The following is a 72089-nucleotide window of genomic DNA, read 5'->3' on the forward strand; positions in this document are numbered from 1 at the left end:
TTTCTTTTTGTTTAAATTATTTTATTATTATCATATTATTATAAGTGAATAATAGAAAAAACCTCATCCACACATCCACCAGTTAAAAACCACGAAAAAAAAATGAAAACGTTAAAAAGAACGGAAGGAGGTATACAAATATATTGTCTATAAACGGTAAGTGTATGATTGTAACGATTAATATTAACAAGGTAATGACTATTTGTCCAGGTATCCGGGCGTGGCAGTAGGCGGGCTCGAGAGCACAAATACAACGGTATATATAAATGGTATTTATTAGAAAAAACTTATACGTTATATGTCCGACTCTTTGAACGGTAAGCTGAAATGATTTGTTATATGATAAAGATAACAAATTAATCAATATAAGAAATGTTTATTTGAATAGATACTTACATCTTTTTTTATTTTAAAACGTCGATTTTATTATTAACTCTGTTGTAATTTTATATGCAATTTTAAAATATCTTGACTCAATTTTATAACTATAAGTTATATGTGACATTTAAAAAAATATACACATTGTACAACTTACATTTATTTCATTTTAGTTTACGTATGCGACAGTTTATTTTTTATAAAAAACGTTAAGAGAGACGCTCGAATTAACTACATATGTGGCTTATTTGCTTACAAATCTCCAGGTTGATTTCAGCCACGGCGGTTCTTAAAGGAGACTTGCGCAGAATATATTACAGTACACAAGTGTGTGCGCAAAAACGAGTACCTCCGTCGTTTCCTCACTCTCGTAACCCTTAAATACAATCAGAAAGAGCTTAGGCAGTATTATCAGCTTTGGGTAAGGATAATACTGCCTAAGGGGTTCAGACTCCGAGCCGCTACTGAAACTTACAGAAACTCTTTGTTGGCCTTTTGCTTGAACCCAGGACCTTGGGATATGTGGCCTTATATCCGTTTATAATTCAACGAGACAGTCCTTAAGATCTATAGATACAATAACTCATGAACCCTATAGTGTACATAATTCCTAATTCAGTGATTGCATATTTCTATCTACTTTTCTTTAACTCGCCTAACTACTGAAAGATTAAAACAGCCTTATCCAAAAATTTAAATAACGTGTATTTATTTTATCCGTTTATATCATACCTATCTTTTTTCCGTGTTTTCAAAATAGGTTCTTTCCAGGTGCAACCTACGCATTTATACTTGGAACACTAAATCAGGGTGCGGCCAGGTGCGACAACCTGTTGATTCTAATACTTCTGATAAAATATATTTTCCATATCAAGTGTCTCGTGTAAACAGTTTAATATTGATTTTTTTTATAGATTAAAACACGTTATTGTTGTGTAAATATAACGCTTGCGAGTTCAGTACACCCTAAACTACAAATATTTGATTGCTACGTCGTTTAATCGCCGTGGAGTTGGAGATATATTCGGTAATGCATAAATATGCCTAGCTTTGGTCATACTATGCGAGGATGTGAATAAAAATATATAAAATATAATAATTGCCAGGCTATATAAACATTACTGTGAGAGGCATTTTGTAAGAATAAATTCGAAACTCGTCAGCGCAGAAACTGATCGCGAAATGTCAGAAAGTGATATAAAGTAAAAGTAACAGCCGTCACTGCTGGACTAAGGCTTGCTCTTGAGAAGGCTTGTAGCTTGTTCCCACCACGCTGCTCTGATGCGGGTTAGTGGATTCAAATGTGACAGAAGTCCTTCAACATTAAGCGAAATAAATTATAAGCACAAATTAAGCGCATGAAAATTTAGTACTGGGTTTGATTGATTACGATTCTGATAAGGGTACTATCAGAAACAGATATTTGATATAATATTTCAGGCACACACACATCAAAATATCGTATCGCCGTATGTCGGTTTTCATTATAACACGAGTGAGATACGAGGTGAGTTCTTACAGCACTGCTCTTATTAAAATAGAATAAACTATTTAACAGACAATTGCCAAATTTTCTTTTTACATACTAACAATATTATATCAGGTTAATTACTGAGATATTACAATTTCACAAGATTGCGTTTCTCTCATGTTTTATATACTATTTGTTTCAATATATAGCTGGTACGCGGATTGAAACATGAGCCACCTGATGGTAAGAGGTCACCCATTGATATTCAATGCACCACCAACAATGGGAACCAAGTTTTTATGACCCTTGTGCCTGTTACACTGGTTCACTCACCCTTAAAGCTAGAACACACCATATAAAGTATTGCCGCTTGGCGATAGAATATGTGATGAGTAGGTACCTACTCAAATAAGCTTCCACAAAGCCCTATTACCAGTTAAAATCAAGTGAATTCTAATTCGCGTCCGTTCTATTTCCTTTAGTACAACTATTATGTTTTATTAATAAAATCAAAATTCAACTTTGATTTTTCTCACGGTTTTATAAATACATTCTTTATCGTTTTTTGGCCGTGTTATTTATTCAATATTACACGTTTTATATATTTCCCCAAATATGAATATTTATAAATACATTATTGATTTTGCAACATCCAGAGTGATAATTAAAATTTTTATTTAAATATTATTTTCATTCGGAATAATGTTTTAATATCTATAGCAAATAAAAAAAACCACGAAGCAATATTTTAATTTTATTTTAAATTTAAAAGTATAGTAACTATTTATCTTGTACTTATCGAACCGGCTGTGTCGAGAAATTTTTAGCAATATTCAGAAGGACGTCTTAAAAAAAAAACAATATATGACGCCTGCTGAGAATTACATTATAAATGTATTTTTTAACACGTGAGGTAAAATAGAAACATTTATTGGTTAATAATGAATATTCAAAGGTTAATAGCGATTATAAAAATATTTATAATGGCTATTAATTCATAAAATCTAAAATTACGTGCTTATTCTAAAAACTTAGTAATTATGTTTATAGTATCTTTATCCAATATCCCGTAGTTGACAAAAGCTTTAAAATTTAACTTACGAATACAGTTCTTACAATAATAACTTCCCACCATTTGTAATACTTTCCCATTTACTGTGAAACAATTTATAAAAAACCACATTGATCCAATTAAAAAAAAAATCGTTATAAAAAAAACTCTGAGGCGATTGGGTACCCAAGAGTCTGTTATTAGTTTGACGATTAAAACGAGAAAATGTCACCAGTATTAAGGGGACTTTACCTCCATATAATGGAGTTCCATTATCCTCCATAATTCATTAATATTGTAATATGACAAATAATAATTGTATCTTATTAGATATTATTTATTTTATTATTAGATTAAATATTAGACATATTATTAAAAATATTTTCAAAATTTTGGACTGAATTTGCCATTCAGTTTAAATATATAACGGCAATTATAGATTACATATGTAATAGTTATCAAAGTGTATGCATTGTGTATGCGCTTCTCTGGAATGTATGTCTGGGTTGAGAGCCACTGTTATTTGACCTTTCCCTTTTCTTTATAAATACAAGCGGAGTATTTCCTACCCACATTTAATGTGGAACTATCATATGTTTTTTATTTGCTTACTTTTAAAGACAATATTACTAAATGTATTAGTAATAAGAAATAATGATTGATTAATAAACTCATTCATTTACATTACCATAATCATCAACCCTTCGTCGTCCACTGTTAATATAAAACGTTGCAAATAATGTAATATTTTCATTGGCTGCTAATAATAATAAACAAAAGAATCTACGAGTATACTTATGTTGAGCATTTGTATCAACGTACCTAATTTAAATTTTTATCTAACCACAAAGAATGCGTGGGTTGCGATATGCTTCCTAGATACACACGCTGAAATTGCTCACATTAAAAACCACAATATCTAGTAGGAATTGGCACTATTATAAAACATAATAATAGTTATATACATGATGTAAATGCGACCCCGGTGGGTCCGAAATACTTGCGTCACCGAGTCAACAAAGCCTCTGTCCACGCGCTAATATATTCAACGCAGCGATTGATGAAGTATAAAATTTCTTAGTACCGTCTCACTCACAATGGAATTATGATAATTTATCGGTTGGCTTGTGCCGGCCGAGTGTGTGGGAACGCGCGCGGCACGGGCTTTCCCACGACATCGCGGCGCGAGGAAGAATGCCCGCTTCTGTATAGAATTATCTGCTACTTACGCCCTTCTGCTTTGGATCGATAATGAAGGTGTGATACTAAAACGTCGGAAGCGACGAGGGGCCGCAGTGAGCGGTACTTTTCGCCTGTCGAAAAGGCTCCTTAGTAACTTAAGACGTTTCGATGTCTAGCTGTTCAAGACAGAATTGGAGTAAGTAGCGTCACGGCAGTTTCGACCGCACAATGGGTCGGTGTCGAGTCGACTAGCGGTGCTGGGAACAAACTCACACCTTTACACCGATAAAGCGAATGTTATTGTTTTTGTGACTAATTAAGATGAGTTGTTCTTATAAGTACAAAGCAGTAGATAAATTATTAGTGACACTGATAGATTCATGATATTGCGAAATTGTTATACGAATCTAGAACACGCGGGAAATATATATTTCCGTGTTGATTTTTATGAAAAGTACACTTTTTGCAACTAAGTTGATTCATTTTCTTTTTCAAAATTATCAAGATTATACTTTCTTTTACTAATCAAGCTCGTTTGAAGTTGTTATCATTTTATCACATCGATGAATTACTTTAAGCTTTCAATAATAATAATCAGTATATCAAAGTAGATCATGGTATAACTTTCATACTGTCACAAACTCATACAAAGCCATCAAACGTTTTCTAAGCTGATAATTTTATGTACCTAACCAGTAAAAAGTTTGTATAGCAATTTCTATCCGTCTTGTCTGTCTGTATGACCGACGATAACACGCCGCGTGTCGCGGGACCTGTGAGCGTGCTGCAGGGCTGCTACACAGAATTTTAATTATACAATACAAATTTTAATACATACAAAAAAAGGAAAGGAGTCAGATATTATATGAACATGCAATAATTTTTCTAACACACAAAACCATATAAAAATTAATTAATTTAGATACATATTTCATAATAAAAATCATAAGAATAGTACGTCTACTAACACTGTAATTATTATTTGTTAAAAATGAAATAAATTGTTATTGACAGTGATTTAATATATAGCCACGAGTCGTTAGGGGATTTACGCGTATGACGTCATTGATGTCATTACGTCATTGACTCGCGTCAAGGGGAGCGTCTTACTGAGCCTGCAGCTTTTAAGGAGGGTGCGCGTGGGAACGTGCTGGCCAGGTGCCATCAGCTGACTCCCCTGAAGAAACTCTTCGAGCAGCTGTTCTTTAATGGTAGAAAATATTTGAGAATATTTTTAGATACAATTATTATTACAACTTTTTTAGTTTTTTAATGAAGTAGAAATGTTGTTTAGAAAATATCATTAAAATTAGAAAATAATAAAAATTTATAATCATGTAAAGCAAATTATAAATATACACGCTATTATACGAATAATAAACGAACAAACGTCGAAGTGATAGCAGAAATGCTAGTGTAAAGGATTTCATTAAAATTTGTTTGTATACAAAATTAGTAATGTAACAGTATTTTTTATACATCTCTTTACTTTTTTCATATTTTTTTTTATTTGAATCAAAAAGTACTAAAAAGTCGGTTAGAAATTAGGATAGTCTCCTTAACCGCTTATTAAAATGTTTTACAAATATTAAGATAGATTGATCTTCTATCAATATTAATAGCTAACAGGTACATATTATAGTAATATTTAAAAATACAGTTATGCATATATAAAATCTTTATATTTCTAGCTCATATATAAAATAAAATATATTTTTTTCATACTATGAATATAATTCAAATAATATATTGCGTGCCACCCCTATTTTTATCACGGGCGCTTTGCCACAATCGGTGTAGGGCGCATAAAAGCAGAGCGGTGAGCAGCGCGCGCGCCATTCGCTCACAACCCGCCGCGAGAGCAACAATAATGATCCTTCCCACACGCACTATGTCCCCGCCGCATGGGGCTTTCCATCCGCCGTCGCACGCGCATCCTGACGAGGAGCCCGTTTCCCGTACTTACCAATACAGAAAAGTTATGAAACCAATGCTTGAAAGAAAGCGACGCGCTCGTATCAATCGTTGTCTTGACGAACTCAAAGATCTCATGGTGACCGCGCTCCAAGCTGAAGGAGAAAACGTCTCGAAGTTGGAGAAAGCTGACATATTGGAACTCACAGTACGCCATCTCCACAGCCTGAAACGAAGAGGACAGTTAGTGCTTAAACCAGAAATGTCATACGCTGAACGTTTTCGTGCGGGATTCGCTCAATGTGCTACGGAAGTGTCACAGTTTATCACCAACGCTACTGTTGCAGCTAATGCGATGCATCGACAAGGCCCAGTTGATCCTCAAGCTGGAGCGAGGTTGCTTCAGCATTTGAGCAATTGTATAAGAAGATTAGAAGCTCCTCCAGTTGTGCAACCTCAGCCGCTTGCGCCTGGTGCTGTGGCAAGACCTACTCCAGTGCAAGCGATAGCACCAGCACCGGCTGCAGCACAAGTCCTTCAAAGGACGTCAATAGGAGAACGAGGAGTTAAAAGACAGGCTGAGGAACCGATTGACGTGGAAACGATTGGAACGAAGAGAGCATATGCACCGCCCTCACCGCCACACAGCCCCGCCTCCGAATCAGACTCCGCCCAGTCGATGTGGCGGCCGTGGTGACCCACCGCCACCTCGTGATCTCCTCCACGTCCAGGACTGTGACACCAGTGTGATAGTTACGAATGTTTTGTTGTTTGATACCGTTAACGTTCCTAGAACCGATGTGTTAGAAAATTATGCATGAACTCGCTTTGCTTGTTGGAGTTTTGTTTTTAATTTAATAAAATAAGGTTTTGTTTTTACGAGTTAACTGTTATTTTTATATTCCTAACTTCAACATCTTCCGCGTCGGTTATGCATTTACTTGTTAAAATGATAAGAAGTACCATAGTTTAGCGTAGTACCTAAGTTAATACTGTGATACATATTTGTAGACTCTACTCGAACAGGAGTTTGTTAGGTCTATGTAAAGACATATGCTTTAGAATATACATCGCTATAATAGTGAATGAAAAGAGAATAATAAAGAGGTTGTATATTATAATATATTTGTTTTAGTTAAAACCCGTTATAGTTTCCAAGTTGACGGTGAACGGTCACTTAATCCCTTTTATCTCATTAGTATACATAATATTGGATTTAGTATTAAAACAAGAATCTATAATTCGAATTAAATTAAATCCGACTTCAATGTGAATTATAATATTACGATGTCGAACAAAACTGGATGATGGTGGAATGAGTGAATGTTCGGATAAAAAATAAACACAATTCAAACCGTTCACCTTTGTGAAATTTTTTTTTTATTCTACATTTATAGCTTTATGTAAAACGTATTGTGATCATCGAAATGATTCATCGTAGTATAATTATAGGAAGGTGGAACAAGTTGGTACAATGAACAATAAAAGTGTAATCATGAAATATTCAAGAGTCACTCGGGTAAATGTCAGTTCTCACGCTGTCGTACTATCGCGAACATCAGCCGTTACGAACGGTTCTTCGAGACCGACATTATTTTATTTTCGACAAAATTGATGATTGCAAAACTAATCTCAATATATTTTTTATTTATTTTTACTATTTTATTATACAAAAACTGTGGAACTTGATATTTAGTTAATTAAAATTGTAAAATAATCACGCATTAACAATTATAATAAAAATTAAATAATTAGCTAATATACAACAATACTGGTGTTAAAAAATATGCAATAATGAAAACAATTTCTTCGACTTACAAACAACACATTACATAATAAGAATATTAGAAAATATTAACAGCAAGCAGCAAAACAACAAAATATATTAAATTGCCATATTAACGCAAATTCCGATTACCATTGTATTGCTTAAGCAATTTATGGAAATGAAAAGTATATAGCATTTTGTGTATTAAATACAGTTAATTACGACAATCGAATATTTGTGAACGCTAAAATTAGCTTTACAATTTTACTTAATATCTTAGAATATTATTTTAGTTTTCAAATTGAAATTAAAATGTATATAACAATATGTTAAGCAAAATAAATTTCATTTGTTTGTAATACAATAATTACTAGTATCATAATAGGTGACAGCTTTGCTCATTCTATACTTTTTAATATTAAAACCTTAATAATAATAATAATCATTTATTCTCAGATAACAAAGGTCCATATAATTGAGATTCAAAAATAAAATAAAATTTTTTACTAATTTCTTACTTTATTATCGTTAGACAGGTCTCTTACTTGTTCGACAGATCTTTTAATAGAACGACAGTTAAATGTGCTTAATGTGATATTTGTTCTGGTCGTACTACCCATATTATTTATTATTTAAAGAATTCAGTGTGTGTCGTTCTCTAAAGCGTCGGTATACTAATACTGCGGGCCAAAAATTGGTTCTAAAAATGTACTCATCCTTCTTGCGTGTATCTTGACCTTAAACGAATTAAAAGCAGAGTCCTTGTGCTGTCTTGTAACGTCTTCCACGTTCAACACTAAGGCACTCCTGTCCCATATCGTGAATATGTTCCTTAATATCGGACTCTGTTACAGTTTTTAAGGCGCGAGAGATATAAATCGAACATTCCGCGACTTGTATCTTGCATTGAGCGGAATACGTCCCTTTCATATTCGAAATTTTATTTTAACGTTTTCTATTCTTCACAATTTGAAACTCATCATCTGTGGGTACTTTAACTTTGAACGTTGCTGGTAAATCGCGCGCAACCGAATGATTAGCAGCCCCAGAAATCCCATCCGTAATTACATTTTTCATACGGGCGCATTTCGCTTGACGCGAGCGATCGTCACTATACACAATATCACGATATGTGGGTATACGGGAATTAGGTGCAGCTTCTTCGTGTACGCACTCAGGTTGTGGTGCAGACATAGGCGGTAGCGGAGGTTTTATAGACTGTACATTTTTTACCATTTCTGGATTAGTTACTGTCTGAGGTATACTGTTACCTCGATCTTTACGCGATTTAAATGTATTCCTAAAATCTGCCAGCTCAAGGTTGAATTTCATTTTAAGTTCCGATAACTCTGTTCTCATTATAGCCATATCTTTAAGTAACCGAGTTACGTCCACATTATCGAAGGAAACTGGTGGCAAGCGATTTAAATCCTTTGCCACAAAAGTCGGTTGAACATCCGGGTCGACTTCCTTTAATAATTTTATGACGTGCTTAATGTTCTTTATTTTCTTATCTTCACTCTTTCTCTGTACATTTCTTACGCCACGATCGCATCATCTATTGTATAATATTTCTTTTCCGTTTTCGATTTCAGCATCTGTGATATTTGTGACACAAACTTGCACAATGCTTAATTCATCCAAGATATCAATTTTATTTTGAACAAAAGTCAAAAACTCGTTTATTATAACTTGACCCGCCATAGTCAATAACTTAGATCACACGTTATATTTCGCTCATTGTTATACTTCAATCGGAATATTCTTTTGTTTATTTATACAAAAGAAATTATGCACTTTGTAGCTTGCAACAATACGTCCGATCGGTTCGGCGTTTTCTCAAATAATGTTTTTTTAATTAAAATATTAGAAGAAATGTCCTGAAAGTTGTCCTTGCTCTAGGACAATGTATCAACGCAAAAAAAGCTGACTGGTATCTACACGCCTTAAGAGTGCTGGTTTACTATTTTTAATACAGATTTATTACAAAAAAAAAACCCAAAAAGAAACAATAACACAGTACTAAGTACAGTCATGTTGTTTGTCATACCTAACCCCCCCCCCCTCCCTACTATACAAGCGGGCAAAGCAGCGGGCGAAAGCTAGTTGTTCCGTTCGTCTGTAAATAAGGCACAGAAGGGACACCGTCACCGTCAAGTTTGTTCAGTGCAAACAATGTACATTCTACGGGATATCTACCGTGGGATACGGTGAGGCATCTTAATGTTAATAAAATATATTTATAAGGCTTATTACACAATACAAGAATATATAGATGATAAAAAGCCTGGAGTTCGTATTAGTTAATATGACTTAAATATCAGATCCCAAAATAGGACCTCTTCCAGTTGACATTAGTCTATATGTCTGCGATATTAACAAATACAATGTCTATTAATATTATACATATAAAATATTTAAATTATAAGGAAGCAGTTGTAGTCTAAAATAAAATTAATAATAATTCAGTTATTTGCAGTCGACTAAGTATGTATTTTATTTAATCACAATGAGCCAATTTTAGTTTAGGAACACATAAAATGATTACTTTTTAATTTAATAGTCGTTGATAATAAATAAGGAACAACTGTATGAAAACGTGACTATTTTCATCTTACTTCGACATATGTATATATTCGCAATCCTTTTCATAACCTTGAATTCGAATGTAATAAAAATGTAGAAATAACAGGAAAATATAACTAACTGCGTCTTAGCTCCTCGAATTAACAGACAAGCCTTGCGTTTCATACATAATTAAAAGGCATTTTATGTGAAGTCATTATAGTACGAGATCTTTGATTGGTGTTTTTATTTTTTTTAAACAAACTACTTTCTTGCAATTAATATAATTTCGAAATTCAAAAGTTTAAGTGAATAAGAGCTCCGATCGATACTCGAAATCGACGAAGTAACGTAATATTTCTCACTGATATTTTATACTTTTTGTTTTTGTTGAAAAAAAATTAATAGATTTAAAATAATATTATAATTTTATTTAAATTTAAGCAGCATGAAAATAAATGAAATGATGACCTCCTGACCGTCTTCGGCCACCGCGGCCATTCTAAGCTGAGATTAGCCAATCACGCACGAAATTAATTGCACAAGTACACTCCTATCTCACTCTCATTATCAGATGGGACCGCAACGCGACACGATTGGTAAGAGTTCAGGCTCAGGATCAATCGGCTTTACATAGTTTCTGATGCAATGTAAATACTAATACTTAATTTCTAAACTACCAGCATGCAACTGAGAAAGCTTAGACAGGATACCCCATTAAATTTTATTTTCCTTACCCGACATTTGTACTAAGAATTTATAGCAAAGGTATTCGTAAATGTGCCACAAAAAAAAATTACAATCTCAGTTTAACCCGATGCGATGCGATGGGATGGATTTTTCTAATTTTATTGTATTAAAAATACAATAAAATTAGAAAAATCCATTCCATCGCTATTAAAATTAAAAACATACTGAAAATTATAGCAAAAAAAAGTTACTAATCAAAACGATTTTCTGTTCAATTATGTACTGATGTTTCAGTTGTAAAAGGACATATAAACTTTCACATATATTATGAAATTATGTTGTTTGCTTGTGTAATAAAATCCGCTTACATGTTATAAAGATTAAACTCTACGACTTAAAACTTACACGCTTATAAAATTTTAACAATACATTGTATTTAGCCAACGGTATCATCAATACAGCAATTTCCTGTTATTGATGTAACAACCATGTTTGCTCTCCGTGTTAATGGTAGCAATAAAAAAAGTAAGAAAAGTTAAATACTTAAAGAAAGGTTAATCGCCTCCGATTTGTTGTTTTGGTGTTTCTTTATAACCAATGGCACGCTAGACGGTCTCGTCACGATTATTAGTATTTAATTGTTGCAATTTTGATTGCCTAGCTTTCATACTAACTAGGGACGTCCAACAGATATATCGATACATGATTTAATTTGAGATATTAAAATCTGAAGTTGAGCATTTTTATAAGACCTTGTAATGGACGTTTAATTTATACAATTGATGTTAACAAACATTACAGGTAAATTATTAAACTGATAATATAATTGGCTGAATGTAACGATTGCAGCAGTCCTATGCGCACGCGCACTCAAAAATTAGCCCGATCCATTCTAATTGGGTCTCGTTGCGTGCGCGGCCGTGGGAAGCGCCTGCGCCGGTGAAAACGCCACGGAGTCCGGATCGCAATTCGAATTTAGTTATAGCCGTGAGATATTTGATTTAAGTGTAACAAAACAGAATATGAGATCACGATTGTATTTAATTGATTGTGATGTGTAAGAGCTTTTAAATGTTTCTTTTATATTAAATTTCTCTATATACATATATGTACGTAAAAGTAACCTCAGTTGTTCAATTATCTAGCTTTAAGATATTGGTTTCACTCGAGCAGAAAAATACCTACAAATGTGTGTATATGTTTTTTTTTTAATTTTTGAATAATATAATAAGGTACATATATAAATGCTTAATTCATCTATACTTATTAGTATAACTTATAAACCGGGTACGTGCAGGGCTGACATAGGTATATATTGTTATTGCACCCACTTTCATCAAATATTTGTTGTTAATATCAACATGAAGGATAAATGCGAAATATAATAAAAAACAATAACAAATGTATTTACTGTTATCTATTCAATAATAATGGCTCCTCAATTAGTTCTTAACAGCTATTTTCAGTGGAATCTATATTCTAAAATGGCGGTAAGCTTATCTTTAATAAATTTACGATTCAAAATTTTTTGTATTATAGTCTAATTATTTGAAAGATATTTAAATTTTGTCCAATAACATACATATACTACGTTATTAACTATGCTTGCAATTTATTTACAGATTGCTTATATTAGAAGCCTTTAATTCACTGTTATGAAATGAATATATCTTTTACATAATATACTATTACAAACCATATATCAATTATATGATCACCGCAGTTTATAAGATTTTTCTTTAAAATCAATCAATTCGATAAATATATATTATTGTTTTCCGTCATTAATAGGAAAGCTTTAATTAAATATAAATACAATGTAACAAATCACCTTCAAATATACAATGGATACGCGGAAGCTAAAGAAATTCAATGTCAGTTTACGTCAGCTACGGAAAAATCACAAATTGAAATAATTAGTTATTAATAGTTAATAATAAAGAACATTAATATATATATATAAAAAGAATTATTAATGTTCTTTATATATATTTATTTATCCTATTTATATATTCTATTTATATTTATATTATATATTATATATATTTATCCTATGGAAGCTTCGCCTTAATATATGTTAAATTTTAAAATATTAAATTTACAATTCGTAGATGTCATACGGCTGAGCAAAGAGGTGAGAACGTCTCCTTTTACGGGTATGACTTAGAGGTATTTCCAAGCTGCTCCGCTGCTTCACTGTGGATTATTAAAATATATATGTAGCACTATTTCATCCCACATGTTGTTGGATTCCTCAATATGTTTATCTATGAGCAAGTTAATTTATACGCACAAAGTAATCACATGTAGGTAACTAGCAGTGGCGCACTTCTTAAAATCCACTTATTCTATATAACAACAACATACTATAAACACAAAGGATATAAACTTTAATTGAAACAGTTATTCACTTTATGTTATATATAAACGATTTCTGTAAAAACGTAATCTATATTTATATCACAAATGTCGTAATTTTGTGATTATGTATCACAAAATTACGATAGTTTCAACAGTGGAATCAGAATTTCCCCAGATACTCCTGAAAGGCAGGCCACATAGGCTTACTCATTGAGTCCTTCACCACGGCCATGCAAGCACTTCAAATAATACCTACCGATAATTCCCAGGGTGCGTAACCAGTAGATGACTGACCTGCAACCCATAAGCTAACCACTAGACCAAGTCTCATGTTACAAAGAACATAAATTAAAGTGCTTGTATGACACAATGAATGTTTTGAGTAAAACGGCTGATATTAAAGCAAAATTAAGTAATGACAATTTTTGTCTAACCAGAATTGGAAATGGAAAATGGAAAACCAGAAATGGAAATTGATATTAAAGATAAAATTAATAAAGTAAATTAAAATAAGAAGCACGGTACAAATACTTTTATACCTTACTAGTAATATAAACCATTTGCATTCTTCGGTTTCAGAGCTCGCGTAAGTTATATTATTGTATAATCTTTCACAATAGTTGGATTAAGCTTACATTATTATTTTATTACATTTTAGTATAAAAACTTTGTGTAAATTGATATGCTCATCAGATCGTTAAACGTTTTATATCAAGCAATTTATTTCATAGAATTTATAAAAGATTATGTCATTACTTGTGTATTCATTTTAAAGTTTTTTGTATAATGGTTTTATTCAGTGTCCATTGTAAGTCATTTTTTGCGTGTAAATAATAAATTACTTAAAACAAACCGACAATCGCGTCGAAACGTAACGACCAAAAAAGTAAAAGCCTTACTCTTCTGATGATTCGAATCGGCTACCAATTTTACGTAACCCTCTCCGATCCAACACTTTATTATACGTAACAATACTTTCTGCGCTATTGTTATTATCTTACCGCGGAAGTGTGGCGCGATCATTAAATTGTATTAGTTAAATAAAAATAAATAGTGCAACTAATTCCTCATAAATTATTTGCGATAATATATTAATTATATGTACATAAAATGAAACATTAGTTCGTTTCATGCTAACTTTATGATTGAATTCTTATATTATATAGAAATAAATATTTGTTCTGAATTCTCGCACATATGTATTTTATTTGTTTGCTTGTGTTAGATATACAGTAAAAGGTAATGTGACGGTACTTATACATCGTTAAATATAAATTATTTTTAAAAAGCTTTTGTGAATACAAAAATTGACCATCAAATAACGAAATGTTTATGTACAGATATCATAATTTGGAACCCCAAATCAAACAACCCATAATTAACTTAATTAATTAAACAAATTGAACTTTTATTTCATTTTAACGTAACAACTTTTATGATGTACCGCTGTCGAACGAAAATTTTGATCCAGAATTAATTCCACCGTGACGTTCCTGAAACTTCAGTGGAACTTGTCAAAATCGAACCTACGATCTTTAATGACCCATGGATTTTCTACTGGATAATCTTAGCTTATTAAAATATGCGACAGGTATTGATGTTTTTTGTTCAACACTTAAATTCCAATTAAAAACAATTTGAAATCGATTTTTTAAATTTATTTTTTGAAGTTTGAGGGACTAATGGGTCACCTAATGGTAAGTACCTTTACTTAAACGCTGTCGGCGTAAGAAGTATTAGCCTCTCCGTAAGCCGTCATTGCGCTGCTAACTACGAGATATAATATTATGTTAAGCCCTGCGTGCCTGTCATTATACTGGCTCTTATACTTAATACATACGGCTTAAACCGAAATACAGACATACAAAGTGTTACTATTTGGGGGTAAAATAATTGATAAGTGCGTGCTCTGTCCACTTAGCCATCTCAACTCTCTTGTACTTCTTACACATATATCTATATATGCGTTCCTAAATGATTCATCAGATTATGATTAAACTTTATAAAAATTTAATTTTATGCGCACGCCTTCGAAAGTTAAAAAAAATGTTTGTCCTTCAATAAGTTTTATGTATTTCTACCCGTATGAAACCCTGATGGGTAGCTTAATTTTTTTTATAAATTGAAACTATTTCCTTTTCTTCTCTCAATCAATTACATTTTCAAATCAATATTATTTAATTGCTTGCAATATTTTGTTAGTTTAATTTTGATTTAAATTAGTGTCATAAAGATTATAATCAAAAAATGAATGAGAGGCTTTCAGTACAGTTAGTAAATAACACTATTCGAAAAACAAAATCTGAACACAACGGTCACTTGACTGAGTTAATTGAGTTCGCGAGAACATTATTAAAAATGGACTATCGGTATAATATCAACAAATAGTGGTTCAAAAATAAATAGAAAGAAGGTAGTTAAATTAATAGAAACGAATAAATTAATTAAAATGAAAAAAATATTAATAACGATTTCGGAAAAGGCTAATATTTACATACTTTCTTGCCTTACTTACTTGGAATTATAGGCAAATATCGCCTCTACTATAAAAAATAAACAAAAAATTTAAATCTTAAAGAGCACGAAGGGCAAGAAAAATATTAAATTTAGCTAAATTAAATGGTTTACAACGAAAACCACAACTCAGCACTCTACGAACTAGCTAGGAATTGAGATCAGGATCTATGTTTAAGCTTATCGCCAGTTTTAGAATGCAAACAAATAATTGTAAAAATGTTCTTATAATGTAAATGATTTAAAAAAATATATATATCGAAGCTATCTGACGAATCGCCCAGTGAGTTTTTTTGCTTTGAAGACGTGAATTCATAACAGCGAGGTCACTTAATAAACTTCCGTAGGAAATGAGATCTTTCAAAATTTTTTTTACCTACTTTATATAGAGTTCGACAGTCACGTTTTTAAATTTTTTATTTAACTTTTTTTAACAAGTGAGATGTATATTTCTTTATTACTTTAATGTATAACATGAAGATTGAAATATGTCGATCTGTAAGTGCTTTTCGACGCAACAAAATGATACATTTGTGTTAATTGATCTGAACAGTTAGACGTTATAATAAAAGGTTTCATTACTTCTTAACATTAAATTAAATTAAACATTAATTGATGTGTGTATCGAAAACAATGACTAGAAAGATAACCTAATTAATTTGTTTTTATTGCTTACATGGAACATATAGGCTACCTCGCTGATTTATTTATTTTATAAGTTAATCTAAGATTAGAATAATATCTCCATTAACATTGAATAGTTAATCTAATAATTAAATTAAATATTAAAAAAAACGAATAACGAATCAAAAGTTTAATAACGAATAGTTTACTGCGTTGAAAATATAAATATCTTCCAATGAATGCCAATATAGTTTTAAGATAAACAGTTGAACAAAATTTTGCAACACGGTCGCAGATAGGTTGCGTCAAGTCGCGCGTCACAGCGTCGTGATCGAGGCGCGCGCCGCCGTCGTCGTCACGCGCCCGTGGTCGCTGCACGAGCAACTTGGGCTGGACTCTACCCTCACCTCGCTAACAAGACTACATTACATATACAATATATTCATTTGAAAATTACACAAAATCTGCCTGTATAAAAATAGTCACAGATAATTAAATAATTTTTAATTGTATAAAATCATGATTTTTCTATAAGTATATAAACAGTATGTATATTATCTTTGCAATTAAAAAAATATCTCAAACTAAATAGTAGAATTTACCTACTATACCTATTACCTAATTGCGCAATTTAGTTTTTTTTTTAATAAAGTTCAGGTCCGTTTCCTGCTATTACATGAAAAATGAGGTGCATTTTTCCTGTAATTGCATTGGCCATGATCTTTGTAATAAATATTTTATTATTAACAGAAATTGCTTACACACATATACAACAAATGAAAAAAATATAAAACCTTTTCTAAGCGAGGAGTACATCCCTGTGCTTCGCTCGCCACAGGCGATAGTTTTCCCACGGTCGCGGACGGCCAAGTATAGCCCTGCCATTTGCATGTCCGCCCCCCACTGCCTACCGTATTACACAACCAACTTGAGACGCACTGAATCTCTTAACCATTACGAACGTTTCGTATAATATCACACTTGGTTGGGTTATTACCACCAATTCATTAGGTACTTTAGATCGGACAGAACAGCTACTTAAGAGACGGTTAGCTATCCCAATTATTTGCATCTGTTATTGGTCGTGAATGTGCTAAATTCAATAAAATTACATAAAAAAAAAAACTAATTTAATTTACATAATTTATAACGAAAATATCTATCGTATTATTATTTATTATTAAATAATATTCATTTCATAAAACAATAATAATTATATCCCAGCTATTGAATTCTGCTTTTGCTTGCTTTGCTTGCTATGCTTTTTAAAATATATTTTGAAGCACTTTAAAATTAAAACTTTTTAATACAACCAGGCGACGACTGTTATTCAATTTATTAATTGCAAAGAAGAACTATAGGGAAAATCGGAGTCCAATCTTTATGTATTATTCTAGCAAAATTGCAAACATGACTAAACAAATGTCGAGAGGTCACTCATAGTATATAACGTGATAAGTAAAGCGTAACACCGCTAGGAAAAGCTATTTTCTCAGTTTAAGAAAAAAAATTGGAGTCAACCGCACCACTCGCTGGTTGGTAGAATAGTTGGTAGAAGTGCAGGTTTAATCAGAAATTTTCATTTGCCAAGGTCTGTATCAATATTAAACTTATTTTTAAATATGAAAACTCAGCGTTATTACATCAGATGTGAACACGTGATCTTCTTTTAACATCAACGTGTTCTATCCATTGGATTCATCATCCATCCGTCTGGTTCCATCTGGAACTGCTCTTGGGACAAAATAATTGGTCTCAAGAATCGAATGATTCAGTCATTCATCAGACGCATAATAATACGTCTATAGAAAAGGCTTTTAGTTTTATTCAATACCTATAATCAGATATAATTACTTCAGAAATCCATCTAAGTTTCACACGTGTTTATGATCGGATTAAGATTTCCAACAGTGAAAGATTTTTAAAAATGATAAAAAGTTAATTGAGCGAACTTCATATATATTTACAATGTTTATTAACACAAAATATTAACATGTCAGCTATCAATATAGACAATTTTTTTTAAATATTCTGCCAATGTCACGTATCAAATAGATGACACATATGATATGAGATTATTCGGTTTCAAGACTATTTTTAACAATAACGAATTATATTCTGGTTAATATTGCATATCATTAATAAAATTGTATATGTTTTTATAAAACACAAAAATATTTTGCATATTTAAAACTTCTTAAGTTGTTGTATTGGAATTAACTTTCGAATCAAAGGAAGTTTCTAGAACGAATCTAAATGCGTACATAGTATTACATCGAGATTTCGTATAATAAAATAACTCATGTTGTAATCATTGACAATTTATTTTAGTAATCAGCACGGTATACAACTACTCCATTAAATCTTAATACTCGAGAGTGCTTCTTACAACTACAATAAGGGTATTTTTAGGAAATGGATTAGAAATCTCTTGACGGTTTACTGATTTCTTTATAACATCTGTATATATAAATAGGGTCCTGAGTTCAATTCCCAGGTCGGGCCAATAAAAAGTTATTGGGTTTTTCTGTCAGAAAATTCTCAGTAGCAGCCCGGAGTCTGGAAGTTGGAAGTGTGTACACTCCCGTGCCTCGGAAAGCACGTAAAGCCGTTGGTCCTGCGCCTGAACTCTTTCCGGTCGTGTCGGATTGCCGTCCCATCGGATTATGAGAGTTAGGAAATAGAGAGCGCACCTGTGTTTGCGCACACACTTGTGCACTATAATATCTCCTGCGTAGTTGGAAAATCTCTTTTTCTCTGAGATTGGTCGCCGTGACCGAAATCGGTCTGGAGGACATTATTATTATTATATATAATTATATGAAAATATACATGAAAACATAAGCGTAATTTTACATTGAGATATGACATACATATTTTTAACATGTTATTCGTGTCGTGACCACGATAGACGAGATCAGACGTATTATAACCGGACTAACTTGGAATAAAATTAAAAACACATGTTTTGCTTAAATTAATAACTAGGATTATAATTATAATTTATACTGATTATATTACCTACACCTCTTGTAGTTTGTGATAAATTAAAAACACAACGTGATGTTATTCTAGTAGAACAGAAAAGATCACAGCATCACGATTTCTGCGGCCATTGTAAATAAAAAGGATTGAAGCTATCACTGTTTAAGATACAGCAGTTATTTGCGATTTTATTGAGAAAACCGATCATCTCCCGTTCCCACGGCCAAGTTTCCGGCCGGAGCGAATTTTGACAGATAACTACAGACTAACTAACGTTGTACGGATAACATAAACATTTTGATAAATCATATTTTTTTATAATCGGAAGTGACGTTGAATTTTTTTATCTGAACTAAATGCGATTTATTGTCTGTAGAATGGCAGTATTATATAATATTTCTAAATTAGTTTCCAATATTTAATTTGGTAGAACAGATTACGTAACTTATAAATATTTTAGAATCAGTTAAAACAATTTTAAATGGTGTTCTTCTACACACTTGATTATTATATTAAGATATAATTAAATTGTCTTTTTGCTATCGCTATCATCAGAGAATGACCATCAATTAAGTGCACGGGCGCCGCGCCACAAACTAGTTCTGTAAACTATCATCGATACACTTTTTATCATCGACAATCGATACATTCGTTTTTTAAACGTTATGATAAACACTGCCGTGTTTTGTCTCACTGTCTAGCCATTTACCGTGAGAGCCAACACTATTATCATTTTAAGGCGCATGCTTTTCATTTCCTTAAACAAGATTATCACTTATAAATACCTAATTATGTCATCAATTGGATTTGATAATAATTAAGAATTTAATTTTCAACATATAATCAAGATCGCAACGGATTCAATTTGATTGATTTATGAAGTCTTGACCTTTGGGAGGCTTTTATTGACCATAAAACTTAAGGTTATGTGTAGATAAATATGTTTATAACGCGTCTATTTAACTAAATTTGTAACGTTATCTTTACTTTATATATGTATATAAAAGTTAATATTAGGAACTGAATAAAATTATATATCAGGAAAATCCACCTATCACATATTCTACCGCCAAATGGTAAAACTTAGTATTGTTGTGTTCCGGTTTGAAGGGAGAACGAGCCAGTGTAACTAAGGGCTACAACAATAATACGATACATAACATGGTATTTCCCAAGGTTAGAGGACAGTTAGGGATGTAAGTACCACCTTTGGCGATGAAAAGACTTTATTATATATATCTTACAGAGTCAATATTTATGGGCAGCGGTGAACACTTACCAGATGGCCCGTTTATCAATTTGCCCTTCTACATATTGAAATAAAAGGGCAGGTTTCATAGTACAATATTGAGATATTGAGTATTTCAGCCAAGAAATTCTCGATCGGAGTCTGGTGCTTAAAAGTTCACAGTGATTCGCGTCTCGGAGAATTCCTCCAGGTCGTTTTGATGTCGTCCCACAAGTATAAAATACAGTTTTCGAAAAGATAAGTCGTGGTACATTCAATGTTACTGTACTTAATTTTTTATACTTTATTTAATACTACAATTAATTATATTAGACACAGGAGAAAAATTACGATTTATTTAACTATTATTTTATAACATTCTCGTTTCGAAACTGTAGTGTTTGTATCTATGCAATAGATACAATACATTGTCTCATGTACACGAGTGGAGAGGGTAGTTGTCAATCAAGCAGCCTGGTGTTAGACACCGTGCGGGTTGGACGTGCGCCTGCGCTATTGCTGCGTGTAGTACTGAGCCAGTGATAGTGATCATTACAAGTGGCGAAGAGAGTAAAGGTCAGTAAATAAAAAACGTTATTTATTTTAAAGGAAAGGAAGATGATAATACGGAGTGATTAATTGTTCATGAAATCTAACAAGTCATATTACAATCTATTTACGGCATGAATTCTATTTTAATATAGTAAAAGTAATCTGTAAGATCGTTAAGGAATATGTTTATACAAATAATTCTAATGAGTCAAGATTTCAATTCGCTAAACGGTGAAAATCGTATGGAAAAAGGAAAAAACGTTAACCTACCATTCCTTATGTTTTAATAATATTTAAAATAATAGAAAAGGTGTTACTGTCGGTTGTATTATCGGTATTATTTCACATAGTATCTAATTAAGAAAACAACAAGTAACTTGTTAAATGTACCGTCGTGTTTATTCAATAAAATCTTAACAAAATAATTAGATAATTATACTTCTTACAATAATTTATTCTTGTAACCTCATTAACATTTGTTCATAAGTAGGTAATCCAAATAAAATATTAAATATCTGTTTCAACATTTATTGGTGATTTGATTTTTTTGATAACGGTGTATTTTCTACAAGTTTTATGTATTTAATCAACCACAATATACTCACATAGAGGTTACAAGCTTAAATTCAATACATTTGATAATTATTAACTAACTATGTTTTATTGAAAGGAACATACTTAGCGTGGCAAAGTGAATAAAATAAGGAATTATTAGGTATAGTATTTATTGTGGTCCAAGTTTAGATTTTCATTCAATTGAAATAAACTTTAAATTTAGATTTCCATTAAATTGGAAACAAGAAGTTCATTAAATTGAATTTAGAAAATTTTCAAATCAATTCTAGATTTTCATTCTATTGAAAATAAACTTTAAATTTAGAATTCCATTATATTGGAAACAAGAAATTTATTAAATTGAATTTAGAACGTATTGGACATCTTTAAAATAAGAGTATTGTAAATAAGAGGTCGCCCGATACAATTAATCATGGCAAATCAGTTACCGTCACCGTGGGTGATAGTGCTTCAGTTGGTCTGAGATGGGAAAAATGGAAACGATCCTTCCAAATTTACCTTGAAGCCGCCGATATCACGATTTCAGCTAAAAAGAGAGCTACATTGCTAGTTCTAGGTGGGAGTGCTTTGCAGGAAATATTCTACAATTTGCCTGGAGCAAACGTGGAACCTGAGGAGAATGTTAATATTTTCAGAATAGCTCTTAGTAAACTAGATGACTATTTCCTCCTTAAACAAAATAAGACTTTTGAACGGCACGGAAATGAGTTTAGTGAAGAGGAAAAGACGCCAAAGGGTACCAGATGTAGAAATATATCGCATATCTCCCAAGGTCTTCCTTGCCCAGCCAAAGACAAGAAATGGAACGGATGTGGTAAATTAGGCTATTATCAAAGATGCGGCAAAACTAAATCATTTCGACAAAAGCGTAAACTCGCACAATATCAAGAAAGAGAAAAAGACTGTAACAAGCGACAACGAATTGAAACAACAGTAAATTACCTGGAAAATGAAGAAGTACAATATAAATTTTAATGATGACATATTAATTTGGGGGAGCAACGAAAGAGAATATGACTTGCGACTTTCCAGAGTGATGGAGTAGTTGAAGCAAAACAATGTTTCGTTGAATCAAGAAAAATGTATTTACAAAGTACAGACAATACATTTCTTAGGGCATGAACTTAAACCGGAAGGAGTAAAACCGCTGCCAAAATATATAAAAAGTATAACTGAATTTAGATTGCCAAAAACAATAGAAGAATTGGAAAGTTTAACTATATATATATATAGTTAACTAGACCTAAAAAACTTTGATTCCGAATTTGGTCACGACAACAGAACCACTAAAACAAATATTAAGACAGAAACTTGGAAAAAAGGCGAACATAGAAAAATACTGGAAGGATGATCACAATGAAGCATAGAAACATTGGGATATTACGATATCAAAGACAAGACGCAAGTAATAGCGGACGCACACCATGTAGGACTAGGAGCAGTCTTAGTGCAGATAGACAGTAAAGGACCAAGAATGATTGCATACGAAAATAGGACACTCAGTCAATGTGAGCGAAAATATAGCCAAACAGAAAAAGAGGTTCTTGCGCTGATATGGGCGATTGAGCATTTTAATACGTTTCTGTTTGGTAAAGAATTGGATTTAATAACAGATCACAAGCTATTGGAATTTCTGTTCAGTCCGAAATCAAAACCATGCGCCCATGTTGAAAGTTGGGTTTTGCGACTCCAGGCTTATCGTTACAACGTAAAATATAAACCGGGTAAGACCAATATTGCAGACCCATTATCACGGCTGTGTAAATACTCAGATCGGCCAATCCCTTCATTAGAAGAGAATTATGTCCACCAAATAGTCGAACTCGCCAGACCCTGTGTGACTTCAAATGCAAGAAATAATAAAAGAATCAGCAGGCGATCAGGAAATCAACAATGTTAAGAATGGAATGGACCAGTGGGATGAGTCTGTGAAATCATATAAAATATTTTCGGACGAATTGTGTTTTTACGAGAATATCCTTTTGAGAGGAAACAGGATAGTTATTCCTCAGAACCTTAGGAAACAGGATTTACTAGCAGCTCATGAGGGACACCCGGAAATTGTTGCCATGAAGAGTCGCCTTCGTTCTAAGGTTTGGTGGCCTAGAATGGATAAAGACGTCAAATTGATGGTAAAAAGCTGCAAAGGATACACCTTAGTGAGCTTACCAAACCCTTCAGCACCAATGAAACGTCGAGAACTTCCATCTGAACCAAGGATTGATATTGCTATGGATCTATTAGGTCCCTTACCGAATAATGATTATATCCTAGTAGTCATTGACTATTACAGTCGCTATAAAGAAATCAAGATTACCAGAACCGTAATGAGCTCGCAAATAATAAAGATTTTAACAGAACTTTTTAGTCGACTGGGCTACCCGCTATCAATTACTGCTAATAACGGGAGGCAATTCGTTAGTGAGGAATTCAAAATTTTTTGTCGTAATTGTAACATTAACCTTTTTAATACGGTGCCATATTGACCGCAAATGAATGAAGAAGTGGAGCGTCAAAACTCTAACTACGAGGTTCTTGTGAAAAACGAGATATATTTATTTATTTATTTACTTTGAACAAATTATACATATCTTAAACAATATATACGATAGTAACTACAATAGTATATTACTGTGTCGTAGCTACTAACGCCCTCCAATTCGACAACACATTTATTTATTATTATTTATAATAAATAAATGTAATATATATGAGAGATACACTACATGAATATTTAATGATGTACAACTCCACTCCTCATTCAGTCACAGGAAAGACGCCCTCAGAAATTTTCTTCAAAAGGTTGAACAGGGACAAAATCCCTATGTTGAAAAATATAAATGAGTCAGATGACATGAAAGTTAGAGACCGAGATAAGTTGCATGAGGAAAAAGGGAAAGAGTATGGAGATCGTAAAAGAAGGGCGGAAAACCTAGAACTGACAGAAGGAGAGAAGGTGTACGTAAAAGAAATGGAAAAGGCTAATAACCTCTCAACTACCTATAACCCTACGCCACATGTAGTGGAAAAATCAGTAGGAGGGGATATTACAATAAGGAATGAAGAAACTAAACAAAGATTACGAAGGATCGTAATTCACTTGAAGCGTGTGAAGGGACAGTGGGAATCGATAGAAGAAGAGCCCGATAAAAACGAGGATCACATAATGGAAGAAAATAATACGTAAATTAATATTTGATAACTATTCAAGTATATTTGTATAAGTAAAAAAATAAAAAAATGTTTGTATAACTAAAACAGTATGAGTAAAAAAAAATAAAAGTAGTTCAGTGTGATTATTTAACAACATTGATTACGTTTACAATAACTGCAATTTGTTAAAAGGGAAGGGATGTAGTGTTTGTATCTATGCAATAGATACAATACATTGTCTCATGTACACGAGTGGAGAGGGTAGTTGTCAATCAAGCAGCCTGGTGTTAGACACCGTGCGGATTGGACGTGCGCCTGCGCTATTGCTGCGTGTAGTACTGAGCCAGTGATAGTGATCATTACAGAAACCATGACTTAAATATATACCTCTTATCAGGATTTATATTTATTTAGTCATATTAATTAATTATTATTAATTTTAATCAGGATTTATATTTATTTATATTTATTTATTTAGCTGGCAACTCTTAGCATTGATGTCTTAGAATATAAATAGCTAATTATCTGCTTATAAAACAAAATCAACTTTAAATAAAATTCGAGACCATAAAAAAAGCATACCCCCAGAATAAAATGATAATTTTTCAAATCAGATCATAAATGACGTAGACGTGCGACAACAAATATAAAAAAATTCAAGCGAATTAAAAACCTCCTTTTTTGAAATCACATAAAATAGAGACTTAACTATATAACTTAAATATAAAGACGTCATTTCTTATTTTTCTATGTAAGCACTCATCTCGTGCTATAAAAAATCGAATTTATTAAAGGCCATTCGTTATTTGTAAATATTAAAGTGTATACATGCTAGCTATTTCATTATATATGTGTATAAATATATACAAGCTTAGAGATTGTTACCCTATTATGAATATATTTATCACATCATAGCTTCAACCACGTGATAATCGAAATAGTACAATATGAGGAACAGTCGACACAGTATAAGACAATCCACATAGCTTAAACCACGGTACATAAAACTGTACACCTGCGCGGTTTTACTATCGTTAAATGTTACTTCTTCGCCCCCGTGCTAACTAATACTTCCTGAAATTTAGTAGGTAGGTAACTGAATAAATTTGATTAAATTATAATATTAATGCCAGTTAACAAATGGAAATATAAAAAAAAACTTATTATGTTAATCGATTTTGGAGTGATTGGCAATAAATAAGATTTTTATGAAATATTAAAAATTGTATAATAAATAATATATATGTCTTCGTGTGTGTATTTATAGACATATATAAGTTATTATTGATTAACAAAAATATATCAAATATGTTTTAAATTTTTTAATAATTATTTCATCCAATAACGATATAAAAGGTATATATATATAACATTTACATATATATATAGATGTAAAACCATTAAAAGATTTAAAAAAAAAAATAGTTTTTTAGACGGCTTCCTGCAACCACCACGCCTATGAAAATATTAAGTAATTCATTACACGAAAAACCTGTGTGGAATAAAAGTTCGAACTATTTGACATATAGCCTTAATCTTTAGGCTTAGATGTGTAGGAAAAATGTCAAGTCAAGATGGTCCAACTGTTTAAAACAACAATCTTAACCGAAGATTGTGCGCTCAAATCCGAGCAAGCTCCTCTGAATTTTCACGTGCTTAATTTTTGTGTTATAGTGAAGAAACAGTATGAGAAACCTGCATGTATCAGATAAAAATTTGCCATATGTGCCCAAAAGGAGCAACGTTATGTATTAAGCTTCTTATCCAAAGGAGAAAATACCTTGGCCAGTAAAGTGAAATTTACAGGCTTTTAATTTGAATTAATTTATTTTAAAATATCTACATCTGTATTATCCATTTAATAAATTAAAATTTAATGATCGCTGAAGTGTTTATTTATAATTCATTCTTATAATAAAAAACCTGTAAATTAATGAATAAATTACGAACGAATAATTTAATTAAAATAACCACACACGCCCAAAATCCGTATGTTAACATAATATTGTAGATGTCAAGCTATGAACCAATAAAATAGCTATTAAACGATCTCTAAGGTATACTACGATAGGATTAAACATCCTTAATAAATCGCAGAGCACATCATAGAGTAAAATTATAAAATTTTATTTTTTAATTTATTTATGGTAGTTTATTGTTCGGCAAATGGACCACCCGATGAGAAGTAAAGGTCAAGTGTGGGAATATTTACCATTTCTTATATCACTATATCGCTACGAAACTTATGTATTTTATGCGGCCTCACTTAGTCTTCAAACCGGGACACAACAAAAGCTCTACTACCACAACTTGCATAAAGCTCTACTACCAGGTAGACATACTTTTTTTTTTTATAGAATAGGAAGGCGGACGAGCATATGGGCCACCTGATGGTAAGTGGTCACCAAACGCCCTTAGACATTGGCATTGTAAGAAATGTCAACCATCGCGTATAGCCAATGCGCCACCAACCTTGGGAACTAAGATTTTATGTCCCTTGTGCCTGTAATTACACTGGCTCACTCACCCTTCAAACCGGAACACAACAATATCAAGTATTGCTGTTTTGCGGTAGAATATCTGATGAGTGGGTGGTACCTACCCAGACGAGCTTGCACAAAGCCCTACCACCAGTAAATACTAACTGTGAGGATAAATGCCACTAATTCTCCCACTAAATAACAATATTTGTATTAGGTGAATTCCAATTTAAATTATCAGTAAGCTTATAAAACTATATACAGGAGATAGTTCTAACAATTTCATTTATATGACAAATACTATAAAAAATGTTCGTTTACTGTTGTAGAATTATGTATTATTGATTTAAAGAATTTATATTTTAGTTTAAACATAACATATTCAAAATGTTTAGTCAGGTATAGAATAGGAGTATGTTATATCAGTTAATATGACATATATCATTTCCAGTACGCTGTTTGTCTATGATATACAAGGACATAAAAATAAGCTTTACTTCAGATATGAATAATACATTCAAAGTTTGCCAAATGATTAAGCAGTTAATTTGCGTATCATATATATAATAAATCTAAGTTACGTAAAATATTTGCATTGAATCATGATTATCACACATCTTAGTTTTTATCGTGGTCCTCTTAAGTGATGTTTACGCAAGGAGATTATAATAAATTCATTGCAAATTGATTAGATAAATAAAATATAAAATATATCGATGTGAGCAATTAATTACAACCGATTCACATTTCTGCAACATAAGTTATTTTTAATAAATAAAATACAATTTTTTTTTTATAGAATAGGAAGGCGGACGAGCATATGGGCCACCTGATGGTAAGTGGTCACCAAACGCCCTTAGACCTAATAGAACATTGTAAGAAATGTTAACCATCGCTTACATCACCAATGCGCCACCAACCTTGGGAACTAAGATGTTATGTCCCTTGTGCCTGTAATTACACTGGCTCACTCACCCTTCAAACCGGAACACAACAATACCAAGTACTGCTGTTTTGCGGTAGAATATCTGATGAGTGGGTGGTACCTACCCAGACGAGCTTGCACAAAGCCCTACCACCAGTAATGTATAGTGCTTAATTTACATACTGTAAGAATGATAAATGTTACGTTATTTATTAATGTATAAATTTTATGTTTAAAAAAATTACCAGATAAGTCTGTTTACACAATACAATAAAATTTAAGTGATAAAATAGCATGTCGTTAATATTTGTCGATTTCAATATATATAAATTCGATTTCATATATATTTTTAGAAATACTTTAATACTTTATTGCACACCAAATAAAAATAGAAAATACATTTAGTGCCCTTAACATAACCATTGAATAATTGGAATACAATCCACAATCATATCACTCACATATTCCATCCAATTATACAATAGGTACAAGCGCCTAATCTAGCCTGTGTCTCAGACGCTAGTCTCTTCCGATGACGTTACGAAATTTTAAAAGTGACATGCTAAAATGTGTTACAACTTAATATTAGAAGAAGTCTGTTGTCGGAAGAATAGCGTGCTTATGATAACAAAACTTTTTTCATTTACCGACTTATTTACAATTTGTTCGGTTAGACTACAGCAAATACGAATTTTTAATTTTTTTTTATTATTATATTTGTATTAACAAATAAAAATATATGTTTTATTATTTATCATGTTTATTGCATGTATTTATGAACAGTTTATAAATATTATTATTCTTTTAATATTGTAATTTTATTCATTTATTTATGTTTTATATGTAAACTATAGTTATTTTAATGTAGCATTACTTAACAAAAAATAAGTGAATATTACTACAAAATCTTTGATATTTTTATAGTCCTGCGTTTTAAGCCATAATGTAAGTATTTTTTACATTAGTGATTGTTAAGTGGATAAATATAAGGTCTTATTTATTTTATTACATAACATGGGTGCCACATAACATTGAAATTTAGTAATAATTTTTGTTTTATAATGAATTGTTTGAGAAACCTTATGTTTTCTTCTGTTTTGTGTTTGAAATCGTATAAATAGAAGGTTTTTTATGTTGTGACATAATCTTATAGTCGATTATGAAATTTAATTTGAGAAAAAGACTAACAATTTACCGTAACAGCCTGTGAATGTCCCACTACTGGGCTAAAGGCCTCCTCTCCTCTTTTTGAGGAGAAGGTTTGGAGCTTATTCCACCACGCTGCTCCAATGCGGGTTGGTAGAATTCACATGTGGCTGAACTTCAGTGAAATTAGACACATGCAGGTTTCCTCACGATGTTTTTCTTCACCGTAAAGCACGAGATGAATTATAATCACAAATTAAGCACATGAAAATTCAGTGGTGCTTGCCCGGGTTTGAACCCACGATCATCGCTTAAGATTCACGCGTTCTTACCACAGGGCCATCTCGGCTTTTCTAACAATTTAGTTTTATGCTATTTCTTCTTAGTATAATCTACATTTCGATGATAAGAATCTCCGGTAGAGATCCGACTTCTAATAACGGAACACAGACAATAACAGAATACTGACAACTGATGACAAAATATATTGGCTAGAATAAGAAATAGACAAGTTAAACTAAATATTATTACAACGTTATAGACATCAGTTTGTCGGTCATGTCATGCTATTAAAGTATACATACTGGTGGTAGAGCTTTGTGCAAGTTCGGCTGGATAGGTACCACCCATTCAGCAGATATTCTACCGCAAAACAGCAGTACTTGGTATTGTTGTGTTCCAATTTGAAGGGTGAGTTAGCCAGTGTAATAGGCACAAGGGACATAACATCTTAGTTCCCAAGGTTGGTGGCGCATTGGTGATGTAAGCGAGGGTTAACATTTCTTACAATGCCAATGTAAGAAGTTGGCGTGGCAAGAGGCGTTGGTGACCACTTACCATCAGATGGCCTATATGCTCGTCCGCCTTCCTATTCTATAATATATATATGAACCGACATCGACATACTCCTACGATGAAGGTTTGTAGCATTGTATGAAAACGTCAGAAAAAACAATAAATAATATATTAAGATTTCCATTCACAGTTGTGATGGTGACCTCAACGTAACGGAAGCTAGGCATACAAAATGGTAATAAGTCACAGGGCACAGTATCCAATAGTGAACCTATGAAGGATATATAAATGAACTTTTTCTAAAAACAAAATTTAAGATAAGTTAATCGTAAAACTAAAGACACATAGTAAGATAATGATATGTGAAAGTCAACAATCTATTAGGATTAACAAAGTGAATAAATTTGAAAAGAAATGTTCGGAGGTGTGAAAAGATTTCAAAAGATACACATGAATGCTTCTTTGCATAATTAAATAATAAATCGTTACCATATGTCACTGTGGGAAGATGGAGATTCGATGTGACGTGGTTGAGTCGTCAGATTTTTTAATATTGTTTTGATTTTATCGAGTAAAACACACCCGTAGTTTAGTACAGATACTAATACATAGTTATTTTGCTTTGATTGTTTTTAAATTCTTTCATAAAATTGAAAATTAAAAAAAAACTGCGTACCCGCGTCAAACAAGTATTTTTACATTCAGACTTTGCACTCACGTCATGTTGTTTACATAATGTATTCGTATAAGCAAAAATTTTACCTATTATTTCTTGAAGTCATATTTAATAATTCTAAGAACAAATTCTTGTTCGTAATCCGTATCAATTCCCTGTTCATATTGAGTATAGATTGTTTACACTTGGTATCGAAGCGATCGCGTTGATCTGAGAATTGTCAGCCATTGGTTTCCCACGCGTGCCGACGGACACCCACACGACTAGGCTAATTATATTGAAGCAATTATGCCCACGTGCAGGGCAATTCTGATGTTTCGTTAAACTTGAAAGATTACTGGCAATTTATGATATTTTTTTAAAATTTATAATAGGAAGGCAAACAGACAAATGAGCAACCAGATGGTCATCAATAGCGAAGATTTTATGTCCTTTATGCTATTACTTCCACTGGCTCATTCACAAATTATTGGTGTTCATTAGGAAAAATAAAAGAATTTTGACTGGAACCTAAGTAACAAAAAAAACTGGTAAGGCTTTAGCCTTACTACAGTTATTTACGTATTTATAAACCACCAAACAATTATCCCCTATAATTTTGGGTTTATCCTAGGTATATAAATATGCAAATTCCTGGCTATGTTTAAATATAACATAAACGTGTTTAAATTAAAATATTGTGAGGAGCATTCTGGATTGTCACGCAAGCCGACGGATACGTCTAGGCATTTTATAAGGAAGCAATTATCGTCAGCCGTTTATTGGTAATTTTTAAGTCGGAAAGCTGACAACTAGCGAATAATAATTTTCTTATGCAGAACAATGTGTAAAGTTTATTTTACGACAATTTTTAAATTAATTACACAATTGACGGACGCCGTGTACTAAATGAGATTGGCATCTAGACACATGCCTACACAGACAAAATGTTTATTTTATAAGTAGTAGTAAGTAAATAAAGTCTGTATATCTCCTACCGCTGGACTAAAGCCTCCACCTCACTCCAATACGGATTTCACAGATCTTCGTCCTACACATACAGGTTTCCTCACAATGTTTTCCTTCGTTGTCGTGTAAATTATAAACACATGAAAATTCAGTAATAATTGCCCGTGTGAACTCACTATCCTCGGCTAAGAATCAAGTGTGCAAACTTGTCATATTTACTAGCAAAATAATCACGTTATTAATTATTTAATTATTTTATTTATCCACTTTTAAACTAATTTATTAAGAGTATAAAAGCTCTGACACATTTCGTAAACATCGTAAAATATTTTTTAATAGAACTACAGATAATTAAGGAATAATTTATTGTGGTACTGTTAGAGTATATATTATATATGTAGATTTAAGGACACTTCGTTTATTTCAAGGCAAGTTTTGTAAATTGGTTGATAACGATAAAATTCAAATATCAGATAACAGAAACGAACGCGATCTACCATATTAGCATATTAATATTTCTTTAATGGTTTCTGTTTTGACACGTGTAACTACGAATAAGTATGGTTTCAATCGTTAGATTAATAAAATTATACTTTTAACTAAGATTTGACAAACTTAAATTAGTTTACAATAAAAGTTAACTATTATTTTAATGGTCTATTTACATATTTATTGTTGTTATATGTATAACTTCAGTGTTTTTAATTGTATTTTATGGTTTATTTACTGCTGCTGGTGTTAGCATATCACTACTTATATATCTATGGAATATAAAATAACTTTTAAACTGAACTACTCGATAAACATAAAATTATACGATATTTTTTCCGTGTTTGCAACTAAGGAAGGTTTCATAAATAAATTTATATATTACACTCATAGTTTTGATGTAATTAAGTCGTAAAAGGGCCTCAGTGCTAACTTGATTTCACTGACTAAACTATAAAAGATGGATCACATAAATGTACTATGGAATCGTAAGTCTTGTCAATATCTACAGAAAAATCAGGAATGCTATATTTTAAATATACGATAGCCAAAACAACAGTAAACTTTATTAAGAACAAACTAAAAATGGAATTATATAAGTACATATAATATATATATAAGGTTGTTTAATTTAAAACAATATAAGACACATGTGAAAACAAAAAATCATTTTTTTACAGTTGGCAATTTAGACCAGTATGTATTTAAAAGATGTTATAAGATATTTATAAAAAAAAAGCTTGCAGCGTTCTTTAAATGTTGGGACGGATAAATCGCGTGGCTGGATATTTATTAATTAATTATATCATAATATTTGCTTATATCACTTTATTTAAAATAATGTTACGAAGCGAACACCTGTTTTTTTCTATGCAAAGCCGGAACGGAAAGCTACTCGTAGTAATTTAATAAATATTTTCTGAATATGCTTATGACATTTTATTGTTTTATACATATCTTTTGCATTTCTATTGTTCAACTCGTCAGTAATAAATTATTTCTTAATGGTCGCCAAAGTTGAACAAATCATAATTTAAAAAAAACGTATTTATAGAAATATTCTATCATGCCGAAAATTAGTTCTCGTTCGTAGCTTCATCCGTGTTGAATTTATTTGTTAAATCCATGTTTGTAATAATTACTTCTATGATATTTTAATCGAATGCCTTACAAAATAATACGCATCGAATATTTTATTTACTATATAATATTTAAGTTTAATAAATATGCATATAAAAATAACAAAATGTCATAATTGTACATTATTGACCGCTGGATTCAAATAAAAACTAATTATTTTGGTGCCAGGGTCATGCGTATAAGAATTGGTGGTTTGGTTGCTTAATGAAAGGACAAATAAATATTTGTTTTTAGATTCACAAGTTCAAGCAAAGAGATGATAAAAAATATCAGTTAATATATAATAGTGATGTATGTCACTGGAAACTTTTGTTGTAAAAGTGATTTCTTATCTTTGTCTTGTCTGTAAGCTTTTGACTATAGGGTGTAATACGGGATCAAATAAATGTGTGCCTTTAGCGCGCGAGCTGACTTTGAGGTGGCAAATTTGACAATTTTGTTCATGTATGTTGTTCTCAATACATTGAAATTTTAGTTTTTTAAGTTTAAGAGACAGTTTATTACTTTAAAATTAAATAGGTTAGCGTCTGAAATTGTAACTTGTGCATGTAATATATAGCAAAGAAATATATCTCCATCGCGATAGATTATTAATTGACGAATATCCGATGCCGATTTATTCGAGTTTGATTACCATAATTAAATTTAAAAAAAAATTACTTTAAAAAAAAACTTTAATGAATCTCTGCAGCGTCTTTCAAGTCAAAGTTCGTTTCGTGTTATTTTTTAAAGTTGAAACACATTTCTATAAACACACACAAATAACTTTGAACAATTTCGTTGAGTAAAGCTAATCTTGATTTGTAATACCCAAAATATTTAGTCCTTTACAAAAATGAAAGAAATGTAAGAGTTCATATGTTCAACTTTTTATCGTAGTACCTAATCGATAATTCGTGCACAGAATGCGTCATTGTTTAGTCTTACTCTGTACTGAAGTAACTTCTGAGTATGTTTTCTTGTAGACAAAATAATGATTGTAAGGTGCTAGTAAGCAAAATCGTCCATTATTTTTTTCATTAGATTAATCGATCGTTTTCTAAACAATATACATTAATACAATATAAAACAGTACCAAAATCTATTAATGAAAAAAATATACATACCTAAAACATTAATAACCTTTCTACATCTGCGTAATATGTAGGAGGAGATACATTAAATATATTTATTTTAAAACAAGTATGTTTATATCTGTTTAAATTTGCATAAAATCATGAAATGTATATAAAAATATACTTAGATGTAGAAAAAAAATGCTAATTAATTATTGTAATGTAATTTGCACGTTTTCTACATAAGCGCATAATAAAGTCTATTTTTTATAAATAGAATAGGCAATGGTCGTATTTAACTTCTTTTTTATTTTTTGTCCTGCCTAAGGCTAATAATTATTTAACCGTTGAGCATCTTAATATTTAGTATGGGTCAAACATTTTCAAATGATAAAAGCAAAGTATTTCGAAATTCAAAAGGCCGACTCGCGCCAATTTCTACCTGGCTAGAAAAAGTTGCCGCGAGGCAATTTAACTTATGTCCCATTTTGGGCCTGCTTCATTTGTTGTGTTACATTTTTTGTCTCTTAAGTTAAGAACCGACAAAGTAAAAATGGTATGGCGGTACATATGGTTTCGTTGAAAGTAGTGTTATCTTTAAATAATAAATACCCAGTACAGTTATGTATTTTGTGTTATTTAAGTACGTTTTATTATAAGTTAATAATCACTTGGGTTGTTTTAACGTTTTTTTCCTTAATGTTTATTATGCTGTTAATTCACAAAGGAAGCCGAAAGTTAGGGCGCAGTAACTATTAAAAAATATATATACCACGTGGTTTAATATAAGCAAAATAACTGAGGCTTTTAGATACAACTTTAATTTGTAGTATTAATGAGTGTTAATATTAAAATTTATTAAAAATATGTTTATAATTAAGAAGAAAACTAAATGTAAATTTAATCATGTCTCATTTCTAAATTTAACACATTGTATTTGAAAAAATAAAAATAAAAAGTATCACAGAATATCACATAAAAACTCCATAACAAAATATTTCATACTAAAAGTTATTTAAGACGTCTCTGGGAAAGTATTTCACGCATGTTGGTAAGCTGATCCCGGGGCCACACGTGCTCTCTCGCACGCTATGAATGGCAGGGAAGGGACGGGAAGGGACGGGAAGCGACGCGAGGGACGAGAAGAAGGCTTTTTTCAGGCAGTACCATCCGACCCGCGGGCGGAGACGCGTGTGTCGGGCTCAAAGCTCTATCAAAAACCGTTTTTAACATTCAAATCTGTGATCGTGTTTTCAAGGTTAGCAGTTATAAATGCTGTATAATAAAAAAATAATTTAAAAATAGCAAATTAGCAGCTATTCTATTTTTAAAAAAAACATTTAAATATAATCTAAAATATCATAATGTATGCTCATTTTAAATTCTAACATACTAAAATAGGATTGAGAATTAATTAACTACATTCCGTGAATTTTGATATTACACAATAATGTGTAAATATATTTACATTACTTGCAAAATATTAAATAAGCAACTTTAATTGGCAGGGTTTATCAAAATGTCATCGGATCCCGCACCTCTATCTAAGACTGCTAAATATAAGAAGATAACTAAGCCTCTACTTGAAAGAAAACGTCGCGCACGCATTAATCGATGTCTTGATGAACTGAAGGATTTAATGGTCGGCGCCTTGGAGGTGAGTTTTTGTCCCCACATTTTTTACTTCTTCGTACGCGCCGTGACTTACAACTTCATCCTGTCCTGTATCGATTTATGAAAAACTAAGAATAACGAGCCTTGTGTTTATTTATTCTCATGTTGTTCACATTTATAAAAGTTACTTTTAATACGAATTAAATTACTGATTCCGACCATCACAATCCATCTTAATTCATTCACGCGCCATTTATGTTTATCTGGGACCGGTTATTATCTTTTTATTTGTCATCCGAGCACTTATTAAACGCGAGCTGAACCGTAGCAAAACTTGAATATAAAAATAAACACCCTTTAATAAACAGAAGCTAACTAGTACAGTTATATTAATATGACGTTTAACTCCCGTAACGTGCGACTCGAAGTGCACCTGCGTTTTATATTAACTACTTTATTTTTGTTCCCAGATCGATGACGACAACTTAAGCAAGTTGGAAAAGGCAGATATCCTTGAGTTAACTGTTAATCATCTCACGAAGTTGCATAGACCTAAGGATCCGGTTTTGGAGGCGAAGAAATTTCAAGCGGGGTTTGGTCAATGTGCGGCTGAAGCGTGCAGATTTATAATGTCAGTGCCGGATTTAGACTCAAAAGTGAGTCAAAATTTAGTTGGGCACCTATCGAGATTGATAACCGCTCAACCGCTGACAATTCAAGTACCAGAGAGACCAACTTTTTCTCCACCAATATCACCTTCTTCAGTAGCTTCAGACAGACACCACTATTACAGCGACCATGAGAGATCTTCATCCGATGCCGAAGATTCAGTCTATTCAGCCGACAGCGCACCCAAACAGTGGTCATTTGGAAGACCAAATAATAATAAACAAAACGTTTCTATTGCCGGTCTTTTAACAACAGTCGATAAACTGGTTTCGCATCATGGCTCCGAACAGGGTTCAATAAATGGCCACCGAAATGGAACTTACTTCAACAAAGTACCGGCTGAGGCGAAAGACGTAATATTACAAAAAATCAGACAACACATCATGGACAAACGGGGAAATGAAAACATTGCTAACGTCGATATCAATACGAATTCAGAACTGCCTGTCGAACCTCGTTATGCAAGAGATGAAGCTTACAGAAACGAGATTGCGTATCATTATCCTACACCAAATAATTTCCCAAGCAGTAACGACACCTTAGATCTGCGAAAAATTCGTTCACCAATCAAATCATCTACACACTCTCCAAAAGATCAAACTGAATATAGGAGCCCAAATAGAGAACCACCTGTGGTAGAAAAAAAACCCGAAGCGAGCATCAATGTACCGGAATATTGTGCTTTGCCAATGGATTACAGCAATTTGCCACCTAAAAAGAAAAGAAAATTAATCGAATACCAAGAGTATAAAAAACAAGAAGAAGCAAGGCGACAGCTCGATGCTTTTTATGCGGAGAAAAAAGATCGCCGAGATGGACCACCGGTGGACCTTGAAATAGATGCAAACAAATGGCGCCCATGGTAGTACTTTTTATGATAATTAGGCAACCAGCAATGTAGATAACATTGCGTAGTTAGACACATATAATTGTTCCTTGGAGAGGATTAGGACCATTGTGCCTATAATTCCTGTATTAAGATAAACGATGTCTATTATAAAGTATAACTACGCATTTTATCTATCACTTCATTGTTGTGATACTAATTCTTCCATGATAAAGCTTTAATTCGTTGTAACTTGTTATATTATTAGTTTAAGTATTATATTACACAGATGTGCCTTATTTAAGCGTATAAGTTAAGAATTTGAAATATATGTAAATGTGCCATGTATTTGATCTCCAAGTCTTCCTGATATTTGAAAACATATGGTTAATCTTTTTTTTTTATCTGTATGTTATTGTTTTGAATTACTTTCGAAACATTTGTACGGATTAATCGATTGTGTGATTTTTATTGCCTTTATCGTATATTAAATATGAATACAAAAGTTACACATTTTTTTTCCTTATCATTTCCATTATTAAATGCCTTTACTTTATAAAAAATACTTAAAAATAATACATATTTGCTTTGCTATTCTCTTTTCTTAATGCTTTATTACGAAATACAGTATTGGAAGTTCAACCCTATACAATTAATAACTAGCGAATTAAAAAATATATTCGCGGCAAAAATGAAGTAAGTCATATAAACAAAAAAAAAAAAGAATTCTTTCTAAATATACTTAAATTAATCTCTTTAAGTATTAAAACAATAATTAGTATAAACTTGTTATTTGTGTTTGCGTCATAATTAGCCCGTTTACAGTAATTTGTGTTTTTAATTTTTTCAATCAGGAAACGATCGTTGACAGTTATGATCATTTATGACTGATTAAAATGAAGCTTACGCTTCGCATGAAGTTTGTACAACTAGCGACATCTCTTAAAGATAAAAGTAGTAGATAGAGTTAAAAGTTCACATTATCTACATTAGATGGCATAACACAGACGAGTACTTAGCGCCATCTATGTTTTAGCTAAGTATGAATTACAAATTTCTTCTACATTATTTATCAGCACCATCTTTAGTTATTTTTCAAAAACACATAACCGAATGTAAAGTTAAATATTTTGATAGCTTAGCCACTCATCGCTAGATGTACAAGATTGTAATAAAACATGGAGTAGAAACTACTTCAATATTTATTAAAAGCATATTTTTAATTAAATGCATAGCAAAAAATTATTGACAAGGAAAATAAAAAAAAAATTGTGGTATTGTCTTTAATTATTTTTTATTAAGTACAAACAATCTTGTATAAAGAAAATAAGCCATTTAATAACTAAATTATAAAATTTATCTAAAAGAAAAATATTCTTAAATTTACTTTTCAACGCAAGATGGCGTTCTCCAGCTCGTAACGTAACTAATCACAACATTATCGTACTCTTGTAGTAATGTATATTGTAGTGGGGCGCAGCGACCTCACACAACTCCATTCATTCAATGACATGCTAGCACGCTGACTAGACGGTGACAATATATTCTCGAACCACTGAACAGATAAAAAAAAATGCGTTGCGCGCGAATTGTTACGAACTCATTCGAAATTTAAAATCGAATTGACAGTTGCATTTGTCAAATATTTTCTTGTATCGAATTTAACGGAATTGTGATGTTTTGGTGATAAGTGGAGTGTTTATTATTGAAATGTTGTTGTGACGGGCGATGCTTGTGGGAGAGCAGTCGCCGGCACCACGGGTGGTGGCCGGCTTGCGGAAGCTTCGACCTGAATTGACGCCAGGACCTGTACCTACACCTGCAGATCCAAATCTCAGGATATCGGGTAAGATTTGATTAAACAGAGCTATTTAATATTTGTTTATTAAATATTAAATTATGCCACAAAAGCACATTGACCTTTAAAGTTTATAAATACGTAATGGTATATTTTCTTCCAGAAGCTTCCTATTTAGTTTCGGTATTAACTGCTAGGTATCTTATATAAAAAAAAAATATCATAGATATTTTTGAGGGTAGAAATACATTGTTATTATATTTCTTAAACATATTAATATTTTATATTAATTAAAAATATGCTTATATATTTTGAACGCAATTTATTTATTAAATAAGCCATAATTACACTAAGGAAATAAATAAATCAAAAATAAAAATAGGTGCTGTACTAATCGCGATCGTAAAACATGATGGTAATGATAAGCAAATTAGTGCCTATTACATTAATATAGCTTAAATTATAAATATTTTAGTGAGATTGGTACCGACACAAATCGTGTATCCTTTAGAGGAAACATCTGTCGGTAGTGGAGCGGAAAGCGAAGGGAATGAGTTAACATATGGTACACACCACGACCATTGTTTAATTTATTCATATCGTTCAATATATTTATAACACATATCAGTTTTCAAATCGTCTGGTTATTAATTATAAGATATATACTACACAGGAGAACATATTTAAATATTTTAATATATATATATTTTAATATATAATAATAATAATGATTAAATAAATCATACTTTTTACCCCTTTGTGGTTTCCATGGCAACAAATTATATATCGCTAGAACTATTTATAAATTACTATATATATATATTATAGAATAGGAAGGTGGACGAACATATGAGCCACCTGATGGTAAGTGGTCACCAACGCCCATAGACATTGGCATTGTAAGAAATGTTAACCATTGCTTACATCACCAATGCGCCACCAACCTTGGGAACTAAGATGTTATGTCCCTTGTGCCTGTAATTACACCGGCTCACTCACCCTTCAAACCGGAACACAACAATACCAAGTACTGCTGTTTTGCAGTAGAATATACCCAGACGAGCTTGCACAAAGCTCTACCACCAGTAAAAAGGTAGGAACTGCTAAGCATTACTTATAAATAATTCAATTCATATAATACAGTAACACGTCTTACTGCAGTGTAATCAATCAATACATTTTAATCAATCAATTTATTTATATATTGATAATTTGTTGTTATTTTACATAGAGACTTATGGCCTTATTTATAAAGGATTAGTTAAACAATGCTGTCAGAAAGAGATAAATCACCGTTCAACTAAATAGCCGCTAAGCAACGTCTATAAGTAAGACTTACATTTTACATACGACGTCGTATAATAAAACGATATAATATAATTTGTACTTTCACGAAGAAGTATTTACTGAAATATATATAGAGGTATATAAAACATAATTAGTATCAAATATGACGAACAAAATCCTAGACAACCCATTGACTCATTTGAATCGCTATCAGCTAAAATGTTTACAATGTTATCTACTAACTGTATAATTGGTATGCGCCCTCTGTTATTTCTACAACCGTTATAACAAATTATTATAATGGTTATGGAGTTTTATTATAACAAATTATTATAATAGTGATATTTTGTACCATTATGGAAAAACATGGAAGTTTTGCTTTGTTTTTGTTGGTATGATTCGCTTGTTTTCTACTGAAGTTCGAAATTCTTTTGAAAATTAAAATTATTTTTTAATAATAATTAAAAAGAAAGTATGACATAAAACTATATATGATTTATATAACTAAATTCTTTATGTTAATAAGCCAATAATATAAATAATCCAATTGGATGTAGAATAGAATTAGGATGCACGTAACAAAGAATTGTTGCCCCTTGCATGAGAGGGTGGCAGGTGTTATATATTCTATGTCCTTTTATTAACCCCTGACAATGTATATGCAAAATTCCATGATTACCTAGTGAGAGCGTAACAAACAAACAAACTCATTTTCGCATTTATAATATTATCAAGGATTCGCTAGCGAATTTGCCAGCGTGGAAAACATTTACACACTTTGTTTATACCAATAAATATTAATATTTTATATTATAATGCAATTACAAACTCTATTTCTACTTAAGGTTATAAATTACAAAATCATTATTCATCAAAACAATGTACGGTCAAAATTATTGCGATGATAATTACTTATATAATATAACGGATAATCTGCGCTAAAGATTATACGTTCTGAATTTTTTTTAATGTTTTTATTTAACACATTTAATTGCTTAAACAGGGAAATCCTGTGAATAACCTCCAATGTTTATCAACTGTGCGGAATTTCACAAGGTTTATGTACTATTATGGATCTTTTAAGTTTAATTCCTATAGAATAATGTACTGACAAGTATTTTGGTTCATATATATTTATATATAAAAAATAACTGAGATGGCCCAGTGATTATTCATCTCGTGCTTGGTGGTAGAGATGAATATCGTTAGGAAACCTGCATGTGTCTGATTTCATTGCTATTCTGCCACATGTGTATCCACCAATCCGCATTTGAGCAGCATGGTGGAGTGAGCTCGAAAACATTCTCCTCAAAAGTAAGAAGAGGCCTTTGTCCAGCAGTTGGAGATATGTAGGCTGCTATTTTATTATTATGTTCCAAGCACTTTAATATTTACGTCCATAACAATAAAGAAAATTCATTGACTGTATGTTTATTTACCGTTGGATGGAGGAGTAATTAAACTTAATTTCTATTTTTCCTACTCATAATCAAAATCATATATCTAAGGTCAGTACAACATATACTTAAGAAATAACTCGAAAAGTGGTGTAGAACTTGATCGTGGAATGTCAGAAAGTGATATGCGACATAATTAATGTAATTTTCATCTAAAAGCGTGTCAAAGCTTCATACAGGCTAGCAGCTGTAGCGAAACAATAATATTTTATATAAGGGAGTCCTGCCATCGACTTATTATTAGCATAAATATTAGTATCGCGTGTTATTCGAATGTTCTATCAAAGTATAATCAATGTCATGTTTTATTGATGGGCGAAATAAAATCAATAGTTGCGTTGCGATGGCATGCTTCAAATTTCAACCATTCAAGGGCTAACCAGGTTAAATAGTGACATTTGCTTCGTCACTCGTTGACTTATTTATCATTACAGTTATATCATAATGTTTGTGTAGGTACCTGAGATAGTTACATATTTAGTGCAATCGAGAACAAACGTGTTTATTTGCTTAAATCGTTCCTTTGTCAAGACTGGTCGAAGGTGAAAAATAATTCTTATTGATCACTGCAATTGTACAATTTCACGTAATCATCACTTTTCACGTAACATTTTTGTATCTTACCAAAAATAACACTAATAATAATGTCATATTGATAAGTAATTGTAATAAGTGTTTTGCGAAACTCTTATGTAACTCAAATATCATCGAGTATAAATGAGGAATGACAGTTCCTTGATCGAATATCTATTTTTAAAGGCTATGACTTATTTATTATATAATAATACTATATTATACAATAAGAAATAAGTATTCTCGTGACTTGGAGCATCTGCCTCGATATTTAACAGGCGTTAAATGATTTGATCAGCGAAGATTTAAAGATTATTATCTCGATGTTCTCTTTAAGCATCAACTAGGCTAATTATTTCGCCAATGTCACGTAAAATGATAAACGAAGTGGAAAAACATACTTCAACTCGATAATTTGAATAATAGATTGTTGACGTCACAAGCAAAAACAAGTGTCAATTGTCGATATCCGCAAATTGAGGTGCTAGTGAGAAAAAAAATGCAACTGTAGATTGAAGAGATACAATCGAGACTTTGACCTTTTTAGTCATGTATTCCTGACGGTTATTAATGATACAGTAGGTGTTTTATCTGTAATTAAACGAAAATAAAACTCTTTGTCTACAGGTGTCCTCAGACAGTATTACAATGATGACGATGAATCATGGGCGTGGGTGCGGGTCGCTGTTCGTGGAGGCTGCCTGCTTGCCTGGCGAGATGGCACCCTTCCCCGTCGACCGGCAGCCAGGCTGCCGCTTAGGCACTTGCATCTGCGCGCTGCAGCGACCCTACCAAATGCCTTTCAGCTGTCGCGATTGCGGGACGACACCTCTGTTGCCACGTTCCAGGTAATTTGGGAAACTATTTATTTTGGTTTGTATATCCGAATCGTAAACTCTTGTGGGTTCTCTACTAAACTGTACTATGATTTTTAAGAAATTATCTTAATCAAAATTTATAACAATCTGAAAAAAAATTATTATCATTAAATCTGGAAAACCCATATTTCTTGAACTACCATCATTGTAAGCTTACCAACCTTAATAACTGATAGACATTAATTGCTTTATTTTTAAACGTTGCTTAGCAGCTGTTTAGTTAAGCACTGATCTCTCCCTTTCTGCCTTTATTGATTTGACATTCGAAAGAAGACACGACATTGTTTAACAAATCACTCGCTAACCAAGGCTTATGTCACGATTTTGTCAAAATCACGTATTTTCTTTACCGAAATCAGTCCAATACTTCCTTTGTTAGGTATATAATGATGCAGCTTACGTTACTTTACAATTTTGAGTCAAAATTTATTTGATGATGTTTTCAAGAATTTAATTTTTTTATAACTGAAAGCTTAACTACCAGAGTAGTCAAGTCATTATTATTCAATATTATAATATATATATATATATATACTTAATTATCATTATATTTCATTAACACTAATATTATTTATATGACTACTTATGGAAAACAGTGCATTCCATGAGCCTGGAATCAATTACAATGAGTTTTTGAGTACATAAAACCTTTTTATAAAAACCCAATGCATTTTCTGTTATTTATGAAATCGGTTTATTTTAACCCATGAGTGTTTAGAAGACGAGAATATTAACCGATAATACCGATTAAAAACCCGGAGAAGAACTACTGACTTTTCATGTACTTAATTTGTGTTTATAATTCATCTCGTGCTCGGCGTTGAAGAGAAAAATTGTGAGGAAACATGTGGCTGACGAATATCTACCATGTGTATTCACCTACCAAAGATTTGTGGTCACCATCTCCTCAAAAAAGGGAAAATGCCAGCATTTAAAAACAATTGTTTCACTTTATTTGTTTTGAACATAACCTTTGTTTACATTTAAATTATTCGCAATAGTAACTTTTAAATAGGTTCATGTCGAACGTCACGTATTTTATATGAATAACACAAACTGACTCATTACGTAATAACATATGCTTGCTACATACATAATTGAATCATTTTCTTGATTGACTTCCTTCAATTTCAAACCACATGTTCGAACAGCTTAGAATTCATCGATAAATACATTTGAAGTATTAAATAGTGATATGCTGTATCCGTTTGTAATTTGTATTATTTTTTCTTAAAAGCGTTTCATTTCACGCTGTAAAATGGTCGTGTATATTGATGGTATAAGAAGCTAAAAAAATCATTAAAATGTAGCATCATTTAATAAATGTCATTTTTAAATAATGATTTCTATATACGGAGGTATAGTATTAAATTACATAAAGAGCTACCACCGCTTCGGAATGTAAGATTCTACATTACATACTTTGCTCTTTCTTACGCATATAATCACTCATTTATTCATTCATATTTATTAACACGCTTACAATAATAACCGCACTGTTGTCATCTGTTTATCATATATCTAAGGTATATCATCTGTTTAATTTCTGTCATCTGTTTTTTAGGAAACGGCGTAAATATTCGGTGTAAGCAGTATTTGTAAAATAAAAAATATAAATTATTAAATTATGGTAATTCAATATATCTTTACAAAAAAACGCCAACAAGACGTGCAAGTTAGCAAATACACAGTTTACAATGAGTAGGTATAGCAATTTTTCGAACCTTCTTAGCCCAAAGCCTTGGCTTGATGATGATATCCTACTGAATGATTTCGGTAGCCATCCTCAAGTGAGTCTAGCTCACGGCGCAGGAATGCATATTTGTGCGCAAGCGCAGGTGCATTCTCTATTCCCTTACTCTTTCTAATCCTGAGGGACGGCATGACATTCAGAATATAGAAACATTTTAATAACAAATAACTCTATTTCCATCCATCAGGTTAAATGTTTCAACAAACAAACAAAAGTTTTTACTTCATTATAGTAACTGATGATGATAACTGAGTTACACGTTGTATATAATTATTTAAAGGACAAAATCGTCAATGTTTTTTATACTAGTCACTTGCTAAACACATGCTGTGACGAGCAAAGTGTAAATTACACTAGCTATTATACCTTATTCGTATTATTGGAACAAATGTTTTAATTAGATGAGTTTTCGAACATAGTTTAGATGCCAATGCGTAATGTAACATGTTTGTAGAGAGCTGTAAGCAAATACACGGGTGTTTGTAGAAACAGCATAATTATGGGCATGGGACTCAATGTACTTTCATATGTACATAAATAGCTCGAGTAGGTAAAAATCTGTAAATATCTCACATCTCGTTAGTGAGAAATATACAAATAATAAAGATGAAAATTTGCGGATGGATGGCCAAGTCTTATTTTTATCAGATACATGTAGATTCCCTAGGATATAGTCACCAAATCACAACTAGTGGAATATGAGAATCTTCTATGATTTTGTTAAGCGATTTCAATCGAGCACATAAGTGCCTCAATCATTTGTATGGTGGTGAGGAAGTAATCCACTAGAATAACCATTGCCAACGAAGCTTGACGTCTCAAAGCTGTAAAAAATCCAAATAACGGGGCTACGTGTAAATGAGGATGAAACTGCTATGTAGGTTTAATTACAAAATGTGTTAAATTATAAATATAATTTCGTTTGCACTTAAATTACTCATTAATTTATGGATTTTTTAAGTGTCTTAAAGAATTTGAAGCCATTAGCGCAATAGCGCAATGGTTTAAAGCCCGCCTAGCGATGTAAAAGTTCGATCCTAATCCCTTAGGATATTGTCGTCTCCGCTCCTAACGTAAGATTAACGTTTAATTTGAGGGGTAAATAGGAATGTTAGTAATTATTTTAATACATATAGGTAATTGGGCCCATTTATTTTATCCATAGCACAATTAAAAAAAGCATATCTAACTAAGAAATAAATATATAGAGCCTTAATAGCTTAATATCGTTGAATTTAGACAATTTATATTTTCAAGACATTTTAATGTATTTTTTTCTGATTTAAAGCTGTTTTTTTTAAATAATAAACAGTCAATTAAGTTGTAATCAATATTTTTTTATTCAATTATGGTGATAGTATTTTTACGTAAAACCGAAAAATAACAAAAACGACGTACTTAATTAAAAAAAAAAAATGTCATTTTAATATAAGGTTATCTATTACAAAGCGATTTATTAGCTAAGCAAATAAATTAATTATCTGTGGTACAAGTTCTGTCAATGCAAATTTGTCCTTGGAGACACGTTCATGATTGCAATTATTGTATAGTTATAATAAATACCGAACACGTGGTCTATAATCATCCTAAGTTTATTTTACAATTAACTTTAATCGTCTTGCGTTGAAATATATCAACACTGACACACGCTGAATGTAAATGTTACCTTTGTAATCGTTAAGATGTATATACTATTTAAGTATCAATAACCTACCGTTTAGCTTTTAAGGCTACCTGAGGGGCTGGATTCGTACCCGGGATAGGCCTATAAATTTTAAAGTGCTGCACGAAGTTTCGAAATTGCCAGTATTAACATTGCCGTGCATCGTAAAACTATGCAGCGCAGTTAGCTAATCCCCGTTGAGATTAGCTGCGGTATTCGATATCAGTCAGAGAGGATTTTTTTTTATTTTTTTTTTATATAATAGGAAGGTGGACGAGCATATGGGCCACCTAATGGTAAGTGGTCACCAAACGCCCTTAGACATTGGCATTCTAAGAAATGTCAACCATCGCTTATAGCCAATGCGCCACCAACCTTGGGAACTAAGATTTTATGTCCCTTGTGCCTGTAATTACACTGGCTCACTCACCCTTCAAACCGGAACACAACAATATCAAGTATTGCTGTTTTACGGTAGAATACGTCATATAATATTTTACGTCTGGGTAGACGAGCTTGCACAGAGCCCTACCACCAGTAAATTTTCAATATCGTACGATATTTAGAGAATATGCTAAACGCGCTAATTTAAGGAACTACCGGACTGATTTGAATAATAGTTTTAGGCCTTATAGGTGTTCACGCTATGACCCCAATGAGTTGAGTTTATAAATGTCAACTAATAATAATAATCAAGCATGAATGATACAAATTTAATGCGGGCGACATCAGAAGGGGTTGCTAGTTAATGCATTTTAATTGTATGGATATAGTCAGTATACAGAGACAATTCTGTTTATATAAGTTCAGTTTAAGAAGTCGTAAATCTGGTCGATACAAAGTTTTCCTGTAGAAAGGCATACACGAGAGCGGATGCACAGCGCATTGTACAGATTGGTCATGTCCTTGTTTCGCATCCTAGGGGCTCCCGTAGCTTCTGGCGTCTGACCAAGTCTGTGCAAAACAATTTCTGCCAACCTTCGCTGCCACCGCTCAGAAATCCGGACGGATCGCTAGCTCACAGTCCGCAAGAGCAAGCTGATCTCCTGGCTAAACTCTTTGCCGACAATTCCGTCATCGATGATTGTAGTGCACTGCCACCTACAATACCTGCATGTGGCCATACGATGCCTGACATTAAAATCAGGCAACGTGATGTGCGTGCGGAGCTGCAATCACTTGATGTACGGAAAGCTAGCGGTCCCGATGTAATACCAGCCATAGTGCTGAAGAAGTGCGCAGCGGAGCTGTCTCCTGTGTTAACGCGCCTGTTCCAACTTTCTCTCTCTTCGGGAAGTGTGCCGGAGGCTTGGAGAAGAGCTAATGTGCAAGCGGTTCCCAAAAAAGGGGATCGGTCTGACCCGGCAAATTATCGGCCAATAGCTATCACCTCAGTACTTTGTAAGGTGATGGAACGGATTTTAAACAACCAACTGATCCATTACCTAGAAGATCACTGTCTAATTAATGATCGTCAGTACGGGTTTCGACCAAAACGGTCCACAGGTGATCTTCTAGCGTACGTAACACACCTCTGGGGTGAAGCTATCGACAAGCATGGAGAATCGTTGGCTGTCAGCCTCGATATCTCCAAGGCTTTCGACAGGGTCTGGCACAGAAGTCTTCTCTCCAAGCTACCGGCATATGGTCTGCCTGCTCAGCTATGCACCTGGATTGCCAGCTTCCTACACAAGCGTAGCCTTCGTATTTTAGTAGATGGTTGCGCTTCACAATTCTATGTAGTGAATGCTGGGGTCCCCCAGGGATCTGTGCTATCTCCCACACTCTTTCTTTTGCATATCAATGATATGCTCTCCCTTGGGAACATACATTGCTATGCAGATGATAGTACAGTGCATGGTGGATACCACGGAAGCGCAGTGGCTGGGCGGGCGGAAACTGAGGAGAGGCGGGAGAATCTTGTCATTGAACTCGATAGGACGTTAGATCTCATCGCCAAATGGGGCTCTGATAATCTTGTTGAGTTTAATGCCAAGAAAACACAGGTATGCGCTCTCACGGCGAAAAAGTCAACATTTTCCCCTCTTCCCTCCCTCTGTGGTACTCCGCTGGTGATGCAAAGCAAAATCGCCATGCTGGGGATTGACGTTCGCTGCGACCTTAGTCCAAGGGATTACATCGAGGCTGTTATAAAAACAGCTTCACGGAAACTCGGAGTTCTGAACAAGGTGCGGCGCTTTTTCACGCCACAACAACTGTGCCTGCTGTACAAAACACAGGTACGGTCTTGCGTGGAATATTGCTCGCACCTTTGGGATGGCTCCGCTAAGTACCTACTTGAGGCCTTGGACCGGTTGCAGCGACGTGCCGTACGCATTATTGGCGACGTAAAGGTCACAAACACCCTTGAACCTTTACAATTGCGTCGTGAGATAGCAGCACTGAGCGCTTTCTATCGACTGTATCACGGCGAGTGCTCTGAGGAATTATTCTCTCTAATTCCTGCTTCCCCCTTCCTTCTTAAGTCCACGCGAGCTGGTTCTCGATGTCACCGCCTAACTGTGACATCAATTCCATCGCGAACAAAGAAATTTGGCAACTCCTTTCTTTGTCGCACTTCCAAAAAATGGAATTCCTTACCAGCTCACGTGTTCCCCTCCTCTTACAACCCGGGTTCCTTCAAACGAGGCGTGAAGAGGCATCTTGCGGGCCGGCAAGGCGAAGGCGGCTAGTGCAGAACGTTTTTCCCGTCTGTACTGGCCGTCGTCGCGTTTGGACTCTACTACCACTTACCATCAGGTGGAGTAGAGTCATTTGCCCTCCCGGCGATATAAAAAAAAAAAAAAAAGTTTATAAAGATTTTTACAAATTCTAATGTGGAACATTTTACATGAAACAGTATTATTCTTTTTTTTTCTAATGCTATATATATACTCTTGAAGTGCGACAAGGATAACGGTTTTTAACGAGCAACGTACCTATACAGACCTGATAAACCTTAAACTTTGTCGTTAAACTTGTAATGATGACGGACACTGCGTTTTATTCATTCATTCGGTTTTTGTTATATTTAACAATGAAAAAGTCACGTTGCTGTGTCTACGATATCTTGCAAATAATTTATGAAAGTATTGTTATTTAACAATGACAGATGCATGTGACTGAAGTACACATTGTTGGGAGCCGATTCGTTATGCACGCAAGGAATTGAATAATTGCATTTGATTAACAAACACCGGTAGCCGGTTGATGGATAATCGTCTCGACTTAATCTAATGTAATTGTAGTTGTTTCGAATCCGGTTTGAAATCGATTTTATTCCCATTCGATGTTTAAATCGATTGATTACTTAGTATTAAAGAAAGTGTGACGTAGATATTTTTAAATTTTAAACATTACTATGATTTGTTTTTAACAATATGTTTAAACGACACTCAAAAATCTTGCACACTATTTTAATATGTGAACGTAGGTTAGTTTACACAATAGAATAGGAACGTCTTGCAAGACGTTCGGATCCCCTTCGAAACTCACCTTTCTCACGACTCGCTCGATTTAATAGACCTCAATAAAGCGCAACACCCGTAAATCATTGCTCCTTTGTATTTCGCGATCTTTTGATGGTACTATTTAACATAAGAAGGGCTAGAAAGCGAAGGTGTTGACACGTAAAGAAACACGTTATGACGAGAGGAAATCCCTGTTTCTCTACAATGGATAATAGTCTCGACTAGTTCCGTTTTTATGGTCCGTTTGAAATGGTTACCCTTTAGAATATTTACTATGAAACTGCTATTCGCATTCAAATTACAATTTTCGTACTATTCAACTTGTTCGAACGATTGAGTCATAAAACTGCTGTTTTTATTATCGTCGATTATAATTTTATTTTCTTTTGTTGCAGGCTTGTAATGCGACGGAATACGCACGTTGGGTGCGAGCACTGTGCATTGAAATACTCGGACAGACACCTCTACCACAGGTTAGATTTTTGGACGTGTTGCCAGCTGCCGATACGTGTAGTAAGGAACCAAAGAAAATACCTATACATGAGACACCCGCGTGTCCTCCCAGACCACCTCCGAGAGCCAGAAGAAGGCTGATGACAGCCCCTGAGACTCAGTTACCTAGTCGGAGAGACCACTCACCTGCCGCAACGGACGAGGGCATCGTCGTAGAAGACGACGACTATGATTCATCGTCCGATCGCAGCCTTGACCTATCCCTTTCTCTCGACGCTTTAAAGACCATTGATGTGGTCGACGCGTCAGTACGAAAAGCTGAAATTATCAAATGCGATAATTGCAGTAAACTGAATGCGAGTCCGCCACAACATCATACATTACCGCGTACGAGGACTACCGAAACTGAGCTAGGTCGACATAGGTATCTAAAGCGCTGGGAGGGCACTACCGGTGGAGCGGAGAGAGGCAGATTTGCAATGGAAGCGGCGAGAAGAAAAACTGCTTCACTTGAGAATCGTGCGAGATCGTGTTCCCCGAACTCTCACGAAGTGGCGTCACAATATGTTCCTGTACGGGAAAGGCGTGCTTTATTTGAATCACTGTCCCAAAGTGGTGGAAGCTTAGCACGGAGCAGTGAACAATTAGCTCGTCCCGTGCCAGTGGCAGAAACCACGCCGAGGCGAGCGGCGTCACTCCACGACCTCCAAGCGCCTCCGACGAGGTCAGTGAGCGATTTGCGGCAGTTCTTTGAGGCGGTTGCGCGAGGTGCGGGACAATGCTCTGGCCTCCAGAGGCTTAGCGCGCCGACGAATCCTATAGGCGTATTTGCATCGCTCACTTGTGCCTAACCGATATTATGTAAATATTGTAAATAGCATAGACTCCAGGCGTAGACCGCCGACTGTCTCTAAGTCGTTCGTTTTAAGACTGTTAAAAGTATTGTTATAAAGTACCTAATATAAATGAACTGTATTAACTATTATGATGTGTTTCTTTAACAACTCCTCCTTATGCCAGCTACTTGAATTGTTATTGTTGCTATAACGAGCAATGACCGAATACGGTGGGTAATTTTAATAGAAACTAATCATTTTTATAGCGTACTGCAGCCGTAACCAATTGCTTGCAACTAAAATAACTGATGCTCTTAATAAAGTTTTGACAATAATAGTTGCTTTAAATGTCACTCAGCGCGCCCCAAAGGTCGACTCACGGGCTCGAGTCCTTCACACGATCTTACTTTGTGTTGTAAATGTTCTATTGCAAAACGTTAGTAGTACTATGGCTTTGAACGAAATTAAATAATTTAATATTCTTTGTATGTTCGGCCTTACTAAAATGACTTTCGTTGCGCCCACTCTGTAACTTCATAAGGAGAGATATCTGTTCAGGATAACGTCATTCTTTACCAACATTGCTATTATAATATGAATAGCCTTAAAAGAAAAGCTTAATTATTCGTACGTGTTTTCCTAACTTAGTAATCCTAAGCTACTGGACTAGTCATTTCAATAAAAATATTAAATATGACAATGCAGGCAATTTAAGATACAGATAAAAAAGGGCGTGATTGATTTTATCATATGTAATGATTCAAACACAATTAAAACATTGTAATACTGGTAAAGAAATTACGAATAAGTTTGGAATGAAAAGAATCCTAAAGACGATAAGACTTGCTTCCGAAAATGATAAGGATCGTGACCTGATAACTAATGGTCGAAGTTGTTATTACTAATTTACTAAACAGGATAACTTGGAATTAATAAAAAATAATCAGCCCACCTGATTGGACGTCACTTTTGTTTATACGTTGCTAATGCGCTGCTTAATGTAGGATTTAATTTGTCATATATAAAGAATGCCTATGAAATTCCTCTGTCTCTCTCATCATCATACAGGAAAACAGCGAAACGATTCATTTCTTTTTGGTGATAGAACTGATGAGTAGGTATAACTGAATAGTTGAGTCGTAGGTAAAAATCAAAAGGTTGCTCAACGTTTCGAGCAATAAAAAGAATGTAGAGTTTATTGTATATAACCCATCCTTTTATAAATATTAAAACTCCATCAAATCATTATCATTATCAAATCAAAACATTAATAAATATTTAAAACTCCATCCTTTTATAGATCAAGATATATTAATATAATTTAATTCGAGGTATTAGCTCTCTCGTTAAATATTTACGGCCTTACTTACTAACTTATAAACAATGTGCAGTCTTCTTCTTTCGAATTTGAAATAACGACAGAAAAATATAAATCAGTGTTTAGCTAAACAGTTGCTAAGCAATATATTTTTTTTTTTTTATATTCGCCGGGAGGGCAAATGACTCTACTCCACCTGATGGTAAGTGGTAGTAGAGTCCAAACGCGACGACGGCCAGTACAGACGGGAAAAACGTTCTGCACTAGCCGCCTTCGCCTTGCCGGCCCGCAAGATGCCTCTTCACGCCTCGTTTGAAGGAACCCGGGTTGTAAGAGGAGGGGAACACGTGAGCTGGTAAGGAATTCCATTTTTTGAAAGTGCGACAAAGAAAGGAGTTGCCAAATTTCTTTGTTCGCGATGGAATTGATATCACAGTTAGGCGGTGACATCGAGAACCAGCTCGCGTGGACTAAAGAAGGAAGGGGGAAGCAGGATATATCTATGAGTATGGCCTTTACATTCGGACTTTTATTTTTTTACATACGTAGTTAATAGATTATTTGACGAGCCGGTTGGCGTAGTTGGTAGATACTTACCTTTCACGCCTAAGGTTGTTGTGGGTTCGATTCACACCCAGGAAAAACTTTTGTGTGCATGAACATGTCTGTTTGTCCTGAGTCTGGGTGTTATAATCTATATAAGTATGTATTTACAAAAGAAAAGTAGTATATGTAGTATATCAGTTGTCTGGTTTCCATAGTACAAGCTCTTTTTAATTTGGGATTAGATGGCCGTGTGTGAATAAAGTCCCAGAATATTATTATTTTTTATCTGTACGTACTTAAATAGTTCATAAAAGTTTGTTTTTAGTGTTGTTGTTGTCAACAAAATGATTACCATTTACATACAGCTATTTCTAAATACGACAGTTCAAATGTTAAACTGAAGTAATTACCCGTTTAATTGAGACAAAGTACTGATACCAACTTATAAGACAATTTACGTAAACAAATTGATACTGACTAATTGTTAAAGGTTCTTGGAAGTTATTAGAAGGCGTAGCAAAGGCTATTTTTGTATAATGTAAATGCCGGTTTAATAAAATTCTGCCTGTAATTAAATAAATTTAATAATTTCAGTTTTTATCGGAATATGGGTTATTAAAAGTAACCTTATGTACATGTTGAGGTTTAATTTTCCACTTTATATCATAAATAAATGACAAATCTTGGCAAAATTTAAAGGAATTTAAATTAAATTTAAAAATTTAAAGTGTGTTCTATCTTATTTAGTTTCACTAAAATAAATTTGATCATTCTAGGTTTATATTTGAAGTGAAATTTAAAATTTATAGATTATATATTTTAATTGTTTTTTCGGGAACTTTATTCACTATGTCAAAGAAAGTGTTGCCTTGTGAAAGAATTGCCTTCTCGTTGAAAAAAAAACACAATTATATCCACAGAGGATATTGCTACGTAGTCTAGACACAATTTTACTCAGCTTAGAACATACAAGGAGCATATTTACTAAAAACCCATACTAGCGATTTACGAATATAAGGAATGGCCACATTATCTTATAATGTCATCTTATATCTCAGAGATGCATTATCACCAGCTGGCCTATTTACTTTTCTATCTTTGACTTAATAAAAACATGCGATAGGTATTCTAAAACGTGTATAATGAGTGCTAATAGTCCTTTTTACGATCTTAAAATATAATTGACCATGTCTAAACTGGAATATTTGTTTTTGGCTATGTTCACGCTACGGTAAAGAACTTCGCTCGGATCCAACGTCGAGCAATCTTGCAAATTGTAAGAAAGCAATCTTGCAAATTGCAATAGTAAGTAAGTGTCATGTTTTTATTTGGCAGTCAAATTCGGATTCAATCAGATAATATAAAAATATAATTTTACAAGTTTTAAATCACAGTTTTACTGGATTAAATTAATAATAAAACTACTGCCGTTTCTTTTTATATAGTTTAAAGATTCTACCGAGAAAAAACTGCGAGAAACTCAATTACGAAAGATGCGAGAACATAAATTACACAGTTTTATCAATTAAATACAAAAAATATAGGATCTAATTCGACATGAATAAAGAATGAATATTTATATTCACTGTCTCGCCCATCTGCATACCGGTAAATAGCTACATTCTTGCTTTTTGGCGGTCAGGAAATGACGATTAAACATCAAACGATTGCACATTCGTGAAACAAAAGTAAATTATACTCGGTCATACCAAATAAACCTCTTTTAGACATACGAACAGTAGGCTGAAGACGTACATAGTATAAATGTATTATTGTCACTCTTGTGTATCTATCAATTGATTATGTATGGTTTTTTTTTAGTATAGGTAGGAGGACGAGCATATGGGGCACCTGATATAAAGTTGTCAACGCACATAGACACTGGCATTGTAAGAAATGTTAACCATTGCTTATATCGCTAATGCGCCACCAACCTTGGGAACTAAGATGTTATGTCCCTTGAGTGAGCCAGTATAAATACAGGCAGTATTTATACTGGCTCACTTATCATCAAACAGGAACACAACATTACCAAGTACTGCTGTTTTGCGGTAGAATATTTGATGAGTGGGTCGTACCTAGAAATCCAAGATCCCTTTCATTACATAATTATAAAATAGATAACAAACAACTTAAACTCACGTTACAACAAACGAGGCCCTTTCCTACATTTCTGGACATGTCTATCGCTACCAAATTAGCAGATGGAATGTGAGCGTGTCGAATGATGGCTGCAACCACACAATCGTAATTCAATCTAAAAAAAAACTCGGACAAAAGATAGTAAAACTCATAAAGGGTACCGGGGATGACACAGGTAGCTTATAAAATAATTTTTGATGATGAAAAGGTTTATCTGGTTTAAATTCTTGATTTATCTTTCTATAGCATTTTATTTAAAAAGTTTCAGCGACATGATAAAGAACATAATGTTAAATATTTTGTGTATAAATTATTTGTACTTTAACTTTGTTACGAAATGTTAGTACGAGTAAATGATTCAACATAGACTTATTTTAGAATTAATTTAATGTGCATTTCAACATATTTTTATACATTTCGAAATTCTTAATTATTTTATACATACTTACGAAATACATTTTAAACAATGCTATTTTATATGTTCCAAGATTTTTCTGTAGAATTGATTTATAATTAAATTTGATAATATTATTATCAAGTTTAATTATAATTCAATTGAATTATAAATGTTCTCCTTGAAGGTCTAGTAGCTAGCCCGAATGGCTGCAGATCACGGCTTCCCGGGTTTGAATTCCAAGTGGACCTGAAAAGTATTGTCGGTCGGACCACTGTTCCATCAGGCTTGCAGAACTAGGAAATAGATGAGTGCGCTTTCACTTGCGCACATAATTGTGGACTATATCTCCTGCACTGCTTGCTAATCTTTGAGATTAGCCGTGGCGGAAATTCGTTTAGGTGGGCATGATAAATATATATTTTTTTTAAATTGAATTAACATTTCTCTAAATAGCACAATTATTGTTTTTATATAATTTAAACTAATACGTATCCATTTATGTAAACAAACAACACTATTTTTGTTGACTGTAAATATAATGCACTTGTTTGGTGATTCATGTTCAAGTGACTGGCGATAGCTTTTTTTAGGCTGGTTTAGGCAAGGTCGACACGCTGTAAATAATAAGGTTAGTTGTATTTAATAGTAATAAACGTGCAACACTGGAAAACAGATTAAAAATACCATTTTAAAAATGGAATGTAATGTCCTTGAATTGATCGTTTTTAATGTTAATGAAATGAATGGATTATTTATAATATATATTTTTTACTTAAATAAATTTTGTAATTTATACACTAAATTATTTTATTATCAATTATTACCATCCTACACTGTATTAAAAACTCCATAACACCGTATAATGTTTCGCAGTTTTGTTTCCTTAATTTGTAACGATTATAGCATGACTATGTAATAGACTTAAATAACACTGTAAGATATGTTATGATCACAAGCAGCCGCTTCCTGCTGATGGTCACTTGATAACTGGAAATTAGGGGACGCCAATAAAACCCGCATATTTCTATAACGGTTATACTTATAATAATATCAGCATCATATACGAACAGAATATTATTTGATAATTAACATGATTACTTTGATGTATTAAATTTTGAAAATAATACGTAAATATTATTTAAAACAAAAAAACAGCTCATCATAAAAAAATTACAAATAAAAATATCCTGACTATTGTTAAATGATTATGGTAGTAAAGTCCAAACGTGACGACGGCCAGTAATGATTATATGTCGATTCTTTAAACAATGACTTTAATTTTAAAAGAATATACTATGTTTGTTTTGTTTAAAAACTAATAAATGTGTAGCTTAATACCATAAATGATTTTGAAATCTTCTAGAAGGTTCTAGAGAGTAACATATTTAGATACAAACACTAAATCTAGTCAGTAAACGCAAAACTTATTTGAAACGAGTCTGTAATTATTAAAGCAGTAATTTCTCCTAAGTGTTAAGAGAAAACAAATTATTACGGTCTTAGGAAGTCAAACTCGACAGTCTCGTTAGTGTTTGAATCAAAGTCGAACGTTTTATATAAAACTGGAGCTAAACCTGTTATTTAATCATTCGAATTCGTCCTTCGCGAACCGGTAAACTAGAGAAAAGGCAGCTGTCTTAAGACGTGCCATAAACCTCGAAACATAATTTCTATTCTGCCAAAATAGGCCGTATTTCATTAGTATTGGAACCAAAATAGCGTCACGTACTTTATGCATAGGTGCATTGTATAATAGTATGAGTTTAACTATGAGAGAATCTAGTTGCAAGGATTAACTCTGGCGACAATTGAAGGGTAAAGGGTTGAGGAAAAGGTATACCTATGTATAATGGAATTAATCTTATCTCGTTTTACGGTGATATCCAGTCCGTGGTTCAAATGTCATAATATGAACATCTGTGGGAACAGATAATAAATAACAATTATGTTTAAGCACAATGAGAACGTATTCGATGAACTAGACTTAAATTTTTTAAATAAAACTTTTTTACTTGCGATAACAGTAACATTTCAAGGTCATATTTGAGTTCAACGTCTTGACATTTTATATAAAATTAATTTAAAATCATAATTGACTATACTAGGTATTTACATAAACATGATTGTTTCGTTAAGATTAAATATTTATAAAATTATATAATTAGAAACTATTTCAATCACAAAAGTAAATCAAAATAAATTTATTTGGATATTAAGGATAACTTTAAGTATGTTTGCTTATTCATTTAAAATACAAATTACATTTGTTCCATTTTTTTACAAAATTTAATAGAAGATTATATTAACTGTTTAATAAATATATAATGATAGCATACTGATATGTATTTGTACTGATAAAAATATACTTCATTGCAATTGTATATAATTCAACGCAGATCAAGAGTTTTATAGACAACAGTTGTAAGTGAATGATAAAAACGTCTTACTGGTCATTTTAAGCCACAACTGCTATTATCAAAGAAGACAAGTGTTTCCGCAAACGCATGTGCTATCTCTATTCCTTAACTTATAACTTATATAAACAGGAGCGACACAACCAGAAAGAGTTGAGGCGCATGGTCTGCTTACGATTTACGTGTTCTTCGAGGATAGGATTGTAAACAATTTCAAATTCCATACACCATACTCCAGGCTGCTACTGAAAGCTTCTTGATAGAAAAATTCTTATAACCTTTTATTAACCTTGACTCGACTGGGGATCGAAATCAAAATTCAGGATCTTCTTAGATCATTGATGTTTGTCTCTCTTGAGACCCCTCTTCTTCTCGGGCGAGCTTCATGTGGTTTATTTGGATGTCTATTTTTGGTGGAAATGTGACAGAAATTAAACCGTAAATTTCTCTACCTTCAAAAATTGAGTTACACTTGCCCAGATTTGAACCCGCGACCTTCAGTTCAGACCCACGTGCCGTACCCACTGGGCCATATCAGCTCTGTAATTGCAAATAAATTGATTGAAACTTGTTTGTTTGTAATCTAAAATTGTTTTACAACTAATCATTTATGCTATTATTCCAATTTAATTTGTTATTTCTAACTTATCATACCTATTTAATTATTTGTATTGGGTAAAATACAGTTTGGGCAAAATTCAAAAGTCCTAACTATTCAGGCAATCGTAGTTCACTGCTGGATATATGCCTCTCCCAAGATCAAAACTCCCGGATCTCCGCCTTCCTCTAGTCGGGTGTTGCACGTATAAAGAAAAAATAATATCTGTATAAAAAACCAATAAAAATTAAGTTAAAAGGATAGTAATATAAGGTTAAAAAATAATATTACTTAACCAAATTTAGTGGTAGGGCTTTGTGATAGTCCGTCCGTTTAGCAATAAATTACACTTCATATATATGTTGTTGGCGCATTAGCGATGTAAAGGATGTCCATGGGCACTAGTGACCACTCACCGCCAGGTCCACTTGCCTATTTGCCTATCAAATACAATAAAAAAACATCACATACGGGTTTTTGATTAATGACATGTACTAATTAAAAAAAAGATTAATAAACAATAATGGATACGAGCAAATCGTTAAAAACACGCCAATATATTATGTCTTTCATACCGAATGTGGGTGATACCGTTATATGAACAAAAAGCTCGTGCAAACTTTAATCGATGTTTTGACAAACCATACGGTATTTCGACACTGACGTAATTAAGAACATTAATTTTTTTTATTTATAATATATATAAAGGGTGAAAAGGTCAAGCCTTTTCCTAAGGAAGTTTTTTAAAGAAATTTTAATAAAAAATGATCACATAATATTCTATATAAGTTTTTTACTGGGACATCTAATTTATCTTTCAGGTCAGTTTTAATCCGAGGAAGTAAACGAACACATCGATATTTTATATTGTAGAATTTATTCGTAGAAGGATATAAACACTGCATAATTTATAATAATAGAAAATTGTTGTGTAATTTATAATAAGTATATTTCAAATTATTAATATACCGTAATGTTTAATTTTGTCTGGATTGTTTCTATTAACTAGCATAGTAATGCAAAAAAAAAAAATTTAAAAGTAATTTTAATAGTAATTCGCTTTAAGTTTTTTCAATGCAATATAAAGATAAATAGACAGACTGTGGCTTTGAATTTATTATTTTTTTTTTTGAGTTTAAGAAAACAAAAAATTTTACTAATTACGACTAAAACAAATAACTAAAATCTCTTTATTTTTTTCAACGCTACAACAATATACACAAATATTTAGTATTTTGCTCTTAATACCCCTTTTGCGTCGATTATAAAATACAATAAAGTACAGTAACAGCCTGTAAATGTCCCACCTTTGGCCTAAAGCCTCTTCCTTTTTGAGGAGAAGGTTTGGAGCTTATTCCACCACGCTGCTGCAATGCGGATTGGTGGAATACACATGTGACAGAATTTCAGTGAAATTCGATACATGCAGGTTTCCTCAAGACATTTTCCTTCACCGTCAAGCACGAGACTAATTATAATAACAAATTAAGCACTTGAAAATTCAGTGGTGCTTGCCCGAGTTTGAACCCACGATCATCGGTTAAGATTCACGCGTTCTTACCACTGGGCCATCTCGGTTTATAAAATATCACGACCTAATGGAAACGCAAAATCAATAGCCTATCAACGGAACGGAAAATAAAGTATAACTACAAACATCATCTTGTCACAAAAATACTAACTAACGATATAATTATACGCTTCTTAAACACAAACACAAATAAAAAAATATCTAGGAATATTTTAAAGCTCCAGGAAGCATAAAAACAATTCTCCTGTCTTCTAAGAACACACGGAACAAAAAACTGTATTATAATTATTAATCAGATTAATGTTCCACTGTGTCAGGATGTTAAAAATACAACAGTTAAGAGTCGGAAGCCGTAACTATTTAATGCGATTTCTGTCATCGATCTATCGATACGTATAAGAATTAACATATTCAAACACTTACAACGATATAAAAATATTTAATGACCAGTGAACGGATGTTTGTATTTTCTAATACTGTGTGTTTATGGTGATAACGATTGAATGATATTACCTTAACGATTTTGAGGAATAGATCAAATATAGTAATGTACAGTAAGTATGGGTTAAGAAAAGTTAAACAAAAATCAGCCGAGATGGCCCAGTGGCTAATAACGCGTAGAATTTTAACCAATTGTTGTAGGTTCAAACCCGGGCGAGCACCATTGAATTTTCATGTACTTAATTTGTGTTTATAATTACTCTCGTGCTTGTCGGTGAAGAAAAACATCGAGATTAAGCCTGCATATGTCTAATTTCACTGAACTTCACTAAACTTGTTTGGTTAATTTTAATTTCACAAACAGATAATGTCCAAGATCGTGAAATTAACTTATTTTCTCAAAAGATTATCTAGCGGTTACATTTAATAATATTGACAATATATCGAAAAATGGATATGGTATGTACTTTAAAAATAAGACGTGATAGAAACGAAAGACATCAACTGCTTACCTACTAATTTAACTAATAGAAAACTGTAATACCAATCGGTTTTTCGGATAACGAAATCGTGTCGCGCAGTGAATTAAGCATGCGTTAAGATATTAATCAGGTATTTACTTTAATTATTTCGCTTGTATTGTTGTTTGTTATGTTGGTGTGCGTATTTTGATTTGTAATTAGTATTCTTAATGTTAACTAACTCTTGTAAGTTCAATTACTGAAGAAGTAATTGAACGTATTGGGCTAAAAAGGTATTTTTCCGTGTGTGGTGGGTATTATCCTTTTTTATCAGTTTACTAGTGTTAATTGAAATTCCCGTGTTACATAAATGTTAACGAGAAATACTTTCTGATGCTGACTTTTTTGTAGATATATTGTATACCTATACTTACATAAAAAGTTTATAATATACCGTTATGGCAGCGTAAGCTTGGAAAGCGTCCAGGCTAGCAATATTATCTCAGGCTACGTTAATATGATAAGCTACGTCCAAAAAATATATATAAAAAACCAATACTTTATCACAAATATTAGTACCATACAGCTTACATCCGCTTAAAGCTACACCTTATTATAACATGAAAGTTATTAAAAATTAAAAATACAGAGAAAACAAAATAAAACTTAAGTAATTATAATATTAATATATAATATATTGACTGCCTCGTTGGTCTAGTGGCTTGATGTAAGGCCGCAGACCGGGAAGTCCTGAGTTCAATTCTCAAGTTGGGCCAGGAAAAGTTATTGGGTTTTTCTGTCAGAAAATTCTCAGTAGCAGCCCGGGTTTTGGAAATTGGAAGTTTATAAACTCCCATGCCTCGGATAGCACCTAAAGCCGTTGGTCCTGTGCATGAACTCTTTCCGGTCGTTTTAGATTGCCGCCCCATCTGATTATGAGAGTTAGGGAATAGAGTGTGCACCTGTGTTTACGCACACACTTGTGCACAATAACATTCCCTGCCCAGTTGGCTAATCTCTCTTGAGATTGGCCGCCGTGGCCGAAATTAATCTGGAAGACATTATTATTAATATATTATTTATACTAAGTTTGTTATAACTAGACACATTGACTCTATCTTATGTTCCCTAATTACTACACTAACTCGCTATGATAACATAAAGTAAAGTTTTGCACCGCGAAATAGTTTGTTAGCGAATTGTATCCAAATAAGGTCATTAAACTTACCAAATGTCACATCTTATAATATCTGCATGTATACTTAACAGTAAAGTTTATAACACATGTAAGTAAATGCTAGCGATGGCGACCATATGTGGAATTTCGCGGCTCCATTTTGTATAGGCCGTAAACTAAATATTTTTATTGGATTTGCATGTATAATTGATTACATCTATCAATAGAACGTATGAATCTAAACCGACGATTTCGGATTCTAATGCAAGCCAGTTAGTTCTACATCATTTTCATATGCATAGTTTGTATTTATAATTCATTTCATGCTCGGCGGTGAAGAAAAACATCGTAAGGAAACCTGCATGTCTTAGGTGACAATTTGTCATATACCAACCCGCATTGAAGGAGCGCGTGCAATAAGCCCTAAACCTTCTCCTCAAAAGGAGTCTGTCATCCCAGCAGTGTGACATTTACAGTGACGCTTTACTTTCCATTTATGAATAGTTTTACTCGATATATATATAATCTTTCACATCATATCATAGTGAACTTAAACTGTATTAAAGTGTAAATATTAACTAATTCATGTTCAAATTTTAAAGCAAAAACACATTGTTTTTGTAGCTTTTTACTTAAAAGCATTACGGTTAAAATTTCATCCTTTTCTGTCATTATTAATTTGAAATTTGAAAGAAGAAGACACAGCGTTCTTTAGCTAACCACCCGCTAAGCAACGTTTATAAGTAAGGCCGGTAATGTTTATTTTTTATTACGCTTATATATCAAAAATTTATTCGTAACTAACAAGGTTTAACGAAATCTGTAATGATGAAATAAAAAATGTAACGCCGCTTATTGAGGAACGTTATATACTTATATGTATATATATATATAATTATATACTACGACCTTAAGTGACCATAAACGTCAATCAATGTTCAATGTCAATAGACACACCTCAAAAATTTTGGTGTTCGAAACATGCTATAATCAAAATTTTTAAAAATATTACTATTGATTATGAAAAAAATGTGATGTAACAATCTGTATCTGATAAAAAAAGTATATCCTATGTATATTAAAATAATTATCATTAAAATAATTTCATTTTTGTCTGGTAACGAGGCGTTTTACGTAACTAAGAAAGGCTTTGTCCTTTTTTAAATTTATTGCATCTGATTCATATTATAAGTAATTGCAATTATCGATAAAAAATATACTTTAACCGTTAACGTATACACGCGTAGGTTTAACTGAGTCAAAGTTGACGGGCTTGAGTCAGACACGCCCAATTCGTGTTAATTTGTAAAGAATAACTTTAAGCCGTGAGTCAAGGGGTTGGACGTAAATTAATCCCGCGCGACGGACGATAGATGGGTCACGACGGGAGTCCGTTGATTACTCATTACTGTTCTTTATTTCAAGTCTATATATGGCCTGTGATGAAAATATCTCTTGGATGAAAAATGTCTCGTCTCAAATTTTATTTTTGAAAAATTATGATTTATATTTTAGATGTATAAATACATTAGACGTTAATATTGGAGGGTTTTAAATTAGTGACGTCAGAACTTGAATTGTTTATTTATTATATATGAAGAACTAGTTTCGCCTTTAGCTTCATCTGTTGACACCGGGAGTATCATCATTATGTGGGGTACAAGCTTGCTTAATACCAAATTTTATCAAAATCGGTTCTGTGGTTGAGTCGTGAAAGCGTAACCGACAGACTGACATATACTTTCGCCGTTATAATATTAGTATAGTTTAACACACGCATGAAGTAAGTTACCCCAGGAAACAAAATGTGGCATAAAAAAAACTGCCCAAGTAAAAATTTTATATTTTTAACAATTAAAAAAAAATCTATTAAGAGGTTTTTTAGTTATAATACAAATTTAATGCGAATAAAACCGCAAGGCACAGCGAGTTGTATAATACTTAAGTAAACAATTTTAATACATTATTGCAATTTGTTTCACCTCGTATAAGAAATTTAGACTTGTTTTTAATCTTCATTGACTAAAGCGATCTATGTCCGTTGCGACACAAATCGATCAATCTTACTTAGCGCAGATAAAATTGAACTTTAATGACGATTTTCTAGAAGTCCTTCAATTAAACTTTCATCAATATGTTCAGTTTTTAGGACAATTGCCACTTGTAGTTAATAATTGTATAATATTTGCCAAATAATTGCTGAACAACAATTAATATTTAGATTCTATATATGAACTAAACGTGATTTAATAAATAAAACATTATTATTATAATCAATGCCATTTGAATGTTCACAAATATATTGATTGTCGTGTACAGTACACGACAATCAAATTTATAATATACTAATATTCTCATAATTTTTCAACAAATTCGCAATTGGGTGCCATGTTTTGACGTCATAAACACGTTCGATGAATATAGATTAAACCGTAAATTACCAATGGGGTAAAAATTAAAGAATAGGGGGATTCGAGTAGGAATAATAATTGGATTGTTTATCAAGCAATTACGAGTGGGTCTACTTATTATTATTAACTTGGAGTTAGCATTTAATTGAGTATAATATAACATCGATACACAAGGACGAATTAATAAAAAATAAATAAATACATGCATACAATGGTATGGTATGGTACAGTGGTATGGTGGAAAACCATACCCAATATCCTAACCACCTTAATAACCAAGGTACTTCTTCGTCTTTTCGAGGGGAACCACAGGATCGTTTGTGCATGCTACCGTGACAAAAAATGAAAAAATAATAAATACATACATATATAACAACATAAATGCATATCTGGTGAGTTTCTGCTGAGTGTGACCTATCTGTGTTTGTGAATACAGGTACGTCAAGCTCAGCTGCAAGATATATCCGCCACTTGGCAATGCCACGCAGCACACTCCGTTAGGGTGGTGCACCGTGTCCAGCGGTAGCACATAGTATCTATCCAGCATGTTATACTACACGAAGATGAAATTCACACTTGTTTCAATTTTCTAAATTTAAATGTAATAATGCCAGTTGCAGCTGCTTATAATATACAATATAAAAATATTGTATATTAAAAACTTCCATTTAATAGTTTTTCAGTTAGGCATTACAAAAAACGTCTCCTCATTTATTAGCATAGATTTATACTGTCATGAAACCGTAACTGATTTTAACATTTTTATATTTAAAGATAAATTGTTGCAGTAATTACAACGATACAAAGGGCATAACCATTTTTTATACGCTTGTCTTATTGTTTGGAATATCGTGTACGAGCCGAATTGATTTAAATGAAACCTCATTCTTTATCCCGGTTAGCTCGTTTTAAAAAATCGATTTTCAATAAAGCATGAACAGTAAAATAATATTAAACTTCTGCTTGTATGTAATAATTTTATTGCTTTCTTCATTATCTATAACTGTGTGTATGTATATATGTGTGTGTTTCGAAGTGTTAAATGGATAAAATTACTTTCAATAAATCTCGCAAAATTTTATTAATAATAATATTCACCATACTGAGTTACATGGATTCTCCACTCAAGATTAACTTCATCGCAGAAGACAATATAATACAAAAATGAACAAAATATTCGTTTTCAAGGGCGAGAAGGAAACTCAGAACTGGGGAGGGAATTAATCTAATGCTTGTCGGTTTACGGTATCGTATATACATTTGCACATATAGAAATAAAATCAAGGGAATTTATGTCATTACGTTATCATTTGACCAACTGAAACACTTATAAAGTACTAGTTGTTTACCCGCGTCTTTGTTTGCGTCATAATAAAGATGTGCTAAATACCAAGATCCATAGCGCTTTCTTAATAAAATATGGATTTTTATAAAAACTTTTATCCCTTGTCACACTACCTAAGAAGTTAAATTTTCAACAATCCTTTAATAGTACTAATCTACAGTCAAAAAGGAATCCGTATGTAAATTTTCATGATGACAACGCACAGCCCAAACTACTGGGAGTTTGGGCTGTGCGTTTATAGGTCAGTCAGTCAGTAATTATTTTATATATATAGATGACCTGTAGCTTGTAACGGTGCTGACAATAGATTGAGGCTACAGTCATTATGAACCGCTTCAAAGCTATTATGGAAAATAAATAATATTCGATTATTATTGAACAACTTAGTTTAAAAGTCGAAGGATTTGCCAACTACGATTAGTTGATAAAATACCGTTGACCGCAATAGATTTTTTCTAATAAAGCCTTTCGTAAATATACCGTGTAACACGTTCACATTGAAATAGCGTAATTTTATTACAGACACTTTATTTAGACTTAATTAAATGCAAGTCTGTCATTCATTTGTTAATCTATTATTTTTGTAATTAACTTTACTCAACTATTGATAAGTAATTAATCGAGGCTATCTTTTCGTTATAAATATTTTCAATAAAATATTTAGATTTTTAAAATAACAAAATACAAATGAAATAAAATCTTATGTTAAAGGATTTACCTCTAACATTTACGAGCACATAGTTTAAGACTCAAATGACATAATATATGCCTCAAGGTTGGTGGTGCATTGACGTCGAGAAATATGTAATTTCTCGTGTATATATTTTTTAATTTCTCTTGAGATGGCAGACGAGCAACTGGGCCATTTGAGAATGAAGAGGTTTGGCCATTGGCTCTACAAGAAGTATAAACCGCTACTTCTGCCATCAATGATTTTCGTTCATATAAATTATCTTCGCTCAGTAAAATTTCAAAACGGAACACAATAATAAATATACATGTTTGGTTTAAATTAAATTATGATTAAATGACCCACACAAATGGACTTGTTCAATCATCGGGTAAAAATATTTGTTTGGTAATTTCTTTAACTAAAAGCATAAAATACTCAGTGCGCTGGAAAGAAAATACAGTACGCCTTGACAAATAATAATTTACATCTTGTTTCGAAGGAGGTGAATAATGAATCGATTAGATATTAACCAATCCTTATATCACCAAAGCGTCACCAATCTTGGGAACTAATATGTTATATCTATATCCCTTGTGCCTGTAGTTACAATTTGAGATAGTGCAACTCCATGCACCTCACCCTTTCAACCGGAAAAAACGAACTACGTATTGCTGTTTGGCGGTAGAATATGTTTTAAGTAGGTGATACCTACCCACTAAGACGCACAAACTCCTACCACCAAGGTGAAACCATTCAATGTGCCCTTTTAAAACGGTCTTCGTACGTTATTAAATACTCATATATTATAAACTTATGAAGGCGCAAGTGACTCATTTCCTACTAACAAGTTTAAATTGCTGCAATTAACATTTAATTATGAGAAAAATATAAAGCAATTATTGGTTGTATCATAAGTTGTTTGAATATATTCTATTACGATCATACGTCCGTCGTTTCGTTTCCATTTACAAAACATTAGCAAAAAAGTTTAATTGAGTTGATTGAGGTTGAATATATCCAAGGACCTTTTTAATTCCTAAGGATAATCATTTTAGCATAAACAAATAGACAGTCAGTTGTTTGACAAACAATTGTTAACTGTCTTCTAAGCATATCTTCATTTTGTAGGATAAAAGTTTAAGGTTTAAATGTAATATGATCAAACATAACTTACAGTTTTTTTTCTGTGTCATGATTAATAATTATTATGCACCGCGATTATTACCTTCAACTAACTTATTAAGTTCGAGTACAATACTGTAATAGCACTTTATTGTAGTAACAGCACGTAAATGTGTACAGGGCTTAGGCGTCTTCTCCGTTTGATAAGTTTAGGAGCTTTTTCCACCACACTGCTCCAGTGCGGGTTGGTGGATACAAAAGTAACTGATTTTCATCTAACAATTGTTTATATGTTTTTCATTACGGTGCACGTATATAAAAACAATTATGCGGTGCAAATTTAAGCTAGAAATTATTATAGTAAATATATTATAAATCGTAATAGGACATAAGCTATTAAGTATCCAATATTCGAAAGGCAATCTTCATTTAAAATGCAATACGACTAAATTTGAATTGTCCTCCGAATGTTCTAATGGACGCTTAGAATGTATGAATAATGTAAGAATTCTCAGGTTATAACGGCAAAAACAACATTAACTCTAAAACTTACACAATAAGCGATTTAGATGTATTTAAGCTTAAAAAAATCCATTTATCTTTGTGATGATTGCAATTGTGTATTGCGTAAAAACTGCAATAGTGAGAACAATACCAACGATGATTATAATTAGCTATGAACTCGTGAAAGTATAGTTTTTTCAAGAAACACGATGAACAAAGAACGACGAACCACTTTGTCGACGGATCGTGCCTTGGTATATAGAGTATAGACCTAGTAATCTAATAGACGACCAAACATTTATTTATTTAGAACAATTTATTCAATTTATGATATAAGAAAAGCTATTTTGTCAAACCACTGTAATGATTTTCAATTAATAATAACAATCACTAAATCTTTCACATTTTTTTTTTTTTTTTTATAGAATAGGAAGGTGGACGAGCATATGGGCCACCTGATGGTAAGTGGTCACCAAACGCCCTTAGACATTGGCATTGTAAGAAATGTCAACCATCGCTTACAGCCAATGCGCCACCAACCTTGGGAACTAAGATTTTATGTCCCTTGTGCCTGTAATTACACTGGCTCACTCACCCTTCAAACCGGAACACAACAATATCAAGTATTGCTGTTTTGCGGTAGAATATCTGATGAGTGGGTGGTACCTACCCAGACGAGCTTGCACAAAGCCCTACCACCAGTATAGGTGGTAGGGCTGGTAGGTGGTAGTGGTGGTAGGGGTGGTATACCATAGTTTTGTTTATGTTTATTATTATTATATCGGTTTTATAATTACATCTATATATTATCTCATTACTTAATTTAAACCAAAGCATTGTATGCAAAAAACAAATGAATTAAATAATTATCAAAACTTATTTTACTAAGGTCATAAAACAGTAGATACAATTTTCAATTTTAATCGCAGATCAATTCTATCTTTGTCTAAATCTTCAAACGCTGAAAGTGAGAGTATAATGCGCGCGCGCATCGTTCTGTGCATCGTGAATGACGTTTATAATTAACGAACGGTAAACCGTGCTGGGTCACTTGTGAGCTAACTCTTACTTTCGTTACTTTAAAGTGAATAAATTACGACACAATGTAACTGATGCTATCTATGATATTATGAAGACTATTATTGAATAAGAAGTGAAATAAAATGTATGTGTGTGTATTTGAAGTCGAATAACTTGAGCTATAATACAAATTTAAATTTAAATTGTTTAAATCAAACGATACAGTTTTAAAGTATGAGAACTTTGCTACTTATAGCTTTATTGTGCTGAGTCTCGAGAATATCCTCATTGCAATTAAATACAGTGCAGTAATGCTTTCGTAAAAGCCAGATGGCAAACACTTTATATAAGTGTACATCTTATAATAAACAACATGACCAACGCAATATATGTATAAACTTTATAATTTTAAATATTTTAGTTTGTTAAATTTTTCATAGCTCCCGATTTTAATAATGCTTTAAAATGTCAATTATTAATATTGTTAATAAAAGCATATTGTTATACTAGTCAACGACCATACATCGCGACCTCATACGAAACATTATTTTTTGTTAATCTTTTAAATCATTAGATACATACTTTCTTTTTTTATAGTAAGCTGGCGGTATGTGATCACTTCCCATATATATTGGCATTGTATGAAATATTAACGATCCCGTACATCGCCCATGCGCCACCAACTTTGGGAACCAAGGTGCAATGACTCGATTCATCTCTTATAATAAAAATAAATCATAATTTAATCTTTTATAATGTAAATTATGTCATATCATATTTACGTAATCGTAGATTCTAACATCATCAATTCATGTACTATACTATGTACTTAATATACTGTTCAATTAAATATGAATATTCTCTATACTAAAAAAAAATATGAACAAGATATTCACTATTATTAGATATTTAGCGGAGTTACACGGATATATGCGTGAAAAGCGATATTATTTTAATACCATTTCGAAAAACGTAAAATGCCCATTAGACTTAGGAATCGACGTGGTAGGTCCAAGGATTTTACGGTGATCAGTTTAATGTGACAGGTGAGACGATGGTAAGGCGTGGTCCATAAGGACATTGATGCTAGGAAGTGGAGTTAGGGACAAAAGTTTGACATATTTCATGCCTTATGCCTTTGACCTTAGAAACGGAATAGAACTTATTGTACGATTTAGGTGTTTGACGTATTCAACTGAAATTTAATAAAAAAATTATTTAATATAATTCATCATCAATCAATCAATCAATCAACAGCCAATCGTTGTCCACTGCTGAACATAGGCCTCTCCCAAGGTGCGCCAAAGCTCCCTGTCCTCCGCCTTCCGCATCCAGTTGGTGCCCGCCACCTTCTTAAGGTCGTCGGTCCACCTGGCTGGAGGGCGCCCTACGCTGCGCTTACCGATTCGCGGTCTCCACTCTAGGACTCGTCTGCTCCAACGGCCATCGGTCCTACGACATACGTGACCAGCCCACTGCCACTTCAGCCTGCTAATTTTGCAAGCTATGTCGGTGACTCCGGTTCTTTTCCGGATAATCTCATTTCTGATCTTATCCTTCAAAGATACTCCGAGCATAGCTCGCTCCATAGCACGCTGAGCGACTTTGAATTTGTGGACTAGTCCCGCAGTTAGTGTCCACGTTTCGGCACCGTATGTCATGGCAGGTAAGACGCATTGGTTGAAGACTTTCGTCTTCAAACATTGCGGTATAGACGACTTGAGGACTTGACGAAGGTTGCCAAATGCTGCCCATCCCAAGCGAATTCTTCGATCGGCTTCTTTCTCGAAGTTGTTTCTACCGACTTGTATTATCTGTCCTAGGTAGGTATATTCACTAACAACTTCGAGAGGTTTCCCCTCGACGTATATCGGTCCCGGCACGACATGCCTATTGAACATGACCTTGGTCTTGTCCATGTTTATACCGAGACCGACACACCGGGAAGACTCGCCTAGGCTACGCAGCATTCCGGTGAGTTGTTCCAGCGACTCTGCTATGATGACGATATCGTCGGCAAATCGAAGGTGTGAGATGTACTCGCCG

The 72089-nt window shown here is 32.9% G+C and overlaps 3 protein-coding genes across 4 annotated transcripts; all 3 read left to right on the plus strand.

Moving 5' to 3' along the window:
* The first annotated feature begins 5931 nt into the window (after positions 1 to 5931).
* Positions 5932 to 7117, plus strand: LOC126771965 (enhancer of split mbeta protein-like). Its single transcript, XM_050492162.1, has one exon. The coding sequence runs from the start codon at positions 5953 to 5955 to the stop codon at positions 6691 to 6693; it is 741 nt and encodes a 246-aa protein (XP_050348119.1). The 5' UTR covers positions 5932 to 5952; the 3' UTR covers positions 6694 to 7117.
* A 14102-nt stretch (positions 7118 to 21219) lies between these two features.
* Positions 21220 to 38218, plus strand: LOC126771945 (uncharacterized). Of its 2 annotated transcripts, none has more exons than XM_050492124.1 (3): positions 21220 to 21307; positions 36175 to 36323; positions 36751 to 38218. In XM_050492124.1, exons 2-3 carry the CDS (start codon positions 36186 to 36188, stop codon positions 37813 to 37815), a joined length of 1203 nt encoding a protein of 400 aa, XP_050348081.1. In that variant the 5' UTR covers positions 21220 to 21307; positions 36175 to 36185; the 3' UTR covers positions 37816 to 38218. The 2 variants fall into 2 exon arrangements, with proteins under 2 accessions (XP_050348081.1, XP_050348082.1); XM_050492125.1 differs by lacking the exon at positions 21220 to 21307 and adding an exon at positions 35835 to 35924.
* A 1069-nt stretch (positions 38219 to 39287) lies between these two features.
* LOC126771943 (uncharacterized) lies at positions 39288 to 52092 on the plus strand. Its single transcript, XM_050492122.1, has 3 exons — positions 39288 to 39621; positions 43518 to 43738; positions 51050 to 52092. The coding sequence occupies exons 1-3, from the start codon at positions 39504 to 39506 to the stop codon at positions 51956 to 51958; spliced, it is 1248 nt and encodes a 415-aa protein (XP_050348079.1). The 5' UTR covers positions 39288 to 39503; the 3' UTR covers positions 51959 to 52092.
* The last annotated feature ends 19997 nt before the right edge of the window (positions 52093 to 72089 follow it).

This window comes from Nymphalis io, chromosome 11, assembly GCF_905147045.1.
Source record: "Nymphalis io chromosome 11, ilAglIoxx1.1, whole genome shotgun sequence".
Lineage (NCBI taxonomy): Eukaryota > Metazoa > Arthropoda > Insecta > Lepidoptera > Nymphalidae > Nymphalis > Nymphalis io.

Excerpts from the sequence above, each read along its gene's own strand:
- LOC126771945 (XM_050492124.1), top strand. The coding sequence starts at position 36,186 with ATGTCATCGGATCCCGCACCTCTATCTAAGACTGCTAAATATAAGAAG. Across the intron at positions 36,324-36,750 it reads TAATGGTCGGCGCCTTGGAG|ATCGATGACGACAACTTAAG; the intron begins GTGAGTTTTTGT and ends TTTTGTTCCCAG.
- LOC126771943 (XM_050492122.1), top strand. The coding sequence starts at position 39,504 with ATGCTTGTGGGAGAGCAGTCGCCGGCACCACGGGTGGTGGCCGGCTTG. Across the intron at positions 39,622-43,517 it reads TCCAAATCTCAGGATATCGG|GTGTCCTCAGACAGTATTAC; the intron begins GTAAGATTTGAT and ends CTTTGTCTACAG. Across the intron at positions 43,739-51,049 it reads CCTCTGTTGCCACGTTCCAG|GCTTGTAATGCGACGGAATA; the intron begins GTAATTTGGGAA and ends CTTTTGTTGCAG.
- LOC126771965 (XM_050492162.1), top strand. The coding sequence starts at position 5,953 with ATGATCCTTCCCACACGCACTATGTCCCCGCCGCATGGGGCTTTCCAT.